The 59,996-nt window shown below is 44.7% G+C and overlaps 1 protein-coding gene across 1 annotated transcript; it reads right to left on the bottom strand.

Moving 5' to 3' along the window:
- Positions 1-14,887: 14,887 nt before the first annotated feature.
- FAM91A1 (family with sequence similarity 91 member A1) lies at positions 14,888-59,370 on the bottom strand. Its single transcript, XM_060243246.1, has 24 exons — positions 59,180-59,370; positions 55,249-55,333; positions 54,358-54,509; positions 52,317-52,374; positions 49,933-50,000; positions 47,745-47,858; positions 45,694-45,784; positions 43,277-43,339; positions 40,872-40,978; positions 39,220-39,258; positions 38,976-39,088; positions 37,306-37,424; positions 35,652-35,764; positions 35,283-35,369; positions 33,434-33,566; positions 31,607-31,755; positions 29,412-29,546; positions 29,121-29,234; positions 27,187-27,259; positions 25,300-25,449; positions 24,044-24,151; positions 21,358-21,481; positions 21,134-21,203; positions 14,888-15,514 (listed from the first exon to the last, which is right to left on the bottom strand). Exons 1-24 carry the CDS (start codon positions 59,249-59,251, stop codon positions 15,311-15,313), a joined length of 2,541 nt encoding a protein of 846 aa, XP_060099229.1. The 5' UTR covers positions 59,252-59,370; the 3' UTR covers positions 14,888-15,310.
- Between the last annotated feature and the right edge of the window lie 626 nt (positions 59,371-59,996).

Raw genomic sequence — 59,996 nt, 5'->3', positions numbered from 1 at the left:
CCTCCTGTGGCAGTGAATTCCACATGTTAATCACCCCTTGGGTGAAGAAGTACTTCCTTTTATCTGTTCTAATCCGACTGCTCAGCAATTTCATTGAATGCCCACGAGTTCTTGTATTGTGAGAAAGGCAGAAAAGTACTTCTTTCTCTACTTTCTCCATCCCATGCATAATCTTGTAGACCTCTATCATGTCACCCCGCAGTCGATATTTCTCCAAGCTAAAGACCCCCAAGCGTTTTAACCTTTCTTCATAGGGAAAGTGTTCCAAACCTTTAATCATTCCAGTTACCCTTTTCTGAATGTCCTCTCAAGTTAAGGTTGCCAGGTCCCCTCTAGCTACCGGCAGGGGACAGGGGGTAGGGTTGCCCAGGTCTTTTTTTTTGTACCAGGAACTCTTTTGCATATTAGGCCACATACCCCTGATGCAGCCAATCCTCCAAGAGCTTATAGGCTCTTAGTACAGGGCCTAGTGTAAGCTCCAGGAGGATTGGCTACATCAGGGGTGTGTGGCCTAACATGAAAAAGAGTTCCTGCTACAAAAAAAGCCTGGTTGCCAAATCCAGAGGTGGTTTGGAACAATCTCCTTTCCCTTCCCCTCCCCACAACAAACACCCTTTGAGGCAGGTGGGACTGAGATACCTCTGACAGAACTGCTCTGAGTGAACTGGGACTGAAACTCCTGGAGATTTGGAGATGGAGCCTGGTGAGGACAGGGACTTCAATGGGGTACAATTGCCGAAGAGTCTACCCTCCAAAGCATCCATTTTCTCTAGGGGAACTGACCTCTGACGGCTGGAGATGAGCTGGAATTCCAGGGGATTCCCAGGCCCCACCTGGAGGCAGGAGACCCTAGAGCACCACAATGAAAGGTAAATCAAACAACACAAAATTGTGGCCAAATAACGGACAGAATTTTTGCACTGTATATCTAGACAACGATACTCAATATTTAAAAAAACGTTTCATTGTAAGATAAATTTAGCAATAGTTCATACAAAACGATACGTTAAACATGAAAAATCCCAGGTTTCATATTTCAATAGTGTGAGTTCACAAGTTGAATTTTAAAGTTTCTAGGCATGCATGTCAACTTCCGACTTCAAATGCTAAAGGTCAATTCCGCCGCTCCCGCGGACGGATTAAAGTGCCAGTGCTCAAAAAAGTGCTGTGTAGTAAAACTTCCTATTGCCTTCCTTTTGTAGACAATTTTATGTTTCACGTTTTAAAGCTTCATTCCACTTTAGTGGTTTTAAGAGAGTGGGAATAAAGAAAGCCTCTGACAGCGAAGCGCCTTCGCCGCTGTTTCAAACGACCTTCCTCGGAGAAGTGTCGCCCACCTGTCAAAAAGCACAAAAGCATGTACAGACACTCAATTTTTTTTAAAGGCTAAATTAATATTTAAATATACAAAACCAGCATTAAGAATTGTTGCCAACTCACAACTGATAGTTTACATACAGCATCCCGCATGGAGAAAATCTCAATCACCAACTCACAAACATCCTGTTTATATGATACACCTGTTAACTTCTTAAAGCCATACTTCCATTTTTGACATAGGCAAACCAGGTAATTGACAATTTAAGTTGTACACAACCAAACTGAATACAATATACAACATAAAAACAAATTAGAACTAATATACTCTACCTAAGCTAAGTACAATATATAACACAAAAAGACAAAATGAAGCAAGTGCATCACACTTTCAGTTCTTAATATAAATTAGGAAACCAGATTAAAAAAAGCAAGTTAAATCCAAGGCAGAATTAAGTCCTGCAAGCTCTAATGCGTTCATTTTGAAAATTCAGAATGCCTCCTCTCTGAGGAGGATTTTTTGGATTTCACCATGTGATTTATCACCTCCCTGGTACTTATACAGAACACAAAATTTCATATCATTTTCAGTATGATTACTTGATACAAAATATTCTGAGAGAGGAGCTTCCATATTTTTTAAGCGAACCTGAGATTGGTGTTCCAATATCCAGACTCTAATCTGTCTAGTGGTGTGCCCTATGTAAATTTTTCCACATCCACACATGATCCTGTACACCACATAATGTGTTGAACAAGAACTGAAATGTTTTAAGTTAACCCTAATATCACCATGTACAAATATTTTAGTCTGGATCGCTAGGGGGCACACCTTGCATCTTCCACAGGCAACATTTCCAACTGTTAAGTCTCTTTTTACCGTTCTAGGACCTCTAATATCCGAGTGCACAATGAAATCATTTATACTGTGTGTCTTCCTCAAAGGGTCTATTTCCACAGCCTGGAACATCACTCAGTATGTGCCAGTGTTTGTTTATGATCGTCTTGATTTTGTTAGAAAGAGGCGTGTGGTCAAAGGCACACACTATATTATTCTCCTTCCTATTCACCCTATCCAAAAATAATTGAGATCTTTGGATGTTGTCCACTCTTTTTACAGCCTCAGAAACTGTCTTTCTGAGGAGTTCCATTTAACCCTTAATAGCTAGCTGAAGGGAAGCCTTCTGCAAAGATGCAAAGGATGGAATGAGCGATAGTGGAGAAAAGAATTGTCTGAAATTTTCTTATAAAGTCTGACTGCTAGGTCACTTCTTTCTGTTTTGTACACTAAAAGATCCAAAAAAGAAATCTGAAAAACATCGCTCTTGCCTGTAAATTTGATGCTTGAGTACACACCGTTCATCCAGTCCAGAAATTGGGTCACTATTTGTTGATTATTCAAAACAAGGAACAAATCGTCTATAAAACGATAATAAATCAAGATATTTTCAAAGAAAGGGTTCTGTTGATTATAAATGAAATCTTTGTCCAGGCATGCCATGAACAGGTTGGCAACAGACGGAGCCAAGCTACTGCCCATTGCTTCTGTACAAAAAAATCATCCTCAAACCTGAAATAGTTTTTTTCAAAGATTATGTCCACTAGTTCCATAAGAAAGTACGAGAAGAGCACAAAAGATTTGTGGATGTTCTCTCCCCTCATTGGTGGATCTGTATAATATGGGATGTAAAAGGAAGATACAAATGATCCTAAGGGACCCTTCACATCTGGGCCATTTGCTATTTGAGATCTTACCGTCAGGTAGACGATATAGAGTGTTGAAGGCTAGGACAAACAGATTTAAGGACAGTTTCTATCCAAGTGCTGTGGTTAGGTTAAATGCAGGGTTATGAATGACTATTTGTTTTAGATGTATTTAAATGGTTTATATGGTTTTAATGGTTTTATGAATGATTATCTGTTTTAGATGGATTTAAATGGTTTAAATGGTTTAAATGGTTTTAGATGTATTTAAATAGTTTATGAATATGTGTGTTTGATGTGTTGGTATGTTTGTGGAAGAGCACCTCATTTCGTTGCTCTCTTTTGTTGAGAACAATGACAATAAATTTATCTATCTATCTATTTATCTATCTATCTTGAGGTGTATAGATCTTGTCTTGTTTGTAAGAATTCTTCAACCACCGCTTGAGCTTCATCTAGAGCAGCATTTCCCATTTGCAGGGTTGTGACCCGATACTGGGCCATGGAAGCCTCACTACCGTATCACAAGAAAAGCCAAAGCTAGCCCTGCCCAATCTCTGTGTTGTGCAGAGAGGAGCTGGGTTGCCTCTCCTTCCTTCTCCCCCGCTCCCAGTGTTTGAGAGAAAAGCTAGCATCCACTGGCACGTTAGACCCATGAAGTGTTCTTCAAGGTATGACCTTTCATGTGCCTTGCAGTATGTTCTTTTGGGGAGATTTCCCCGAGAGGTCTGGGTGGCAAAAAAGGGTGTGTGTGTGTGTTTTCAGCAGGGAGGGGTGGGGAATGGGCATTCCAGTAGCTATTTTTTTTTTTTTTAATCAAATGAGCCCTGGGGAGAATTTTTGCTGGCTGGAGTCATCTGATGGTGAGGAAGGCTTTTTTTTCTTTGTCCCTCTTTCTTTCTTTCTTTCTTTCTTTCTTTCTTTCTTTCTTTCTTTCTTTCTTTCTTTCTTTCTTTCTTTCTTTCTTTCTTTCTTTCTTTCTTTCTTTCTTTCTTTCTTTCTTTCTTTCTTTCTTTCTTTCTTTCCCTGCAAGTGATGCTTTGTCTGTATTCTTGGTGCTGGGGTGGGGGGGAGCAACAGTGGGAGGGCTTCTAGTGCCCTGGCCCCACTGGTGGACATTCTGGTGCTTTTTGGGCATTGTATGAGGGAATTTTGGACAGGATAGTCCACAGGCCTGATCCAACATGGCTCCTCTTATGTTTATGTTCTTTCTTTCCATGTCTTTCCTTTCCTTTCCTTTCCTTCCATTTCATTATTTCCCTTTCTTTCCTTCCATTTTTACTAAATGAAACTTTATGTTCATCATACTGTTGTTGCAGACATAGGAGCTCTGCCAATGAAAAGTTGGCACCCCCAGTTGTAGCTAAGTGGCCTTCTATGAGATTTCTGTGTGAGTGAGTGAGAGTAAGAGGTGTGGGGCAGAAAGAGATTATTGGAGATTACTGCGGTATATCTCAACAGCACTGGAAGAGATGGTACTATGAACTTGGTACCATTTTACTGGTCCTGCTTTTAACAGCTGTCTGACACCAAAATTAAATTTCTCCTGTAGATATTAAAAAGAATAAAAGTAGTTCACTGGCTAAGTATCTGCACAACAGGTTGCTTTTAAAGGCATGGGAAACACAGCCAGTAAAAAGTTGCAAGCCCCTCATAAATATCCTTTTTGGGATAACTGCAGAAAAGCTTGTATGAACTTCATATAACTTGAAATTAATTCATTAATTGCAATACAATTTTCTGCTACCTTTCACAGCAATTTCCCCATGTTTCAACCAAAGAAAAGTATGAAAAATATCTGTTGAAAGATTTTCTTGAAACCAAGCAAGCTTGGTTGTAGCTTGAGGCAGGGTTTCAGTAGTAGCAGCTGAAGGAAGGGCCTACTAAATGTGTCAGCATATTTTGAGGTAGAGCAGCTTGCCAGGGCCCAGTGTGGGTGGTACACAGTGCTGGCATTCCTGATGGCAATGGCAACAGCACTCCCAATAGCATACACTGGCCAGTGCTGTTGAGGAAGGGATGTGTAGGTGGTGCAGGCAATTGAACATGGGCATTAGGAGTGCTTGCAAGCTGGAGAAGAATACACAAACAGATAGGTGCATGCAGGTGTGGGGGTGAAAAGAGAGGACCGCCCACTTTCCACCCCCATTTTGGCTCAGCTTGAGTTTCAGAGAGATTTTTCTGAAAATGAATTTACTTCCGGAAGTAGAGGCAGGTTTAGGGGAGTGTCCTGGAAGTGACATCACAGGAAAAGGTGGAGTTTTGGTTCAGTGTGTCCCAGAAGAGACATCACTTGGTCCTTGACACCACAGGAAATGACATAATTCCTGTCTCCCGGCTCCACCCCTAAAGTCTTCTGGCTTCACCCCCAAATTTTAGTGGGCCACGAAGGAGAAGTGTAAAAATAACCGGGCCACAGGAAAGAAAAGTTTGGGAATCTCTGATCTAGAGGGATGCATGTGTATAAAGAGGTTACATCAAGAGTTAGGAGACATGCCTCATCAGGAATAACTTTCCCTTCAATTCTCATGATAAAGTCTCTACTATCCTTAATATATGATGGCATTTGGAGCACAAGGAGTTTTAAATAATAGTCAACAAATTTAGCCAGGGGTTCCAAAACAGAGTTGGAGCCTGAAATAATCGGTCTCCCTGGTGGAGACATAATTCCCTTGCACATTTTAGGAAGAGTATATATTACAGGCACTCTCAGTGACTCATTAAACAAAGATTTGAAAGTCTTCTCATCAATGATGCCAAGTTGTTCAGCTTCCACCAATACTATCCTAATGACATTCAAAATATGTCTGGTAGGGTCACTGCTCAGTGGAGCAGAAGTATCTGAATCAGTTCACTGGCCTCCGCCTCTAGCAACTTGGAGGGCGTACTTTGGCACAAAGGCTTCAAGCAAATTATTAACATCATTTAGTCATAGGTGAGGCTAATTACAACTATCAGAAAAGCAAACAGATGGTACCTGTGGAAGTTTGTACCATCTGATCATTTGCGTGGCAGTCAGTATCGATTGCATGGCAGTCAGTATCTGGGCAGTGCCTCATCGACTTTTCTTGCAATTTACATTTAAAAAAGACAAACAACTCACAAAAGCAAGTTTCTCAGGATAGTTTCTTTGGAATCAGGCTTGGTGCTTCCCCATCAGGACAACACACAAAAAGCTCTCCTGCTACCTGTTTTGAGGCCTAGCCTATCCCAGCTCTCCTGGCTGAGAGGCACAGAGGTGGATTGCCATTGCTTGCCTTTGCATAACAACCATGCTCTACTTTGGCAGTCCCCCTCCCAAGTACTAACAAGGGCTGACCCTGCTTGGCTTCTGAGATCTGATGAGATTGGGCTAGCCTGGGCCACCCAGGTCAGGTCAGAGCAATCTATAGCAGCCAGAATAGCTAGCCTGATCTGAGCAGGGTCAGCCATAGTCTGTGCCTAGATGGGAGACCATCAAGGAAGTCCAGGGCTGCTATGCAGAGGCAAACTGCCTCTGCTCGTCTCTTTCCTTGAAAACTCCATGATGGCCTGGCACAAGTTAAGAACGTAAGAAGAGCCCTGCTGGATCAGACCAGTGGTTCGTCCAGTCCAGCCTCCTGTCTCCTACAGTGGCCAATCAGTTCCTCTGGAGGGCCAACAACAGGACAGAGAGGCCAAGGCCTTCATAAGAACATAAGAAGAGCCCTGCTGGGTCAGACCAGTTGTCCATCTAGTCTAGGCTTCCCAACCCTCCCGCCCTGGTGGGGGACCCCAGGATTTCCAGACTCTTCCCCCGCTCCCCAAAAAAACAGAAGCGGGGGGAGGGGGGAAATGGCGCCAAGGAGCACGGCGAGCTGCCCCATCTCGGAGCGGGCGACGCCGCTGCGCGGCTGCCGCCTCTTCTCTGCTCACCATAGCTGCTCCTCCGAGATGGGCTCAGGCTGAGCCCATCTTGGAGGAGCAGCTAAGATGAAGCCGAGAAGAGGTGGCAGCAGCGCAGCACCATCGCCCGCTCCGCCTCTGAGGTAAAATCAGAGAAGGGGAGGTAAAATCAGGCTCCTGGCCTGCCTCCACCCTCCCCTTCTCTGATTTTACCTCAGAGGCAGAGCGGGCGATGGCGCTGCGCTGCTGCTGCCTCTTCTCGGCTTCATTTTAGCTGCTCCTCCGAGATGGGCTCAGCCTGAGCCCATCTCGGAGGAGCAGCTACGGTGAGCGGAGAAGAGGCGGCAGCAGCGCAGCGGCCGCCTGCTCCGAGATGGGGCGGCTCGCCACGCTCTTGGCGCCGTTTCCCCCCCTCCCCCTAGCTCCACCCCAGTGTCTCCTGGCTCCACCCCCAAAGTCCCCAGATATTTCTGAAATTGGATTTGGCAACCCTAATCTAGTCTAGCATCCTGTTTCACACAATGGGCAACCAGTTCCTCTGGAGGGATAGCAACACAGCATGGAGGCCAAGGCCTTCATAAGAACGTAAGAAGAGCCCTGCTGAATCAGATCAGTTGTCCATCTAGTCCAGCATCCTCTCTCACACAGTGGCCAGCCAGTTCCTCTGGAGGGCCAAAACAGGACATAGAGGCCGAGGCCTTCCTCAGATGTTGCCTTCTGGCTCTGGGATTCAGAGGCTTAGTGCTTAGGGCTGCCAAGCTCCCAGCCCAAATGTTCACAATTGTCCAATAAAGATACTTTCTTCAATAAGTATGGACAATTCAATTTCTTTACTCATATAAAAAAAATTCATGCACCATTCACAATAATTCCAGATTAGCTCTCTGTATGCACAGGTAACTAAATTTCATTTTCCAAGTACCATCAACTTACAAACATAACCGGTTTGAACTTCCTGTTTCGCATTACTGCTTTATCCAAGCTAGAATTTTATACCACTGTATTGCTTCACTCTTCTCACTCAATAATACACCACGTTTGCCAGTTTGATATGAGTAAAGAAATTGAATTTTCCATACTTATTGAAGAAAGTATCTTTATTGGACAATTGTGAACATTTGACATTGGAGAAGAGGAATTTTCTACACAGAGTCATTACTTTTTTGTAAACTTTCTGTCCGTGTGACTTGTTCCCTGTCATGTAAAGCTCTCAGGCCAGCCTAGTATAAGTGTGCTTTTCATTCTCTGTTGACTTACGGTAGCCGAAGACCAGTTGTGTCTATGGTCCCTCACATAACCAAACCCACAGGATTCATGAAAAAGGTTAGCAATCACCGAGGAGTTATAAGAAGTTAGAATGGATAAAAGGAAGTACTTCTTTACCCAAAAGTTGATTAACAGATGGAATTCCCTGCCACAGGAGGTGGTGGAGACTACAGGCATAGCCAGCTTCAAAAGGGGACTGGATAAACATATGGGACAGAGGTCCATCAGCGGCTATTAGCCACAGGGTATTGATGGAACTCTCTGTCTGGGGCAGCAATGCTCTGTATGCTAGGTGCTTGGGGGGCACAGTGGGAGGGTTTCTAATGTCCTGGCCCCACTGATGGACCTCTTGATGGGGGTTTTTTTTTGGCCACTGTGTGACACAGAGTGTTGAACTAGATGGGCCATTAGCCTGATCCAATTTATGTCAAGTCTTTAAAAGCAAGAAACAGCAGCTTTATTCTTGCCTTTTCAGGAGTTTTACAGAAACGCTCATCGCACCGAATCTAAAAAGAGCTGTAAGAAGTCCAAATGCTGTGGAAGAGGATTAGATGACATTTCAGAGGTCCTCGCCAAGAGGGAAAACAACCCAGGAGAGCCTTGTACATATTCCAGAACTGGATGAAGTGTTAGCCAAGAAAACCGAACACCACGAAAGCGTCTCTGATGTGAAGTCCAAGAGACAGATTTACTGTGCTCCGTAAATCATTAATCAGCACTAATTCTGATGATAGACTAAGCTATTTGGGCTGCAGGATAGAGCTAGTCACAGGCTTTATTGAAACAGCGATACTTTTCACGCAGGGAGCTTGTTTAAAAAAAAATGCCAGTGAATTATACAGGTCAGCCGATGGAATGTTCCGCTTCTTAGCTTGATCCTCAGGAATCAGATGGGTAAAAGCACCAAGCAGGCAGGTGAAATTTCTTTCTGAATGGACTTATATACTGGTGCATGACTATAGTACTTATGGACCCAAAGCCAGCAGACATGAACTCTGTGGCATTCTAATAGGAAAGAGGAATCCTTAAAACCCAGTTCCAGCAGGTAGTCTTGGACTGATTTCCCCCTAGCCTTATGCCGCTCTCACGTTCCTCTTCTCTGCGGGGGTTCCATCGGATTTCATCTGCCCTGGGGCTGCAACTAGCTTTGCCTTTTTCATGCAGCAAACAGAAACTGGTTTTTAGAGGTTTCTGTTTGCCACGCAAAAAAGGCAGTTAGTTGCAGCCCCAGGACAGATAGTGTGAAATCTGGCGGAAATCCCAGAGAAGAGGAGCTTGAGAGCAGCGTATGGCTAGTGGGAAATTGGTCATAGACTCATATAGTGCATTCATACTACACTAAATAATGTGCTTAACATCCAGATTTTTGCTATTCTTACACCGATGCTATTCCAGATGTAAAACGCATTGTTTAGTGTAGTGTGAATCAATGTTTCCTCTAAGCTGCAATCTTGTGAGCAAAAATTCTACTTTGTGAGCTACTGGCATTAAAGTTGTGAACTACTGCATGAATTAGTGTGCTCTGGAGTCATCCTTCCTGAGCTAAGACCAAAATGTGTGAGCTGGAGGCTAAAAACCTATGAGCTAGCTCATGCTAACTCAGCTTAGAGGGAACACTGATGTGAATGCACCAGTAGAATTCCAGCATTGAAAGGGGCCATACAGGTCAACTAGTCCAACCCCCTGCTCAATGCGGGATCAGCCTAAAAAATCCCGGCAAGTGTTGGTCCAGCTGCCAGTGAGGGGGAGCTCAGACTAAGTCAGAGAGAGCCAGTTTGGTGTAGTGGTTAAGTGTGCGGACTCTTATCTGGGAGAACCGGATTTGATTCCCCACTCTTCCACTTACAGTTGCTGAAATGGCCTTGGGTCAGCCATAGCTCTCACAGACGTCGTCCTTGAAAGGACAGCTGCTGTGAGAGCCCTCTCAACCCTACCCACCTCACAGGGTGTCTGTTGTGGGGGAGGGGGGGAGAAGATATAGGAGATTGTAAGCCGCTCTATGATTCAGAGAAAAGAGCGGGGTATAAATCTGCAGTCTTCTTTTGTGATAGAACATGTGGGTTTGCAGTTAAACAGCCAGATGCGAGTCCAGTAGCACTTCAGAGACCAACAAGACTCTTGGGGCATGAGCTGATGAACGAAGCTTTGGCTCTTGAAAGTGACTGGACCTGAATCTACCTTAAAACCCAGGTTCTCAGATTTTTGCAACCAGAGTCCTGTTTTGATATACTTTGCACACAAATTCAAGAAAAATACGTTTGTGCATGGCCTACGAGGTCAGATAATCTTCCCTTTCCCTTGGAAGCTCCCTAAGACTAACAGTATGCCGAGGGGGAGGGAAGGCAGCATGCTATTGCCCAGTGGCTAACGGTAGCAAAACCAGATGTTTTTGCCTACAACTCCCATCAGCCCCAGCCAGCATGGCCCGTATAGCCCAATCTCATCAGATTTAGGAAGCTAAACAGGGTCTGTACCTGGAAGGGAGACTACCAAGGCAAACTCTGCAGAGGAAGGCAAGAGCAAACCACCTCTGCGCTTTTCACTTGCCTTGGAAGCTTCCTACTGACGTTGACATAAGTCTGCTGTGACTTGACAGCACTTTATACACACATTGTGCGGCCTGCGGTGTGGAGGGTGAAATCAAGCAAAGTCACCATGCCTTCCTATTGCACTAGCAGAAGCAGGGGTGGGATTCTAGCAGGAGCTCCTTTGCATATTAGGCCACACACCCGATCTAACCAATCCTCCCAGAGCTTACAAGGCTCTTTTTTGCAACCTCTTGGAGGATTGGCTACATCAGGGGAGTTTGGCCTAATATGCAAAGGAGCTCCTGCTAGAATTCCAACCCCTGAACAGAAGGCTCTTTCTGCCATTCTTCCATCACCAGTGAAAGCAAGAAGATGGGGCCATTTTGCCCGATGCTTCTTCTTGCCACTGGACCTCCTAAATAATGGAATTTTGTCCATGGTCTTCCTTGAATCCCATCATTAGCTTTTGAGGCTCTTAGGGGGATGCTGGAGAAAGATCTGCTTCTATAAGCTCCTTGCAGGATCCAACCTACTGCTTCTCGGCAGAACCAGTTAACATAAGCAATGAAAAAGAACGACACGTAGTCACTTAAGTTGTAGAACAAGAAAGCCAGTCTCTGCTAAAGGTCCTGACCAGCAACACAGTTTTATTTGTAAACATTTGTTACATGTGCCAATAATTTAATCAAATACCAGGTTTTGTACATTTTCACTGCATACTATGAACAATGTCAGAGTAGAGAACGAAGCAACTGGGTTGCCTTTGAACTGTTGGACTCCCACACTTCAAAACTTTCAAACAGTAAAAGCAATCTTAGAAACGGTCTTGGGGAAAGGAATACAAAAGGAGGAAAAAACAAACAAAAAAACCCAAGAGGAGTTCAACTATGGAGGGAATTTAAACTCCCACAGCGGAAGAAGGGAGAAGATACATATAAGAAGGGGAAATCCCAGCAAAAGTGTCTTGAAGAATTTCCAAATCCTTTCACGGCAAGTCCAGTTAAAAAATACTTTTGAAAGATGTCTCATTTATTCTCAGATTTGAGCTGCAAAATACATTTTCATTAGGAAACATGAAGACAACTTATGAAATGTTAAGGCCTAAAACAAACATCACAATCTTGATTTTTTTTTTAAACAAAAGCAGCTGGAAAAAAACTCACAATGAAGCTCAACAGATTATAATTTTTTTGGTTCAATATAGCTTGTGCCTTTGTTTACAGTTTATTTAATCATCACACCTGAAAATATAGCAAAGGTGGCAAAAAGGATCGGGGGGGGGCTAAGCAATTTGTTTTGTACCTTTTCTTGTTTTTTTCACCATGAATGGGACAGTCGCAGAGTGGGGCCGCAATGTGTCTTGGAATGGTCTCCCCACCCCAACTCACCTATGGAAAGCAGCCATTATTGAGTCCCCATATCCAATTCACAGCTCGCCTTCTAGGACTCCTAAGTGGGCTTTAATGAAATCAGCATCTAAAGTACAACCCTTTGAGCTCTGCCATTTTCGGGATTGTACCATCTATACAACATGAACAACCGTATTCAAGATGGCAGCAGTTTTACTGATACTTCAAGACCAACTGCAAGAGAAACTAAGGCAGGAAAGCATCTTTGGGTGAGGAGAGGCACGTCAAGTAGTTCCACGACAACAAATCAACTCAAGATGAAACTTGTGGGAATTTCATCCCAGCAAAAATCCCAGTTTTACAGACTCCTATGGAAAACCGTTAGCATGGAACACCATGCTTCGATTACAAAAACGAGTGGAACGCCCCCCCCCCGCAGCCCGCCAAAAAATCAACAACACATAGCTATGTAGCTCACCAGTTCTTGGCTGAACATGTGGTTTTCAACAAAACCCTGCCTCCACTCCAGTGAAAACTGATCACGGGTTACTGAACAGCAGTGATAGGATGGATGGTATATAAACTGGTTCCTCCTCAGACAGGAGATGGATCTCATGAAGGAGTAATTCCTTTCTGTATCACTTGTTGTTTTACCATGATGCAAAACAAGGCGCATAGATCACTCTCGGAATAACCACCCTGAAGGAGAGCAGCAGACTTCAGAGAAACGACTTGAGGACTAGGAACCCTTTGATTGGTCGGCTTCAGTGGCTTTAACAGCATCTTAATCTGCAGATTTTAGCAAAGGGCTTCAGCTTTGTTCCCCTGAAAAGCTTCGGAACAGAGTTCTGAATATCCAGCTGCTATCAAGACACGGAAGCACGCCAGGCTGTTCAGTTGAGATGGTCATCCTGGCTATTTTGGTGCGGCTGGTTACAAATTGCTACCTGCTTTGAGACCTAGCCTATCCCAGCTTCCTTATATTGGAAGGCAGTGAAGCAACACTGCTGTATCTCCAATGTGACGCAAACACAAGCTTTTCTAGTAACAAGTTAACAGAGACCCTCAGGTGGATTTTATTGTTTTGTGCCACATATTGTAGGACAATATGTGGACAACAGGAGCCTAGTGGGGGCAGAGATGGCCAGTGCATCAGTGCTCATGCGAGCATCTTGGTCATTCATGCTTTTCGGATTGGGGAAAGGGGGGGAAAAACTCCAACCTTGATATACAAACAGAAGGGGGATGAAATAAAGAAAGGGAAATCAACTTCCAGCAATAAGAATTAAAAAAATAAACTATACATTTCCCCAATTTTCAACTATAACAACAAATTCTTGGTTCTTACCCTATTTTTTAAAAAGGAGGAATTTGTTACGACTGTATTCTACTACAAACGTCACTTTAATGCTCTCTAGGTTCTTGGTCCCAAAACATTCCTACCACAAAAGCCAGCTAATGTGCAGTTTTTAAAAAAACAAAAAACAAAACCTATTCCAAAGATACGCACAAAAAACTGCCCCCAAAATCCAATTCAAACATTTTAGACCACATTGATTTGACACCAAATATTCTAAACTCTTTGTACAGCTGTGGTTTTACATGTTACAGCTGCACAGAAGACCTTGAAATGAGAGAAACGCAGCCCAGAATTTTAAAAACAATACCTAACTAGCTGCTAAACAAACACTGTGTGCATGTCTCCTGCCCTTCTAGGGAGGGACTCTTGATAAAGCAAGGAAGAATTATATGCAACTATCTTCAGTTAACTGCATTAACATTTTGTCATGATAAACAGCTGAGGAGGATGGGGGAGGAATACCCCAACACTATGGGCACAAGGCCCAGCCAAAACTAACTCGGAACCATACAAGAACACTACAGGAAACTTTCCAAAAGACTGGATCCTAAACTATCCAATGTAATACCCGGCGTGCTTACAGTTCTGTGGGGTTTGAGACTCCATCCAACGCAACTCTGACCTGTGTTTGTGTTTCCCCATAAAAACATCAGTCACTGGGGGGACGAATCCTCCAAGCACTGCATCCATGCTGACTCTGGAATATGCCACAGAAGTTGCAAAGTGACAGCACTTCCGGACTGCATTCAGTGCTTTGCAGCATATCGGCCAACCTGTGCTTGACAGCCTATGGCTAGCTTCACACAACCACCTTCCCCACAAGCCGCATGACGTGTGCTTGGAAATCCACGTCAACCTGAAACCATGTGCATCATTCAACGTTGCCGCTGTTGGCGGTGGCATGTCAACAGCTGGATTCTGTGCGCAAGGATGGATTCACAAAACTATGTTACAGGCCAGGAATCATCATGTGCAAAAAATTTTTTATGACTACTCTTGTGTTGAAGTGGTTGTGTGAGCAGGCTTTTGGTTAACTGCGGACTTTGCTGCCATGGGAACAAAGGCCCTTGGGTTTTTCAGGTGTATTGTGAACGTATTCAACACTCAAATGGGAGAGAGACGGCCTATAAAGGCTTCTACGTACAGACAGCACCACATTTATCCCTGCTGTGATTCCACATATCAGCGAGGTTCCAACAAGGATGGGAAAAACAGCTATATCTAAAAGTTCTCCTCATGAGGCATCGGTAGGTGCTTTTAAGTTTCAGATTAAAACCAATTTTTTTTTAAAAAAAGAGCACCAACACATTGATACCAACATCTCCCAAATCTTTCATCTCACTGGTTAAACAGGTAATTTTTAAACATGTCAGTCATGGCTGAATAGTATATTCTCCCACCATTACATAGGACCCCATTCCTTGAGTCCGATATTTTTGCTATGCTATCTGAATAACGCTTGTGCCTTTCTAAATGCCAAAAAACTGCTTAAAGGGTTGCATGTTAATATGATCTTTAAAAATTAGCTTTTTTGTGTTAATAAGTTGACATCACTAACATACAAAAGTACCATTATTCGCTGTGACGGTGTACAAATTTAGTGGTCGGAAAGCCTACGAAGGGTGCCCTCGGTTACAAAAGAAAGACGAGATTGTCTCGAGATAGAAAGAGAAAAACGGGCCGACAACTGAAAAGCTTCCGGCAGCAGCAAAGACATGCAGGAATGAACAGAAAGGCAAATCTGGATGCGTCTCCCCAAGTTAAGTGCACACTACGCTTTAATAACACTATCATTTGCAGAGGTCGCATGCCACGGTAGCAGTACGCTCCTTAGAAGTTGGCACTGTTTCAGTCGAACGCAGCCAATTACCAGGAAGTAAGGCGGCGAGATGTGAACACCACGTGGTGGACCCCCTTTCATGCTACTTCAGGTGTTCTTGGGGCACGGTTGCAATAAGGACAGAGGAAGGAGACCGTCCGTTCCATTCTGATAATACACCGTCCTTGAACATGAGATTCTTAGCGGGAAGCGGGACGCCCGGGTCAGTGCCGGCGAGGGGAGAAAGTAAACTCGAAGAGGAAGAAAAACTGGCCTCAGAGAGGAGCTCCACTGTCGAAATGCTTTCCTGAGAAGGGGGAGGGAAAAAAGGGGGGGGTGTTACAATACAAAAAGCAGTGATGCCTTTTTTAGGCCAACAACTAGCTTCCCAGCTTGTGAAAGTTTTGCATAGAACAAAAGGCACTGAAAATCCCCTTGCCCTTGGGGAGCCAGTTTGGTGTAGTGGTTAAGCGTGCAGACTCTTATCTGGGAGAAGTGGGTTTGATCCCCCACTCACAGCTGCTGGAATGGCCTTGGGTCAGTCATAGCTCTCACAAGGCAGCTTCTGCGAGAGCTCTCTCAGCCCCACCCATCTCATAGGGTGTCTGTTGTGGGGGAGGAAGATGAAGGAGATTGTGAGCTGCTCTCAGACTCTGAGATTCAGAGTGGAGGGTGGGATACCAATCCAATGTCGTCTTCTGGCTATTTTGTTTTTTGAGGGGCCACAAAGAGGTCAGGGAGGAGATGCATCTGTAGATGCAATAAATCTTAATCCTTGTATTGACGTAGCTTCTCCCCAGTGGCCAAGAATCCAGCTTCCTGGTCCTCTTTTCTACCTTCCCACCACCCATCCAGTCTGCTGCTTTAAGTGGTCTGGACCAAGGTTTCTGGGCACTGAAGGTAGGGAACAGAACATCATAAGAACACAGCCATGTTATATCTGGAGATCAAATGGGACTCAGACTGCCCTGTTTTGTAGAAGGTTTCCGTCCCTCTCTGTGAAGTCTTCTGCAGGCAATCCGGACAGGCAATTGTCTGTAAGACCCTAGATTGTAATTCTGAAGTTGGTTCCTGGCTGTGCGATTCAGTAAGCTTTTCTCACAGGAGGTTGTGAAAACAGACCGACCTCTTATATTGAAGAGCCAGTTTGGTGTAGTGGTTAAGTGTGCAGACTCTTATCTGGGAGAGCTGGGTTTGATTCCCCACTCCTACACTTGCAACTGCCGGAATGGCCTTGGGTCAGCCATAGCTCTCGCAGGACTTGTCCTTGAAAGGGCAGCTTCTGGGAGAGCTCTCTCATCCCCACCCACCTCACAGGGTGTCTGTTGTGGGGGAGAAAGATAAAGGAGCTGCTCTGAGACTCCAATTCAGAGTGGAGAGTGGAATATAAATCCAATGTTGTCATCGTCTTCTAGGCCTTTTGCAGATTGCCAGGTGATCTGGCTGCATGTGTGCTTCTGTTCTCTTACGCCAGTCCACTGCTTCATTAACTCACTGTCTTAGAAATTTCTTCTTTCCTTATAAGCAGCAAGGGCTGTCTGACTGCTTCCAGCAACAACCCTCCCCTCTGCCCTGCGAATTAAGTTTCAACTTCCAACATGTCACCTGAAAGCTCGCGGTGTAAATAGACAGCAATGGAGTTTAAGTGTAAAGTTGCCACGGATCCTGGGATTCAGAAGCAAAGCCTTTTTGTTGTTGCTGATGAAGTCACTGCTGTGATAGAGTAGCCAAGGCTATAGTTAGAAATTTTGAGGTGGAGTGGGCAAATGAACAGAACACGCTGTGTGGTTGCTGACTTAAGACAGAGACCCAGCTTTTGGAAAATCGTGATAAGCGATGTCGGGCCAGGGGATTCCAGTGCTCCTGGGGAGGGGAAAGTACAGCGGTGGGAACAGGCAGAATGTGAACGGAAGGAGTACGAGACACAAGAGGGCTCGCCCCCCTTCCAGCCTGTGTCCCATCCCAAGGATGGCAAGCGGGACGGCCAAGTGGAGACACTCGCCTCCGTCCCTGGTGATGTGCAACGCCAGGTCCATAAATAATAAAACCTCAGTCCTGCAAGAATTTTTCATCAGGCAGGACATGGACCTGGCTTGCGTGACGGAGACCTGGGTGCGGGAGGGGGAGACAGTTGCTCTCTCCCAAGTAGCCCCGCCTGGGTTCTCCGTCCTTCACCAGGCCCGGACTAGCGGGCGGGGGGGAGGGGTGGCCTTTTTCATGCGGGAGGATTGCTCCTTCAGGACGCTTCCGCCGCCAGAGATCAAGGGCGTGGAGTGTGTGGGCCTGGAGTGGGACGTTGGGGAGAGTTTGGCAATCTGGCTGGTGTACCGTCCGCCTAACGCACCAGCCAGTGCCCTGCCGTCCTTGATGGAGGCTGTAACAGGCTGGGCATTGGAGCATCCCCGACTTATAGTCCTGGGTGACTTCAATGTCCATGCCGAGGACGCAGCTTCCACTCGTGCGACGGACCTAGTGCTTTCCATGGCAGCACTGGGACTTTCCCAATATGTAACAGCGCCCACACACCAGGCTGGGCACACACTAGACCTGATCTTCGCGGCGGGAGTAACAATGGGTCAGATATCTGCTGAGGCAGTGCCATGGTCTGACCACCAGGTCCTGAAGGCCCGTGTGGACATACCACCTCTGTCCCGTTTAGGCGGTGAGCAGATTTGGGCTCGCCCGCGTAGTCAGATGGACCCATTGCGGCTTCAGATGGCTATGCGGGACCCTTGGCCTACCGGCGACTCGTTGGATGGGCTGGTGGAGACCTGGAACAACCGGTTCTCCGAGGCCATCGACGAAATCGCTCCCAGACGTCCTCTTCATCCTCGATCACGATCCGCCCCGTGGTATACCCCGGAGATGCGATCGATGAAACGAGAATTAAGACGACTAGAGAGACAATGGCGTCGCGCTCGTGACGAAGCTACGAGAACATCATATAGGTCATTTATGAGGGCCTATGAGATGGCTATTCGGACTGCAAAGAAGGAATACTTTGCATCCAGAATCGCATCTGCGACCTCGCGCCCAGCACAATTGTTTAGTATAATTCGGTCATTAACAGAACTGCCGCAGGGCAAACAAAATAGTAGAGAATTGGAAATAGGCTGTGAGGCTTTTGCGAGCTATTTCGCAGATAAGGTCTCGTCACTCCGACACGACCTACCCGCCATAATTAATACAGTAGATGAACTTGGGGCACCGAGCACGTCTTCTGGTTCAATTCTGGATTCTTTCAGCCCACTCAGTCTGGAGGAAGTCGACAGGACCCTTGCAGCTGTACGCCCTACGACCTGTAGGTTAGATCCGTGCCCGTCTTGGCTTATAAAGGCCAGCCAAACGTGGCTACGTGAACCACTACAGGACATCATCAATAGGTCCCTGATTGAAGGGATCTTTCCCACACCTCTTAAAGAGGCAGTGGTCCGTCCCCTCTTAAAAAAACCATCAGCAGACCCGGCCACATTGGCGAACTATCGGCCGGTGTCAAACCTTCCCTTCCTGGGTAAGGTCATAGAGCGGGCGGTGGCGACTCAGCTGCAGGGATTCCTGGAGGACACTTCCGCACTGGATCCATTCCAGTCCGGCTTTCGGCCAGGCCACGGGACGGAGACAGTTCTGGTCGCCCTCATGGATGATCTTATGCGACATCTGGATCAGGGCGGTTCTGCAGTGCTGTTGTTACTAGATCTGTCAGCCGCTTTTGACACGGTTGACCATCAGCTACTGACTGACCGCCTTACCGATGTGGGGATACAGGGATCTGCCTTGCAGTGGCTGACTTCCTTTCTCCAAGATCGGGGACAAAGGGTGGTGATAGGGGAGGAAGCATCCCAGAGGCACCCCCTTAGTTGCGGGGTGCCGCAGGGAGCGGTCCTATCCCCGATGTTATTTAATATCTATATGCGCCCCCTTGCCCAGATAGTCAGGAGGTATGGACTGGGTTGCCATCAATATGCGGATGACACCCAGCTCTACCTAATGATGGGTGGCCAGTCTGACTGTACCCCGGAAAATCTAGACCTGGCATTACAAGCCGTGGCCTTCTGGCTCAAACTGAGTCGGCTGAAATTGAATCCGACGAAGACGGAGGTTCTCTACCTGGGTCGGGGCGGTCCGGGGAGAGAGATCCAGCTGCCGGCCCTTGACGGGGTGCCACTAATACCGGTCCCCAAGGTCAAGAGCTTAGGCGTGCTCCTCGAGTCCTCCCTTACAATGGAGGCTCAGGTGGCAGCCACTGTTAGATCTGCCTTTTTCCATCTTCGGCAAGCACGGCAGCTGGCCCCTTACCTGGACCGCAGCGACCTAGCGACGGTAATCCATGCTACGGTCACCTCAAGAATAGATCACTGTAATGCTCTCTACATGGGGCTACCCCTGACGCTAACCCGGAGACTACAACTAGTGCAGAACGCTGCGGCACGGCTGTTAATGGGGCTACCACGATGGGAGCTCATTCGGCCAGTGCTGAGAGAGCTGCACTGGTTGCCTGTTGTGTTCCGAGTTCGCTTCAAGGTGTTGGTATTAACCTTTAAAGCCCTTTATGGTCAGGGACCTGCCTATCTACGGGACCGCCTTTCCCCATATATCCCCCAGAGAGCACTGCGATCAGGGACAAAAAATCTGCTGTCCGCCCCTGGCCCAAAAGAAGCCAGGCTATCCGCAACAAGATCTAGGGCCTTCTCGGTGGCAGCACCAGAACTCTGGAACACCCTCCCAGAAGCTATAAGGGCCCTGTGGGATTTGTCGGCGTTCCGCAGGGCCTGTAAGACCGAACTGTTTAGGCAGGCTTTTCTGGTTGACTGAAAATGGGCTGCCACCGGACATCCTACAGAAGCCGGTGGTCATAGTCAGAACCTAATACCGCCAGACTAGACTGAGATAGCGTAATAGTTTTTAACCTATAAATGTATTATGGTTTTATATGTTTTTATGGAATTGATTGTTTTTATGATATTGTAAGCCGCCCTGAGTCCGCTTGCGGAGAGGGCGGGATATAAATATAAAGTAATAAATAAATAAATAAATAATATAGCAACCAGAAGGATATGAAGAAGACGACAACTGCAGGTTTATACCCCGCCCTTCTCTCTGAATCAGAGTCTCAGAGCAGCTTACAATCTCCTATATCTTCTCCCCCCACAACAGACACCCTGTGAGGTGGGTGGGGCTGAGAGGGCTCTCACAGCAGCTGCCCTTTCAAGGACAACTCTTGCAATAGCTATGGCTAACCCAAGGCCATTCCAGCAGCTGCAAGTGGAGGAGCGGGGAATCAAACCCGGTTCAACCAGGTAAGAGTCGGTACAATTAATCACTATGCCAAAGTGTCTCCCTGATACCTGGGAGCAGCACACTGGCTCTCTGATGCCACCACAGACAGCTCTTCTTAGCTTAGGACTCAACAGTTGCCTCCACTGGGGCATGTGTCTACTGTGACATCACAGCAGCATCAAGAGAGACGAGTCAAACAGGCTAGAGAGGGACCAAAAGAAGATCTAGCAAAACTGAAGGGGGAGATGGGGGTATGCTTGCACAACACTGCTGCAAGGTCTTGGACATGGTACTGGTTGGACCCTAAGGGAGGGACTTAAATTAGCAAATAGAAAATGGGCAGTTAACAAGGAATTTATGAAAGCCAAGCCCATAATCAGGGGTTTTTTTGTAGCAGGAACTCCTTTGCATATTAGGCCCCACAGCCCTGATGTAGCCAATCCTCCAAGAGCTTACAAGGCTCTTAGTACAGGGCCTACTGTAAGCTGCAGGAGGATTGGCTACATCAGGGGTGTGGGGCCTAACATGCAAAGGAGTTCCTGTTACAAACCCCCCCGCCCCACCCATAACATTTACTGTTCCCTTTTTAGAAAGAGGAGGTTGCATGTAAACACTAAGACAAAGCATATATGATTCTTACATATTTTACCTGGAATGAATGAACAAAGCTAAGGATCTGTAGAGAAAGTTTTCTACTGGAATGTAACAATTTTTTCAGGCTGTGAAGAGACAAATGAACAACATTCAAAATGTCACCTAAATGTTTTTTGAGACCCAAATATATGCTGAACACATAGCATTCCCCCCTCCCCTTTTCCCTCTATGCCAAAGGATCCACAGAGGGAAGTGGCAATCAACCAAGCAAAACCTCACCTGTCTTTGCTACACAGTCCGTGACTAGCAATTTTTCGGCAGACCTTCCGGTTTAGTTCGGAGCTGAAGAGCGGAATGCCAAAGCAGAGCTCCAAGGGAACCCATTCCAGTTCTGTCGTTGGAACTGCAGGAAGGGCAAAGAAAAGGCAAGGCCAAACTGACAAAACAAGCTTTCAATTAAGCCAGATGCACCCTGTTCTCTCGTACAGTTACGGTATTCACAGCCCAATCCTGTGCAGTTACTTCCACTCTCAGCACATTGGTTTGAAATGGAAATTTCAAATGCCATTTAAAATCAATTATCTTAAGACTTGAGCAACTCTGCAGAGGATCGCACTGCCAATCTAGGACAAGAGGCGGAGACCCATTTCTTTGTAAAAGTTCAATATTATATAAGAATTTTTGTTCTCTAGCTTGAACCATCTGGCACAATTGCTTAGCGGACATCTCGCTAGTCCTTTTATGGTATACTGTCTAGAATAGAGGTGGCCAAGCTTGCTTAACGTAAGAGCCACATATAATAAACATCAGATGTTTGAGAACCACAAGACAGGAAGGGAGGGAGGCAGGCAAATAGATGGGGAAGGGAGGAGGGAGCGGAGGAAAGAAAGCAACTTTAAATGCATTCTCCAAGCTGCTGGCTGGCTCGGCGAGGTGATTTAAAGAGGCAAACACCTTCTCCAAACCAGCCAGCGGGGCAGTGATGGCTTCAAGAGCCACACAGTGTGTGTGAAAGAGCGTCATGCGGTTCCTGAGCTGCAGTGTGCCCCCCCCCGGTCTAAAAGCTCTTGTCTGAACTCTGAATACAAGCTGCAGGGAGAAGGGAAAATTTGGATCAAGGCTGCCAAGTAGGGGAGGGAAGTTTCCACCCTTGCATGCTTTTTCTGCAATTTCAAATTCAATCACTTTTGTTTGTTTTACCATTTCAATCCCATTGGTCACTGTTTGCCCTGCAAGAAAAAAAAGCCATCCAGGTAACCCTATGCTTCCTCCCACAGACTAAACACAGCCAGAGGAAATGAGACTGACGTTGTGAAAATGGTATGGGAGAAAGGGTTAAACCCCTCCCCTCCTCTCCCCACAGCCTTGAACCAAGTTAGAGCCCCTAAGAGCAGCTATTTATGCTTGTTAAAATGTGTCTCTGTGAGTGCACATGGCTTATTTTTTTTTTAGTATGAAATTTTTATTTTCAAGAAAAAAAGAGGGAAAAGGGAAAATGGAAATAGAAAAATAATAATACTTCTGTAAAGAAAAATAGAATACACTCTGCAAGTCGCTGTAGAATTCAAATGAAAGAAAATTTCATCATACTGTTACACGCTTAGCCTCTCATCAAAGTAGTCATATGGAATTATATTGTAAGTTCCCATTTAGGTTATCAATTTAGCTTGTATTTCAACCATGTAAACTGAAGAATATTAACCACAGTTCACACCAAAGTAATTTAAGTGTCTAACCATACATGTTTCTATCTTCCGCATCCTCTCCTTTTGTGGGACAGCCTTGCCTATCTCACCACAAGGCCATTGCTAAGCATTTATTTATTTAATTCACTGACAACATTCTTCTCTCCTCCATTTTTATCTTCACAACAACCCTGTGAGATAGGCTAGGCTGAGAGTCTGTGCTTGAACTTAGGTCACCCAGCAAGCTTCCGTGACCAAGTGGGAATCTGAACCTGATTCTCCCAGATCCTTGTCAGACTCTGTTAATTGATACTCTTCTTGAATGCTGATCACTAACCAGATTGATTAATAAAGATATATGCTTACTAACCCATACTAGTAGAGCAGTAGAGAGGGGGCCCAGTAGGGAATAGCCCAAGAGTAGCTTCCCAGGAATATCAAAGGTTGTTAGGCAGTCTTTGAAGTAGAAAGTGCTTGGTGGATTCTCACCTCCCCCCTAGAGGCAGCAAGGACATTGCCGCCAGGAAATGTAACCACCAACTGTAGAAGATAAGGGGGAGCCGTGTGAAATGTCTCACATGCAAAGACAGCCTTTGTTTTGGGAATCGGGGTTAGTTGTGATTGCTTTGATGTATAATGTTAAATACCAATGACTCGAACTGCTAGCCATCAGTTCCAATGTCTTTCATGCTGAAGTAACTTTGGAGAATACAATAAATGCAACTTTGTTTCAAATAACTAAGTCTGCTCATTTTGGGAACTTCAATGAACCTTCGCTGACAATCCTAGTCCAGGGGTGGGTGGCCAAATGGTGGCTCAGGAGCCGCATGTGGCTCTTTCACACACATTGTGTGGCTCTCAACGCCCCTGCCGCCCCACTGGCTGGCTTGGAGAATGCATTTAAGGTCAAAAATTGCTTTCTTTCCACCTCTCCCATCAATTCCTTCCCTCCTTCGCTTCCTGTCTTGTGGTTCTCAAACACCTGATGTTCATGTCTTGTGGCTCTCAAACATTTGGCATTTATTCTATGTGGCTCTTACATTAAGCAAGTTTGGCCACCCTAGTCCTAGTCCAGTGCTCTAACCCCTGTATCACAGCAGCTCTCCTCAAGTGGTTTACATACATTTAGAACTACTGTTCATCACTGACTGGCAGGGAGCCTTATGGGAAGTGACTGCTTGCTGCTGCCATTACATAAATGCCAAGCAGTAGCATCGTCCAGAAATTTAGCCTTTGCTATCCTTTCTTCCATGCAAAGGAGGAGGGAGGGGGGAGATTACCTTCAGGACTCTGCTTAGCTGCAGGATCCATGGGTGGCTCTTCAATGACCATCTCAAACGATTCCGTGCTCCCGTTTACATCTGAGCCTAGTGCCAGCTCTGGCTCACCTAAGAGAAAAAGAGACAGGCTAACATCTTGAGCCAGGCCAGGTATGAACGAGCAGCTCAGACTGCATTCTCTGCCACACCCGTGCATGCACAGAATGAGGCTTCTTGGCCGTGTGTCTTCCAAGGGGTCACAACATCTTGTTGCTTTTCGGGCACCAAAACGGCTGCCCTGGGGATGCAGAAAATCATAAAGTGTCTGCCACAGTGTTGGGGTGGTTAAATGGTGGAAGGTTCTACGAAACATCAGGAGGCCCCAAGCCAGGTGTCTTGAGATAGAGTCTTCCAAGTGGAAACTCCTTGCAGCCACAAAGATGAAGTCTCCTGGGCTATTCTGAAGCATGTCTGGCAACAGAGGAGGCAGAGGAAAGCTGAAACCAGCTTTTTGCTTTGGGGGAAGAGGTGCTGTTTGGCTTCAAATAAGGGAAGGATTTCTCCATGAAGATTCACAGTCCCAAAGATATCAGAAAAAATTTGTCTATGGCCAAGCTGAGAGGTGATATGATCACCATCTTCAAATACTTGAAGAGCTGTCATCTAGAGGACGGTGTGGAATTGTTTTCAGTGGCTCCAGAAGGTAGGACCAGAACCAATGGGTTGAAATTAATTCAAAAGAGTTTCTGGCTCAACATTAGGAAGAACTTCCTGACAGTTAGAGCAATTTCTCAGTGGAATAGGCTTCCTCGGGAGGTAGTGGGCTCACCTTCCTTGGAGGTTTTTAAACAGAGTCTAGATGGCCATCTGACAGCAATGAAGATCCTGTGAATTTAGGGGAAGGTGTTTGTGAGTTTCCTGCATTGTGTAGGGGGTTGGACTAGATGACCCTGGAGGTCCCTTCCAACTCTATGATTCTAAGCTGAGGACATACAGTGCTTGTCCAGGATGGACTCAACACCTTGCACATCAGTAAGGTGATGACCCCAAAGGTTTTGCTGTTCCATTTGGGTCCCTTTGGACCCAAGATCCCCAAGACCCTTTGGATCCTCAAGACTCAAGAAGCAAGTAGGTGCCAGGTTAATGTACTGACACGTGTCATGCTGTCCTGACAGATGTTCAGCACGGTGAGCTTTCATTCTGCAACTTTGCTTTCGAAGGATAAAAGCAAATGCTACTAAGGCCACTGAGTTCTGCAGCCGCGACTGCCGACCAACCTTTTCCATCAGAAGCGTCGCTCAGCTTTCTGTGTACTTGTTGACTGGAAGAGTTCAACATGGTGACATAGCCACAAAAGTGCTGCAGATCCATCTTTTCCCTTAAGGTCCTCAGCGCTCTGTGGACACCCATGTTGACACAGGAAAATTCTACAAGACAAAATAATTTGTAAACTATGCATTCTTCATTCCGTGAGAACAGCGCCTGAAGTCATGCCACTAGAACAAGCCACTCGATTACCCCCTTTGCATCAGGTCAAGAGACAGAGTGGCAGAAGAAAGCTCGGCTTTTATTCCCTCAGAAAGAAACACAGAAGACACAGAACAGCAGAAAAGAGAGTGAGGAAGGACAGTTTCAGCCTTCCCGTTTCAATGTGGGGCCACTCCTGTCTAGTCCATTTGCCCCATCCCTCAAACTCAGTGGTTCCCAGCCTTTTCGGTATGGTGACTCACAAGCCCAAATTTATTTGGCACGGTGACCCATCCAAAGCTGGCTCAAGATATGTTGATGCCCTAGGCAAACTATGACACTGGCACCCATCTAGCTAAGCATGCCACTTTCTACAGCGGCTAGCCAGTTATTTTTGAGAAGGCCAAAAACATCAAATTAAGGGCACAGCTGCCCCCACTATAAACTCAAAGCAAGTGGCAGTCTGACAGACACAACCTTTGCATATGGGCCTTTGACCACCTTCTCCTCCTACATCGCTCTCTCTAATCCCCCCTAAGATTCTAAGGAATTTACTTAGGTAACCAAGAGGATATGTTTCACTTGAACATGTACACGCAGTGGAGCGGAGGGGGGGACATCAGCTAATGTATGATATGGAAGATACTGCTTCCAGGGTCAGATCTTGGTTTCCAAGATACCAGAAAAAGCAATGGAAAGGGCAGGGGTGGAGAGCTGGCCCACAAGCACACCGGCAGAGGCTTTGTGACCCACTTCTGCATCTTGGGAAATGCTGCTCTGACTGACTTCTCAGCATTCCTAGAGTAGGAGCAGCGCTCATCAGGCCATTTGTAGGGGAACTGTGCCTTTTCTTTTGGTTCAGTTTGTTTTTCTACATTACTGGACAATCTTCCAAACTACGGGGATGCGTGCAGGTTTTGCTACATCTCTGACTGGCATGAGCCACCCCGCTGGTTACGAGATAGTGGGATTCTGGGCTTTCGGCTCAAAGCAAGCCCTGCTTCCAGGCCCCTCTCTCTAAATTCACCCCCTGCTAAAAAAAAGAGAGAGAGAAATGCTACTACCATAACAATTGGAATAAATTATATATCAGCTATGAAAGCAGAGTAGCCGCTCAGCTGTTTCACCGATGGGCCTTCAGCATTTTTTTAAAAAGGTAGTTCCCTGCGCAAGCACCAAATCGTTTCTGACTCTGGGGTGGCATTGCTTTCACAACATTTTCACGGCAGACTTTTTATGGGGTGGTTTGCCATTGCCTTCTACACTTTCATCTACACTTTCCCCCCAGCAAGCTGGGTACTCATTTTACCGACCTCGGAAGGATGGAATGCTGCGTCAACCTGAAGCCAGCTACCTGAACCAGCTTCCGCTGGGATCGAACTCAGGTTGTGAGCAGAGGGCTCCGACTGCAGTACTGCAGCTTTACCACTCTGCACCACGGGGCATTTACCTTGTTCTAAATGATATTTCCCCCACCCACCCCCCAATGTTTGTTTGTGTACATGGTCAATGTGTGTGCAGGGGAGGTGAAGGAAAAGAGCATGCTGGCACCACTGCTGCTCACAATCAAGTAAACAGGTACTTCTCCCCACCTATATGCACTCCCGCATTGTGTTTCAAGAGGTTGACTGAGAGTTGAACAAAGTAGTATAAGCTAAATTGCAGACAGTCATCCTTTCACCCTCCACATTAGTTACCTCCTTGCTGTTCTGCTTCATCAAATGGGAATGGCATATGAACAGTCTCCCCGATCCCATGCATTCCATGCCCCTAAACGCAAGGCAAGAGCGGAGGTCAGGAATCCAGGTTGTCCCAAGCTGCAACACTCCTCCCCCCCTCCCCCCCATTTCCAGTCTTTCTAGTCCTTGCTGTGGGACGGAACTAGGCGAATGTGAGACCACCAAAGTTTCCTCTTTCACTAACTGCGAAAGCCAGTTTGGTGTTGTGGTTAAGTGTGTGGAGTCTTATCTGGGAGAACAGGGTTTGAATCTCCACTCCTCCATTTGCAGCTGCTGGAATGGCCTTGGGTTAGTCTTAGCTCTTGTAGGAGTTGTCCTTGAAAGGGCAGCTGTTGTGAGAGCTCTCTCAGCCCCACCCACCTCACAGGGCTTCTGTTGTGGGGGAAGGAGATAAAGGAGACTTTGAGACTCTGATTCAGAGAGAAGGGTAGGGTATAAATCTGCGGTCTTCTTCTAATTTGGAAGCCCCTTGCAAGATTTCAGAGGCTTGTCTCAGAAATCCATTTTACAGCTAAACAGGAAAATACTGCTAGAGTGACCAAGTGCCTGGAAAGATTCTCCAGCTGCTATGATTCCATCCTGCCTTCATGAAAATTAAGCTCCATGGAAGGGAGATTTCAGCTGCTGTTCTGAAAGACAGTCTGCTATAGAAAGAAGAGCAGAAAGAGCTCCATGAGTGGGTGCCCAAACCCTGATGTTTCAAGCTGTTGTATACTCTGAACAAACAATGGGGACCCAAAGTAGCTGACATAATGCTTCTTCTCTCTTTTATCCTATTTTTATCCTCACAACTTCCTTGCAAAGTAGGTTAGGATGAGAATGCTTGACTGACTCAAGGTCACCCAGCAAGCTTAAATGACAGAAGGGGGGTCTGGACTTAGGTCTCCCATATCCCATGAGAAGAAAACGAAAGGCTGCACCAATTGGAGGAAAGAGACAAAAAAAGACAATGGTGCAGTGGGCGGGGCCAGGAGAGGCTTATGCCCAGAAGGGGTACTGACTGGCCATGGCAGATATAATTGATTGTGTAGATTCAGAGAGACACAGCCTTGGCAGAAGCTGCTATCACAACTCAAGGATCTTTACTGAGTGACAGAGGAGGAGGGGGAGGAGATTAGATTTATACCCTGTCCTTCAGTTTGAGTCTGAAAGCAGCTTACAATTGCCTTCCCTCCCTCTCCCCACAACAGACAACCTGTGAGGGGCGGGGGACTGAGAGCCAGTTTGGTGTAGTGGTTAAGTGTGCGGACTATCTGGGAGAACTGGATTTGACTCCCCATTCCTCCACTTGCAGCTGCTGGAATGGCCTTGGGTTAGCCATAGCTATTGAAGGAGTTGTCCTTGAAAGGGCAGTTGCTGTGAGTGCCCTCCCAGCCCCACCCACCTCACAGGGTGTCTGTTGTGGGGGGAAGAAGATATAGGAGATTGCAAGCTGTTCTGATTCAGAGAGGGGCAGGGTATAAATCTGCAGTCTTTTCTTCTCCTCCTCCTCTGAGAGAACAGCTCTGAGAACTTGTGACTCTTGACAACTCTGGGAGAGCTATGACTGACCTAAGGCCATTCCAGCAGCTGCAACTGGAGGAGTGGGGAATCAAACCTGGTTGTCCCAGATAAGAGTCTGCGCACTTAACCACTACACCAAACTGGCAAGAAATTTTTTAAAACAATATAGAAGGCATCCTGTTAAGGACAGCTTCTGCCTGAAATGTTGAAGAACTACTGTTAAAAATTATGCACGATCTCACTCCCTGACATTTTGTGGCAGCCATTAAAAATTACAAGGAATGCAAGCAAGAACCTGCTGATTGTATTTTTTCCTTTATTCCCTTCTGTTCAGCAGAAACAACAATCGGCACATGAAATGGCACCCAAGCACACGAGTATTTCAGTACCTGAATCAGAACCGCGGAATGGGTTAAAGCATCATTCAACATGGTGAGCACGTTTGAAGTTGGGACCACTCCTGGGTCATGCCCCCAAGATGTTATTAATAAGCGATCATAACCCTGGAAGGGAGGAGAGAAGACACAAGAGGCTGGTTTAAACAGCTCATTTACTTCAACGAAACATTTTGGGGAAACTGGCCGCTTCCACCCATGTGAACAAAGGCTGCAGAACTAATAAGTTCAGGATCAGGATCGTTAACAGAAGATTTCTGTTCCCTTCAAATAGGAATGACCTGCCTGAAAAATATCTGGAAGTTTCCGAAGTCTTGTTCCTTTAGACAGCAAAAGGGATGGGGGTCCTTGTCCAGTGATGTGATAAATATAGAGCTTGAACCATACTGAGCTGACTTCTGGAATGGACGGTCCAATATGCTGTGGAAAGATCAAAAATAACAACAACAATATCAGCCATAGAGGAGTGAAAGGACGCAATGGTTAAGCTTGTCTGGTGGAAGCACAGCCTCTCTTATCACCATCAGCAAAGCAACTGTGTCAGTCCTGGAGAAACTTTCCCATGGTTGGCTTACCTTTGATAGTAATAATCACTGTAGATGACAATGTCGCTTACTATTATGGAATAGTACCAGGGGTGGAATTCTAGCAGGAGCTCCTTTGCAGATTAGGACACACACCCTTGATGTAGCCAATCCTCCAAGAGCTTACAGGGCTGTTATTACAGGGCCTACTGTAAGCTCCAAGAGGATTGGCTACATCAAGGGGGTGTGGCCTAATATGCAAAGGAGTTTCTGCTACAAAAAAAGCCTTGAGTAGCATGAAATACATTATCATTCAAGAGAAACGTTTATTTATCATGTGTTTCGATGCCAGTACAAAAGAGGCTCTGGAGACATTCCTAGGGAAAGTACTGGTACCTCCTCTTTCAGTAATCATCCAATCTTCTGGTGGCTGATACAGCAGGAACTCCAAAATCCTCTCATGGCAGGAGCACAGTTTTGGGGTGATGGATACTGTTTGTGATACCTGCACTGGCTACCAACTGAGTACCGGGTCCGTTTCAAGGTTTTAGTATTAACTTTTAAAGCCTTACGCGGCGTGGGACCTACATACCTATGGGACCGTCTCTCCCCATATGAGCCCCGGAGGCCTCTACGATCGGCCAATCAACATCTTCAGACCATCCCTGGCCCAAAGGACGTCCGGCTTGCCTCAACCAGGGCCAGGGCCTTGTTTGGTGTAGTGGTTAAGTGTGCACACTCTTATCTGGGAGAACCGGGTTTGATTCCCCACTCCACCACTTGCACCTGCTAGAATGGCTTTGGGTCAGCCAAAGCTCTGGCAGAGGTTGTCCTTGAAAGGGCAGCTGCTGAGAGAGCCCTCTCCAGCCCCACCCACCTCACAGGGTGTCTGTTGTGGGGGAGGAAGGTAAAGGAGATTGTGAGCCGCTCTGTGACTCTTCGGAGTGGAGGGCGGGATATAAATCCAATATCATCATCATCTTCTTCTTTTCAGTCCTGGCCCCAACCTAGTGGAATCAGCCCCCCAAGGAGATGAGGGCCCTACCGTATTTACTGGTATTTCGGAGGGCCTGTAAAACGGAGCTGTTCTGCCAGGCTTTTGGCTGAGGCAGGCGGACCCCCTCCCACCAGCGAATTGGCCTCCCTGCACTGACCGCATCCTGTGTTTCCATCTGTGAAGGATGTACATATCTGGACACTGACACTGCCTTATTTTATTTCATTTTAATGGTTTTAACTGTTTAAATTTAATTGTCCTATGATGTGATCTTAACTCATTTATTATGTTGTAATCTACCCTGAGCCCGACCTGGGAAAGGGCAGACTAGAAATCAGCAAAAATAAAAATAAAATAATAAATAAATAAATACCTTGATTTCAGACCATTTACACTTTGAACACAGCCCAGAAGCTAGACAGAAATCAAAGCAATTTTAATAGAGAGGAAATATGACCTGATGACAAACGGTGTTCCTTCTAAGTTTAGTTTATTAGTTTAGTTTATTTATGATTTGTATCCCGCCCTTCCCACCAAGGTGGCTCAGGGCAGCTCACAACACATGAAATCTGACATAGCAATATTAAGTTTAGGCATTTACACAATTAAAAACACTTAAAATATAAATGTTATAGCTAGCTCACAGATTTTTAGCCTCCAGCTCATACATTTTTGTCTTAGCTCAGGAAGGATGACCCCAGATACGCTAATTTGTGCAGTAGCTGACAACTTTAGTGCCAGTAGCTCACAAAGAAGAATTTTTGCTCACAAGCCTCTGTAGCTTAGAAGGAACACTGGTGGCAAGTTCTGGTCAGCAGCCAGGCTGTTGTGCTCTGAATGACCAGCAGCCTCCAAGGGCAGGCCCATGCAAAATGCACTACGACAGTCAATTACAAATTGTTTTTCTGACTCCATTCAAAGTTTGAGTTTTCAGTGTTTGGCGTTGGGGTTTTTTTTACCTGAGGTGTACAGCTGCTGATGGGTCGGATTTCATTGGAGAGAGGAGCCATGGAGACGAGCAGTGTATAGTTTTTGTTGAGGACTCTACTGCATGTTGCGGGATCCAGACCAAGCAAGCTTTCACAACGCAGCAAATCCAGAGGGAAACCTATGTTAATGATGTCAGAGACACTTGGAATACAGATAGAGAACAAACATATACAACTGAAAGGGGTACGGGAAGGGAGGGGAAGGGAAGGGAAAAATACAAATTTAGACTGTCTCTTTGCTCACACCTCTTCCTGGATACTGAAATCAATTTCATCATTTAAAGACACTTATTTGTTAGGGACACCCCTTTGAGCATATTGTCTCGTGCAACACACACAGTCATCAAAAAAGAGGAAAATGACTGTATTCCAAAAGGGCATATTTGGAACCAACACAACTGATGGGACCTGAAAAGAATTACTACCAGTCAGGGCTTTTTTTTGTAGCAGGAACTCCTTTGCATATTAGGCCACACACCCTTGATGTAGCCAATCCTCCAGGAGCTTACAGGGCTCTTATTACAGGGCCTACAGCAAACTCTTGGGAGGACTGGCTACATCAGGGGTGTGCGGCCTAATATGCAAGGAGTCCCTACTACAAAAAAAGCCCTGCTACTAGTGCGTCCAAAGGACAAAGGTGCCTAGAGGGATTTTTTTTTTAAACTTGCCCCTCCAACGTCCACTTTGAATAGCAGGTTCAAACACCATCTCCAAAAGTACTGCTGAAAGTTCTTTAGTTTCAATTAATATATTTGTTAATGTCCTTTATACCCAAGCCTTTCTCCACTCTGGAGACCCATAAGCAGCTCACATCTTTCTCCCCTCCTCCGTTTTACCTTCGCCTAAACCTGGGTAGGTTAGGGTGAGTGTGTGTGACAGGTCAGTCAGTGAGCTTCCATGGCAGAGTGGGGATTCGAACCTGGGTCTCTCAGATCCTAATCTGACCCTCTTAACCATTGTACTATGCGTAGCTCTCTATGACACTTGACCACTGGCTTTTTAGCATAAAACACACAGGCTAGGTTTGAAAGGGCAACTTTAGATGAGCCCAACAGGATTCCTCTCTCAGCTTCTTCAAACAGGGAGTTCCTGCTCCATTTCACAGGCTCGATTTGGGGTTCAAGGCAGCTGTCACGTGGCACGGTGAATAGGGATGGGCACAAACTGGCTGACAAACTAAAGTATGTAACGAATTTCGGACGGTTCATGAAGGGATTGTTCATGAACTGAAGAACCGTCATGAACTTTCTATGAATTCTGATGCCATTCGTGCCGGTTCATGAAAAGCAGAAAGCAGGGCTTTACATTTGCTTTCTGCTCTTCACAACCCCCACCCCCCCACCTCAGCTGTTTGGTAACCCATGAAACCAGTTTCACAAATCTTTATTCTAGTGATGGACTCTTACAATTAAAGTGAACACCTTTTGAGGCAAGTATATATGCAACACCTCCCTCCATGATCAAGGCAGACAGTTATCCATATTTAGTAGCCACAAGACCTTTTGAAACACCTAGGGCTCCAAGAGTCTTGCCTTTCCACCCTTTGACCAAGAACACTAATATTTCTGACCTCACAGGCTGCTGCTGTCATTTGAACCCTGCACTAGGATTGATCAATACAGGCCTAAAATAACAATATAACAACGAAGAAAAGACAAGGAAGGAAAAGGAAAGAAGTAATCTCTGTTCTTGAAGGCTATACTTTCAATTACACCCCAAATTGGTAATACTATTTCATTAAAGATCATGAAAGTGGGTAAATAGCTTTCCCCCAAAATAGAGATGTTTCCACCGTACCATTGTTGGGTTGTTCAGGCTGTGTAACTTGAGCCACCAGGTCCTTATTGTGCCTCAGAAAGAGGATAGTGTTTCGCAGAGTGAGTGCGTGATCGAAGTATCTCTGTGCTTCTCCCTCTCCTGTGCTCTGAACCTAAATAAGGGAATGTAAATGCGGACTTGTCATAAACTGTTTATGCAAATACTTATTAATGCAGAAAATTGAATTATTAGACAAGATTTCCCAGTGGGCCATTATGAACATGCAGCTGCTTTGATCCTCTAAAAGACAAAACATTGCAATGTCAAATGCAGGATATTGTATTTCTAGAACTTCGGCCATCGCATCTTTACAGTTATTTTCTAAACAATCTTGAAGACAGACGAGTTTAAAGGAAATTTAAAATGCAAACATCTTAGGTATGGGAAAACCTCCAGACTCATCTGGGGGTTGGTTGTTGCACACACAGAGATACCACATGCTAAGTCTCAGACAGTGTTTTGTCAAATGAAAAAGAATAATTAGAAAAAAATGCTAGCTTGGACGAAAGAGCAAATATGATTTGACAACCTGACCAGTCAACGTTAACAACATGGGCTTGCTATTTATTTGTTCTGTAGTTTGAGCAATCAGATGGATTAGTATGTTCTTCCAAGTTTCACAACCAGGAAAAAACCCCCAACATAGCCCAAACCTATTTTAAGGGGAGAAACTATTGCAACAACCGTTGCATGGGGGAGAAAGTAGGAACTTGGTATGGCAAACTATTTGCTCAAAGGCTCCTGCTGTGGGTTTACGTAGCAACCTTATCAAACTCTGCAACTAATTCTAAGAATACCATTTTCAATTTGTAACAAAGACATTCAGCAGATTAATGGGCTATCCCAGTTTACATTTCACAAAACCATGCCCCATCTATACATAAGGCCAACAGGTTCCATAATGGTAAAGTTTTCCCTAACAGGAAGAATGGCACTTGGCTCCTCCCTGATTGGCTCTTAGGAAAATAAAAGTACATCAGTCCTAGGAAGAAAGGGACTGGGATGCACTGCAACTGCCATTCTGAATCCATCAAAGGCGTGGCACTCGAAGTAGAACAGCAATTCAAAAGCAGAGCATGCCTTGGATATATTTGTTACGGGAGATGCAAGTGGGTCTGAGAATTACACTTGGAGACCCAAGAGGATAGTAGCCCAAATTTTCTTTTTGTGAAGGGTAAGTTTATAAGATGATGGATGTAGATGACCTGCAGCACAGCCACAGCCCACAGTAAAGACCAACGTACCACGAAGAAGCGTGGTGATGGGAATAAACTTGAAGAAGAAAATGGATTTATATCCCGCCTTCCACTCCGAAGAGTCTCAGAGCGGCTCACAATCTCCTTTACCTTCCTCCCCCACAACAGACACCCTGTGCGGTGGGTGGGGCTGGAGAGGGCTCTCACAGCAGCTGCCCTTTCAAGGACAACCTCTGCCAGGGCTATGGCTGACCCAAGGCCATGCTAGCAGGTGCAAGTGGAGGAGTGGGGAATCAAACCCAGTTCTCCCAGATAAGAAGTGTGATCATGTAGTGTGCCCACAAAAGGGTCAGGCTGTGCAGAAAAAACTCCATTGAGAATGCGACAGTTACAGCAACATAGGAAGCTGCCTAACACTGAATCAGCCCATCAGCCCACCCTGGTCACCACTCTCTGCTCAGATTGGCAGTGACTCTCCAGGAACTCAGAAGGTGGCCTTTCCCATCAATTAGTTTTAACTGAAGATGCTGGGAACTGAATTTATGACTTTCCGCATGCCAAGCAGAGACTCTTCCCACTGAGCCACAGCCCAAGTTGACCACTTATCACCACAGTATGCAACCAATGCTTACCTTTTCAAGTTCTATAAGAAAACTGTCCAGTGATTCATCTGACAATTTCCCAACTTCGAACATGGTGACTGCATGGCTTTTTAAATTCTGCAATAAAAGACAAAATTCAAATCTTTGGGACTGTAATTCACAGACATCTAATTTTAAACTGGTTTCATGACAAATAACCAGTAGTACGGACTAGATTGTCTCTTTCAAGCCTTTCTTCAGAGTCACTTTTAAAACCCTCACAACCTTTAACCAAGAAGTCCAAAATGAATTTTTCAAAGCACTGACTGGAAAAATGGCTGATTTTTTTTTTTCAAATTATATTTTTTAGAATAAAAACCCAGGGAGCATTTATAACAGTTTTAGTATTCTGATACATACCGGTGAAAGATTCCCCATCATTAGAAAGGCAGTGAGAGTCGAATCAAACAGGAAGGCTATCCGCTTTGTGTGCCCGCTAGACAGACTTAAGCTGCTCACACTGGCTGTATCCGCTAATAAAGCAAAAAGCAATGAGGCAATGTTAAAATTATTTCATTTGGTGTCTAGCTAACGGCCCAACGGTACAATATACGAACAGCCTATTATGCTAACTGAACCTCTCCATCCCTTCTACTTTTTAATACTTGTCTTAACCCCATTGACTCACCTGCTTCAACATCACCTAAGGACTGTATTATTCTAGTGAGTGAATTCCCCGAGTAGTCAGCTGTCTGGCCACAGGCAAGCAAGCCTCCCACCTCACACACTGGGGACATGACAGGGACTGAGGAAAGCCCCCTCAGTCAGTGTCGCGTGTCAGTCCCCTTAGCTGCTGCAGGTTCAGTTGCTCTGATGTCACAAGGGACTTTGCAAACCTGATGCCAGACAGCTGAGGAATGAGGAAACCTTAACTTTAATCCCAAGGTCCTAGCAATGAAAGCTGAATATGATCCTATGTCAGAAGCGATTAATGCTATTTGTTAATTATTTTCCTTTCTTTTCCTTTCCTTTTTTAAAGTATTAGATCACATCAGACCAACTCACAAATTTTGTGATGGATACAGAATCTTATTTTTTTCCCAGTTATTTTTCTTAGAAAACGAAGACTATTTATCATACGATGTATATTACTCAGATTATGGTTATTCATTATCTCACAATATTTGAACATATGAAGCTGCCTTATACTGAATCAGACCCTTGGTCCATCCAAGTCAGTATTGTCTTCTCAGAATGGCAGCGGCTCTCCAGGGTCTCAAGCTGAGGCTTTTTCACACCTATTTGCCTGGACCCTTTTTTGGAGATGCCAGGGATTGAACCTGGGACCTTCTGCTTCCCAAGCAGATGCTCTACCACTGAGCCACCGTCCCTCCCCAAGAATGTTAAAACATTTTTTAAAAAGACTTTAATTCCACGGTCCACAATCAGTTTCAGTTAAATTGCACAGCATGGATATGAGCTTCTCAGATGTGACATCCTGATCCATATCACATCTCAGCTGCCTCCTCTCCAGTTAAACAGGTCCAGCTCTTTCAGCCTTCTTCTCCAGACCCCTCACCATCTTCGTTGCCTTCCTCCGGACCGCTTCCAGCTTGTCTATAGCCTTCTTAAAATGTGGTGCCCCAAACTGAACACAATAATCTAGGTGAGGTTTTACTAGAGAAGAGTAAAGTGATACCATCACTTCACGTGATCAGGACACTATACTTCTGTTAATACAGCCCAAAACTGCATTTGCCTTTTTAACCACTGCATCACACTGTTGTGACTCATATTCAGCGTATGATCCACTAAGACCCTTAGATTCTTTTTGCACATACTACTGTTAAGTCAAGTCTCCCGCATCCTATAACCATGCATTGGATTTTTCCTACCTAAATGCAGAACTTTACATTTATCCCTGTTAAAATTCATTTTATTGGTTTCAGCTCAGTTTTCCAGACTTGAGTCTAACACTGCTGCCCTCTGAAACTGACATAACAGATACAGAACAAGGAATGCACGATAACTGATACTGGTTCATTAAGCTAGTCAGTGACGCTCTGCAGCTCACCTTGATCATCTTGACTGTTGGTGTCTGTATCTGTAGCAGATGATCCACCCTCCTGGACAGGACTCCTGCTTTCTGCACTGTCCCACGACAACAGCATCTTCTGTGGATCCAAAGTATTTCTAACAATGGGAAGAAGGGTCTGAATTGATAATGCTACGTCGCTGGGAATACATGCTCTGTCTCAAGATAACATGTGATTATGGAGGCTGTGGGATTCTTAGCAGAGGATGATTTCTTTACGTCATGGCTCCTACACCTTAATTTTCCTGTCACCTCCCCACACCCATTCTGTCTGTTGCTCACAAGTTTTAATCAGGGGATTAATCAAATGAAACTTTGGTTGGGGAGCAGGAAACATTTTAATTGTGTTTGCTGCTTGCTTAGCCTCATCCCATCCCAAGATACCAAGGTTTCATTCCTTCCCTCATCCAATGCCAGGCCTGAAAGAAGGAAGATGATGATGATATTGGATTTATACCCTGCCCTATACACTGAATCTCAGGGCGGCTCACAATCTCCTTTACCTTCCTTCCCCCCCCCCCACAACAGACATCCTTTGAGGTGGGTGGGGCTGAGAGAGCTCTTGTAGCAGCTGGCCTTTCAAGGACAACCTCTATGAAAGCTCTGGCTGACCCAAGGCCATTCCAACAGGTGCAAGTGGAGGAGTGGGGAATCAAACCCGTTTTTCCCAGATAAGAGTCTGCACACTTAACCACTACACCAAACTGGCTCTCTCTGGAGGGCTGCCTTCTTATCTAGGTGAAAATATATCTGACTTGGGCCACTGGGCTGAAGGAGAATGATATAGCATGTGCCTACTGCTGTTGACTTTGGAAGGTTATGCGGGTCTTCATCAATTCTGTACTGTAACACTGAGTTGGAGGGGCAGGAGAAGGGGATGTTTCCATTACCCTCCAGCATTGGTTGTATGACCCTAGTGCTGAGTTCCAGACTGGGCATCCTACCATCCATGCAGATCACCAGCAAGGGCTATGACTGAACTGGGGGAGGTGGTCTCATGGTGATGATTATTTTATTTTTTTGCAAATAGTTTTTTGGTTTTAAACACTGTTGCCAACCTCCAGGTGGTCGCTGGAGATCTCCTGGGATTACAACTGATCTCCAGGTGACAGAGACCTGTTTTCCAGGAGAAAATGGCTGCTTTGGAAGGTGAACTCTGTACCCTACTGAAGCCTCTCCTCTTCCCAGACCCTATCCTTCTCAGGCTCCACCCCCAAATTTCCAGGTATTTCCCAATCCGGAGCTGGCAATCCTAACAGTAACCCACCTTGAGCCCTTTTTGGTGGGCCACAAGCACTGAAAAGCTATACAGCTGCAGATTAATGGCATGTTTGCTTTTTAGAGGCGCTTGATTCTGATAAAGTATACCAGGAAATTACAGTGAAAAATATTCAAGATGGCCTTTCTTCTTTCAGTAAGAGCCTTTTCAGGTCTCCAAACAAAAACAAATGAACCAAAGTTCTTAGGTTCACATAGCCCCTCTTCCTCTGCAACTTGCTTCAGGCACAAGGGGAGAAAGGAAGGATTGTACAAACTCAGGGATTTAAACTTGCTTGTGACACCTGGCGCATGGGAATACTGAAGAAAGGTAATTCACAAAAAAAACCCCCTACGATTCATCATTCCTCGTTGTCTGGCCCAATACTTACTTCAGCCTGTTTATAGAGGGAACGTTCCGCCATGATGAATGAAGATTTTCCAGATTTATCACTTGACCCTTTTTATGGGCAAACCCTAACCGACAGTACATGGAAACCGCATTCTGAAGAGAAAGACATTTAGGGGATCAGCATTTTGAAACTTGATTTCATGAATTAACCTCCCCCCTGCCCCCCCCCCAAAAAAGATAGGCAATTTTTTTCCTTTGAGAAATAAGACTGGTTAGAGGCTTACCTTTACCAACGACAAGTCTATCTCCAAGACATTTGCAAGCTGAAAGCACACACAAACAAAAGGTTTTAATGCAATACTCTCTACGGTCATTCAAAAAAAAAAGTGAAGCTTGGCTAATTGATGGGCTTCTTGGACTATTCAACAATCTGACCACAATTGAAAACCAAGGCAGCAGACATTTGACTATCCAATTGGCCTGCATTCCAAGCCAAATCTAAGTGAAGCTCTCAAGCCAGTAGAAGCTTGAATAAAACACAACTGTTCAAAAAAAACGTAGCTGTGCCTTGATATGCACTTATGGAAGCACTCATTCTCCTGCATTTGCAGAATCACACCTGTTTGCTTTAATGACAGTTCCATTCAAAGCTTTACTTCACGGGTCTCCAACATGATGCACATGGGCACTGTGGCACCTGCTGATACCTTTTTTGGAGCCCATCAAGTGTTTTTTAGGAAATGAGTGGGGCCAGTAGGGCTTCTGATTGAGCACCAAAGATCTGCAGGTATTTAAATATGTCGCTTTGGCAGCAGCTGCCGCCACAGTACTTCACAGGTAAGCTGTAGCAGCCATTTTTGAGGCTGGCTCCACCTGCTGTGACAGCCATTTTGTAGCTGCACCCACCACGCTGCATCAGAATCCCAAAGGGGGCTGAAAAAGGTTGGGGACTCTTGCTTTAATTCTTTGGTCTGACCTGTCATAGGGCAGCTTAATGCATTCCTGTTGCCCTGACAAAACTACAAGAAATGAAAAGATTTGGATGGGGGGGGGCGTGAAATCAAGGGAGATTTCAAGTCATAAAAATAGTTGTAAGAATTTTGTTTCCAACTGATTAAACCCTCCTTTGAGATAATCTGTATTTGGTTTTTATACAGAAATTTTCCTACATATTTGAATCCAGGGGCAACTTTAAGACCAACAAATTTTTGTTCTGGCTCATATGCAGAACAAAACTTCGTTGGTCTTAAAGGTGCCACAGGGCTCAAGATTTGGTCTAGTAATTCCATAAGCAACTCTGAATTATAAAGCCAGAGTTCGCATCCCAATGCTATATGAGAGGCAGGAGTTCTGCAAAGATAGAGTGGCTCCCCTATTATTATCCAGTGACTTTAATGGCAGGCCTCAGGCTATGTTTATTTTTCTCAGAGAAAATATACTCTTTTGGTAATGGTAATGCCCATTACCCAAGGGAAAATTGTTGTGATACGCTGTAACATTATAATATAACCGACTTTTAAAGCGAAAGATGAGCCAGGGAGTTACTATGGTATTGCTCAAGTAACTCCTCCTTACAGTTATCAGGAGCAATATCATATAGGCAAGAAACAACACAAGGGGAAACTGCATAGGGTTAGATCCTGCCCAATTCCCATCCTTGTAAATAGCTCCCATCCCACATGGCTTTTGTCCATGAAAACCCCAAGACCCCCACAGCATAGCCTTTAGGAGATATGGTCAAAAGGGAACTATCATCAGCACATAAGAGAACCCCCACTGGATCAAGCCAATGGCCCATCCAAACCAACACTCTGTGTCAAGCAGTGGCCAAACCCCAGGTGCCATCAGGAAGTCTGCCAGTGGGGCCAGAACTCCTGAAGCCGTCCCAATGTTGCCCCTCCCCCAACCCCAGCTTCCCTTCTGAAAAGTGACTAACCTCTGCCACGTTCGTATGTTCATCTATTGAAACGAATATCTTGTAGAGCAGGGTTTCAAAGTAGTCCCCCTGCACCCTGTTCATAACGAAGCCTTCGAGTGGGGGCACTGGAAGGCAGAGCTACATTTAAAGATGTGATCCAAAGACATTGTTTGTATTATGTATTTATAAAGGCTCACACCTACATTTGAAATGAATTACCAATATAAAAATAGCTAGAGGTCTCCAAGATACAAAAATATGAGCCAAAACAACAATTTATCCTCTTCATATATAAACACACACACAAAAAAACAATAATAAACATAGACACATTGAGCTGGAAGGGACCTCAAGGGTCATCTAGTCCAAACCGCTGCACAAGGTAGGACATTCACAACTACCTCTCCCTCCACTAAAGAAAAAAATAATATAGTGTGGCCTAATTTGAGACCTTAGTTCAAATGAATCAACCATAAAAATAAGGAAAAAATTATCCTCTTTAGCTGACAATTAATAAAAATGAAGTTTCAAGACATTCAATTACCATCCACAGAGCGTATCACATAAAAATGTGATTAAAAGGACCTTTTGACCCAGCCTTCTGCCCTTGCCACGTGCTGCTCAAACTAAACCATCACCCAACCTCATCTTTGCCAGGACGTACATTATCCCTGGCCCCTCTGAACATTTGACATACTTTATGGGCATTTCTTGCCCTGATAAGATTTTAATAGAAACTATTTGGAGAGATTTCCATATTTTAAATCAACACACACAAGTTAGACAGATCAGTCTCACTGTTCAGTCACATTCCAGTCCCATTCTTTCCTGAAGCCTGGAAACATTTTGAGAAACAAAAATCAGGTACTTTGTCCCATAGCAAATAAGAAACCTAATGAAAAAGAAACATTCTGGCACGTGTGGACAAGAGACAAGGAGGGGCTAAATGTATAATTTAGTATCTCCTCACAAGATGCCAATTCAGACATGACTGAGCCATGGCCATGAAGTGTAGAAATGGGACTGATGCCTACCTGAAGGGCTGCCAGAGAAACGTTTGGGGACAGAACACTCATCTTCTTTGTGGACTGGACAGCAGGCTCTTATTGGTTTAAGAAACAGATGCGTACGCTATTCTATATGATAGTGGGAACAGAAACCAAGGGGATTGGTGGACACTGGACAGAGACTGAACTGGGCCAGTTTGGTGTAGTGCATGGACTCTAATCTGGGAGAATTGGGTTTGATTCCCCACTCCTCCACATGCACCTGCTGAGCAACCTCAGGTCAGTCACAGTTCTCTCAAGAGCAGGGCTGGTGCGTAGGAGTAGGCCAGCTAGGTGGCCGCCTGGGGCACCACAGGCCTACAGGTGCCAAGAGGCACTCCCTCTCCCACCATGTCTGGCTGCTGCTAACTTCCCGACCTTGCAGAGGCTTGCAAAGCCTCCACAACACTGGGAAGAAAGTGGGCGTGCTCAAAGCTGCCGGCTCTGAGCGCGCTCGCTCCCCAACCCAACCTCACCAAAGCTCCCCAGCCTCCCCACTCCCCGACCTCGCCACTGCTATGCCCCCCCCTCAACATCGGCAAAGTCAGGGAGGCAGCGTGGCAGTGAACGCACTCAGAGCCGGTGGCTCTGAGTGCGCACGCTGTCTCCGACCTCATCAAGACTTCAGGGGGGTTGGGGAGTGCACGCGCTCAGAGTCAGTGGCTCTCAGCATGCTTGCTGTCTTCCCGCTCTTGCCAAGGCTTTGTAAGCCTCAGCAAGGTCGTGGGGGTGGGGAGCGAATGCACTCAGAGCCAGTGTCTCTGAGCGCTCCTGCTGTCTTCCCGCTCTTGCCGAGGCTTGCAAAGGTCGGGGGGGGCGTCTCTCTCCTGCTTCAAAGTGGGAGAGGGTCGGGAATAGGGGGACCCACATGCGCCGTGCCAGCCTGATGACATCAACATGATGTCGTCAGGCCGCGCGCGCTATAGTCTGTAAAAAAGAGAGGGTGGGAGGCAGATTTCGGCCTGGGGCGCTGGAAACCTCAGCGTCGGGCCTGCTCAAGAGCAGTTCTCAAAAGAGCTCTCTCAGCCCCACCTACCTCGCAGGGTTTCTGTTGTGAGGAGAGGAAGGGAAAGGAAACTGTAAACCACTTTGAGACTCTGAGTGAAGGGTGGAGTATAAATCCAATCTCCTCCTCCTTACTCATTGTATTCTGCCGACTATTGAAAAAACAACCTGAATAAGAGTAGTTTGGCAAAGGAACAAATTGTCTAGGTGAGCCCTTCTTTGCAGAGATTGGAAATGCTCCCGGTTTGAATTTCCTGCATTGAGCAGGAGGTGGACTAGATGCATCTACAAGACCGCTTCTGAGTTTTGCACTGAAACATGCCCTGTGTGGTCTAGAGAATGCAGAAATCTCTTCCCAAAACTCCCGCTCACCTGCTATACAACTGTCGTCCGATATGGGTACATCGAGGTAAATAAAACCTTTATTATATAAGCCTGTAAAAAGGAAAATGAAGTCATTGTACAACCACGATAACCACAACTCTTAACATTATATTGATATCTGCAGTCTTCTTCTTTACATCTGAGCAAAATAAGTTCCTTGACTGAACTCCAACTCTCAAGCAGCACTGCAAGAATGCACAAAGTATTCATGAACCAATTTAGAAATGAGCTAAGCTAGAGACTTGAGCTGCAAAACAATGATGTAGTGGTGGCGATCCACTTCAGGTGCAGGTGGGGCAACATAATTTTAATGCTCCCTTGTGTTGGAAGCTAGGACATCAGGCCCTGCTCAGCTTATCTCTCTGATGCGTTAGTTGACCACATACATGGCACTTTTCACATGAGAGATGTGCTCAAAACATCATATCCCACCAGTATAATCCAAAATTCCATCATCACACTCTACGTTCAGGGAAATACACCAGACATAAATCAACCATTAGAGGGAACAAAATAGGTGCAGAACAGAAAGAAGCCCTGAAGCAACAGGAACTCTCAAGGAAAATGAGAATGTGGAAAGCCCTCTGTGTCTTATTAGGCACATTAATATTTCTGCTTCATTGACTACGCTAAAGCCTTTGTGTGGATCACAACAAACTGTGGAAAGTTCTTAAAGAGATGGGAGTACCAGACCACCTCACATGTCTCCTGAGAAACTTGTATAAGGGTCAAGAAGCAATGGTCAGAATGGGATATGGAACAACTGATTGGTTTAGAATAGGAAAAGGAGTTCGACAATGATGTATATTGTCACCCTGCTTATTTAATTTATATACAGAGTACATCATGCGGAATGCTGGCCTGGATGAAGCACAAGCCGGAATTAAGATTGCTGGGAAAAACATCAACAACCTCAGATATGCAGATGACACTACTCTAATAGCAGAAAGTGAGGAGGACCTAAAGAACCTCTTGTTGAGGGTGAAAGAGGAGAGCACAAAAGTAGGCTTGAAACTCAACATCAAAAAACTGAGATCATGACATCTGGCCCCATCACACCTTGGCAAATAGAAGAGGAAGACATGGAAGTAGTGACAAACTTCACATTTCTGGGATCCAAGATCACTGCAGATGCTGACTGAAGCCATGAAATTAAAAGACGTTTGCTCCTTGGGAGGACAGCTATGGTGGACCTGGGCAGTATAACAAAAAGTAGAGACATCACCCTGCCAACAAAAGTCTGTATATTCAAAGTGATGGTATTCCCAGTAGTAATGTATGGCTGTGAGAGCTGGACCATAAGGAAGGCCGAGCGCAGAAGAATAGATGCTTTTGAGCTGTGGTGCTGGAGAAGACTCTTGAGAGTCCCTTGGACTGCAAGAAGATCAAATCAGTCAGTCCTAAGGGAAATCAACCCAGACTGGTCACTGGAAGGTCAGATGCTGAAGCTGAAGCTCAAATACTTTGGCCACCAAATGAGAAGGGAGCACTCCCTGGAGAAGATCCTGATGCTAGGAAAGACAGAAGGCAAAAGAAGGGGATGGCAAAAGATGAGATGGCTGGACAGTGTTACTGATGTAACCTACACGAATTTGAGCAGACTTCGGAGGATGGTGGAAGATAGGAGGGCCTGGCGTGACTTTGTCCGTGGGGTCGCAAAGAGTCAGACTTGACTGCGCAACTGAACAACAACAAAATTTCCCTGAACATTTAAAGTTAGGTTTTTATGCTGGACAGTGATGTAATATTGACTTGACCACCAGAGGGAGCCAAACACATGCAGAACAGAAAAGAAACCCAAAGCACCAAGCACACACAATCAAGAAAAATTAGAATGTAGAGGAGCACTTACAGAGCTAAGAATGTGGCAGAAAAATGACTGCAACGTTGGCAGCATATACTCAATTGAGAATTTGCACAGAGAGAACACAGTATAGCGGCTTTTAGTATTTACAAACCAGTGACACACATTTAACTGCCCTAGACAGCAACGGGGCCATGGCGCTACAAGCACATGACATTAAAGTCATGAGATAGGAAGGGGAGAAAGCGGAGTTGCTGAACCTGCTTGTGCTAAAAAGGAATCCTTTCCCACTGCTTGCTGCTCTGCTGCTTCTCTTGGTGTCTGTGCAAAGACAGGCAACTGGCAAGGTTCTCTTGCTCTCTCTATATATGCCCTAGCAAAAGGCCCCTCCAAAAACCAACAAAAATGATGTCCCTCACCCTTTGTCTTAATATACGCATGCATGCACACAAGCATGGAGTGCATGGTACACTGCTTTCAAAACAGAGGTTGTGCTACATAATGGAGCAGGAGGGGGTCCACAGGACAAAGAAAACCCACAAACCCAAGTTCCACTAGCCTCATGTGAGCCTGTTTTTTCTGGTAGGAAACAAAAACTTACTGTGAACTATGCTGTAGTCCAGGGATCCAGCAAGCTGAGGGCCTGAGTCAATGATTTTATCAATAGCGGATTTCTCAGAGGTAGTGCAAATCTAGGGAGAAAAGCGTTGATGATAAATGATTCCTGCATATGACATTTTTGCTTTTTAAATCGCAGGCTCTGCTTTTGAACCCACTTTGAGAGCCTATTGCTGAGCCAGGTTAGCAAGAAATACACATTAAAACATTTTAATTGCTGAAAGATTCCTCCCCCTCCACTCTCGCAGCTCTATGACTCAATGGATTGATGGTTCAGAACAAAGACACAGTCCTAGACAGGCATACTTAGAACAAATTCCCATTCATGGGGCTTACTCCCATGAATGTGCTTTTAGGAGTCCAGCAAAAACAAAGCACTTCTTTGAACAACAGCGGCTAGTAGCCTTGATGGTTTTATTCAGAGCACAACCATGAAGCTGCCTTATACTTAATCAGACCTTTGGTCCATCAAAGTCAGCATTGGCTACCCAGACTGGCAGCAGCTCTCCAGGGTCTCAGGCAAGAGGAGGGCAACATGTCCAGAGGAGGGCAAAAAAGATGGCAAAGGGTCTGGAGACCAAGTCCTATGAGGAAAGGCTGAAGGAACTCAGTATATTTAGCCTAAGAGAAGAGATGGCTGAGAGGTGTTATGATCACCATCAAGTACTTGAAGGGCTGTCACATAGAGGGTGGCTGAGGGATGTTTTCTGTGGCCCCAGGTCAGACCAGCACCAACAGGTTGAAATTAAATCAAAAGAGTTTTTGGCTAAACGTTGGAGTGATTCATCAGTGGAACAGGCTTCCTTGGAAGGTGGTGGGCTCTCCTTCTTTAAAAAGAGGGTAGATGGTCATCTGACAGCAATGCTGGTTCTGTGAACTTAGGCAGGTGATGAGGGTAGGAAGAGTTGCATCATTGCTTAGTTATCATGGCCCTTTCTTACACACCCAGGGAAATGCTGACTGCCACTTCAGTGTCAGGAAGCACATTTTTCCAGACCAGTTTGGCTAGGGATACTGGAGGGTTTTTTGCCATCTCCTGGGCATGCAACAGGGGTCACTGGGCATGGGGGAAGGTAGTTGTGAATTTCCTGCATTGTGCTGGGGGTTGGACTAGATGACCCTGCAGATACCCTCCAGCTCCAGAATTCAATGCATATTGTGAGACACAGCTTTACCCGGAAAGACCACAAGCAAGCTAAGTAACATCTTTAAGGGTTAACCCATAGCTAGGCCTGACTGAGGAGGGAGAAAAACGAAGACAAGAGTACAAACATACCAGTCTTATCTATAACCTTGACTATGCCTTACTGCATTTCTAGGTAACAATAGAGGAGGTTCTTATAGCCCAAACTGGATTTATCTGGTCAAGGCGAATGCAAAGTAGAATTTCTGTCTGCGGCACCTCATCCAATAGGCTTATGCCACAGTGGCAGAGTGTATCAGTAGTGTGTAGCTGACTCTCGCGATGAAATCAGACAGGAGGTTCCAGGCAATCAGTATGTGTATATGATAACATGTGCCAGTGTGTCATTAATGTGTCATCGAGGGTATATAAAATTGTAATCATTCTGAAAAATCTGAGAGTAGCTTGGTAATGCTGGCTATGGCCTAGCTCTGCTCTCAGTTCACTGCAGTAATTTTTTTCCTTGCCTCTTCACCCGAACTCTGGCTGTATGTCTTTTATTGGCGAAGGACATTCAGATGTGCAGATTTTTACAACAATATTAAGAAGCAGTATACCTTTGGATGATTGTTGCTGGGGACACAATTCAGGTCAAGAGACTAATCCCATCTGCTAAGCAGCGATTCCCATTTGCACTAGCAAATAACTTGGCAATTCAACAGCATTTTCAGACCTAGTTTTTGGTTCCAACAGCTAATGTTACAGACACAGTTCATACAGCAACTGAACTCGTGGCCCTAACTATAAAGCCATTGTGTCAAACCGTATCTGCACCAATACTGTTTCTGTAAACTTAACCAGAGCATTCATTCAAAGTTCAGGCTTAAGTAAATCTGGAAACTACAAAATACCTTTATGTCGTCCTCAGTTATATAGCCAGCTTGTACCACCCACCAAGCCTCTATGGCAATTTCCACAGGTTTCATGGGCAGCAAATCACGAGCGGACTTCCTTCTGAAAAATTTCTGGAATGGTAGAATCCATTTGAAATTGTATACATCAAAAACAACAGGGACAACCAGCTGACTATCTTACAATAAGCAACCAACAAATATTCCCGAATAAAGAAAACTGGGACACCTAAACCCAGAAAAAAAAACCCAACTCACACTGGTAAAGGAAGATAGCTTTAAATTTTTATCCTCAACTCCCAAAATGATCTCTGGAAAATATCTGTTACAAACTTCTCCAGTGCATTTTACAGAATTCATCTGTTTAAAATGACCAAAATACGTCTGACTGCAACATGCTTCAGCTTCACAAAAGAAAGTGACCAGAAATTATTAAATACAGCTGAAGATGTTTTTTGAACTGTAACAGACATTGTGCTTCTGAAATCTGAGGGCGTGTCATGCAAAGCACTTAGGAGTTGGAATGCTGGAATGATGACTGACTGCTTGGCTCCAAATATAAACTGGATGTCAGCAGCTTATCATAGCAACACTCCACAGTTGCTCTGACACCTCGTAAGTCTCTAGACACAATCAAAAGAGGTATAAATTCCTCAGTGTCTTGCACCCAACATTCTAATCAGACTGCTTCCTTCATTAGATACCATAACAAACTGCAAACTTGGTATATTTATTTAATTAAAAAGAAATACATTTATGGCCCCATTTTCCTCCTAGGAGTCCAAGGTGGCTAAACCAAACTAATTAAAAAGCAAACAAACAAAAGCCAAAAACCTCTCACATAAAACCCATTAAGTTACAGCAATGTCAGTTAAAAATTATCTTATGTTAGATTCATTAAGCAAAACAAGATAAAATATCGCAAATGTTCTTTCCAATGGAAAAAGGTCCCCCCAGTCTTTTTGAAAGGGCTTCAGGGATAGAATCCTGCAGCTCTCTGGAGAGAACGTATCCCATAACAACAGAGCTGGGAAAGACATACATGAGTGGCTGCTTGCAAACAGCACCGCCCTGAGAGATGGCACTAACAAATGCTGATCTTTGCAATCTAACTGGGGTGAGAGCTGATACTGGGAGGGATGGCCTGGAACAGCTTTCAAGTATTAATCTGAACTGGACCCGCAAGCAAACAGGGAGCCCACAAAACTGCTTTAAGAATGATGTACTGTGATGGAAACAGCTCTTCCTTATTAATGAATGAGCAGCTGGAATTTTAAACCATCTAAACCTTCCAAGCCATTTTCAAGGGCATTCTTGTAAAGTGTATACTACAGCAGTCCACCCTGGAGGTTAGAGAACTTTATGCATCGACTAAATGTAGTAATCATGCAGTGAGTGAATGCGGAGGAACTTCTGTGAAATTCTATGTTTACCACAGCGAGCATGACAAACAGAGGGGAAGGTGGTCAAGGAAGAGGTTACTAGATATGATCAGAATCCCAGGGAAATCAAAAGAGTGGAAAGATTCCCCTCACCGCTTGGCAGGAGGCTGCAGATGACCAGCTGCACTCAATGGCAAATCAATATTTGGTCATCAGCAGTACTACCTCTCTAGGTTGTGGAGTCTTGTGAGCAAAAATTCCATTTTGTGGGCTACTGGCATTAAAGTTGTGAACTACTGCAGAAATTAGTTTGCTCTGGGGTCATTTTTCCTGAGCTGACAAAAATGTGTGAGCCGAAGGCTAAAAAGCTGTGAGCTAGATCACACTAACTCAGCTTAGAGGAAGAGTGGTCATCAGCCATCTGTATTTGAGTGACAGAGGACTGTCCCAGATTGGCAATCTCATAAAAGCTAAATTCTTCCTCATCAAAGCTTAGCACGTAATAACCTGTGAATGCTCCTTCTAAGTTTTTAAGAAATGCTGGCTATAGATCTTATCTGGGTCGTTTTGGGATAAACTGTTCTCTGTATTATGGACAGTGACTGAACTCCCTCAGAACTGCTGCAAAGTCTTCTAATTTGGCAGGATCTCTCCTAAACTCAATACCAGCAGGCATCAAACTATGTTGTGTTTAGTAGTAAACTCTGCATTTTCACCTATCCTATGGCTTTTAAATAATGTTATGCGCTAATGTTCAATTTTAGACCAGACAGAGAAAAGTAGAGAAAACACATTCAAACACATACTTTTGATGATCGACACTGGTTCATTAGATCTATGTACTGGTTTCTTCCTATGCCAAGAAGTCTTAGACCTAAAAAAAATTAAACTAAACTTGTAAAACTATTTTGGGACATAGGAATATATTGTACTAGCACTGTTTCCAACTTTCGCTTTTATGACCAAACAGGAACCTTTCCCCAAGTCCACTAGAAACACCACCTATCATGTGTTCTAACTCTGAAATTCCCCATTAAAATACATTCACTTGCAAATATTTTACAATTTCCTTCAGTTATATTGCAAAGCTACAAATAAGCCATACTTATCTAACCCATCATAAATTTTCAGCACTTAGTCTTAGTAATAAACTTCACTCCTATGATGCAAAAAGACACGTAAAAACTTAATCTTATGGAAACCGATGTATGGAACAGTCTCTGATTCTTAACAGTGAACTGCAAAAGTCTTTCACTGCTTGAAAATGTCAAACAATAAAGACTGTCAAAGAAATAGGGATTTTGAATCCAGAATCTGCATTTATTACAATGGAACATCTGTCTCTTTGACAAGATCATCAGAAGTAACTAATTATCGGTGGAAAATCTACCACTATCTTTCACTGAGCAAAGTTTGTAAGCACCTACAACTTCCCTTGGTAGCATTCAAAGTTAGCCTTCCTCCAGCTAAGGAGGCTTTCTCTCATGGGAGAACTATTTATGTTAGAGGAAGACTTTATCAAGCTGAAGGAAGGAACTCTCTCTTCTTCCAGGTAGAATTTCTTAGTGGTCAAATATGTAGAAAACTGAATGTCCTTCTTGGTGAATTAAGAAATTGTTCTAAGTAGCTAGCATTTGCTTCAATAGCTGCTGCACGAAGACTCTACAAACATACAAACTTGCCTGTGACCCACAACTGACTGCCCTGCTCCATGTCCCAAGGTCTTGGGGCCACAGCCCAAAAAGCCCTGTTATGCATGCATAACAGGGCTTTTGGGGCTTTGGCCCCAAGACCTTGGAACGCATTGCTGTAAAAAATCCACCCTATCCCCTAATTTTTGGCATTCTAGAGTTCCTCTAAAACAGTGTTATTCCACAGGATGAATTAAACTGATCCCATGAAATGGAGTTGATCTTGCTGACCTCTTCATTGACCTTTACTGCTGCCTGTATTGCTTTCATTAGTATTGTGAAGTTACAGGAGTTTCTATACCACTGTAGTACCTGTGGGTGGATTTTTTTTTGGGGGGGGGTGCTTTCAAATACATAGGATTGGATCCATGTGTGCTACCTTTTTGTAGGGCTTGCAAAATGGAGCTATTCTGCCAGGCCTTTGGTTGAGGCAGCAGGCGTTCTACTCCATCGACTGCCTCTATGCTGTGTCATCCCTTCTGCTATGTTACCATCGTCTACTTTAACTATAGTCACAGACCTTAGCATGTTGCAAATGTATCTAACTATGCCACCATCTATAACAGGGGTAGCCAATGGTAGCTCTCCAGATGTTTTTTGCCTACAACTCCCATCAGCCCCAGCCAACATAGCCAATGGCTGGGGCTGATGGGAGTTGTAGGCAAAAAAAATCTGGAGAACTATCGTTGGCCACCCCTGATCTATAATATAGTTTATAAATTGTGTTTAGCTTACTATACTGTTTTATTTTACCTGTTTTAACTGTATAATTTAAACTGTTATTTAATATGATGTTATCCACCCTGAGCCCATTCTTGGAAAAGGGTGGAATACAAATTAACTAACTAAATAAACAGAGTCTCTTATTAGAATGGTGGGGTAGATTTAATTCAAATAAATATGTCAAAAGTCAATGTAATGGTCTGTTATGTGTTACAAATGTCTTTCCAGCTCTATATTTCTATGTAAGCTTATTACTACAGCTTATAATTTTGAAAAATTATTCAAAAGATGTCAATTTTTTGTGTCATTTATTCAATCATTTTCATGTTTTGTTCTCGAGAGTTTTCCTCTCACTTGCTGTTAAACATCATGCATTTAATCCTATTTCAAAAGCCCTACTAATAAGTATAGTGACTTCAAAACTAGATAGATAGATAGATAGATGAATTTATTGTCATTGTTCTCAACAAAAAGAGAGCAACGAAATGAGGTGCTCTTCCACAAACATACCAACACATCAAACACACATATTCATAACCATTTAAATACATCTGAAACCATTAAACCATTTAAACCATTAAAACCATTTAAATACATCTAAAACGGATAAACATTCATAAAACCATTAAAACCATTTAAACCATTAAATAAACATTCATAAAACCATTAAACATTCATAAAACTACCGCTCAGCTGTACTTCTAAAATTAAGCAGGAAGCTAGTAAGGTGTTTTTTGAATAGACACATGGGGAAAAGAAACATATCACACACTTACAGTCTGCAGCAGTGAAATTGGGCAACGAATCATAGCTTTTTTCACTGTTCATTATGTCCTTTATAAAGAGAAAGGAAAAAAGTTACACTGTTAAAGACAGTCTTCTGAAGGTGTTTTGGGCCATAAGGACCAGCACTATCTGCTCTAACTGTCAGTGGTTATCAAGGGGTCTCAGATAAAAGTCTTTCCTAATAATGCTGCCTTCATTTGAATGTTCTACATGCCAAACATATGTTCTGTCACTGAACCACAGCCTTTACCCTTTCCAACTACTGCAGCCCATTTCATAAGCACACAATGTGTTTTTTTATCATCAGTAAAAACATAGAACTATTTTTGTAACTGACATCTAGTTCCTCAGAGGCTTTTCTCCCTGTTTAAATCTCTCTGCATTTTTGCTACGAATTGATATTCCCTCGGCCAAATGAAGAACTTAGAGCTTGAAACACACCTGTTAACAAAAAGATAACACTGACTTTAAAGAAAGAGCACTTTGATTTAGAAGTGTGCAGCGGATATCACCTTAATTTCATATTAAGGAGGCTATCTGCACTTACAAGAAATGCATACTGTGGAGTCACTTCCCCCAATGTAATACATGGGGGGAAGGGAGAATTAAAAGAGCAATTGTGGAGCTCCATGAGCATCTCAGACCATTAGACTCGGATGGAGACTCACAGGCTGTAAAACTGGGTGACCCTAATGATCTTCGTACTACTTATTTGGAAGCTACTCATTATGGTTTCTTATTCACCTTTGCATCTGGCTCTTGGTCCAAGGAAGTGTACACAGGTCCTTTGCTACCTCATAGTGATTTTATTGTAATTTATTGGTCTGATGATTTTAGGATTTTAATGGATAAATGTAATGTTTTTATGTTGTTACTTGCCTTGAGCCTGCCTTGGAAGGATATAAATCCCATAAATGAATGGATGAGTGGGAGACTGGACAAAAGTCACTCAGTCATGGGGGATCGGAAACCAAGTCTCCCTAAGCCATGTCTAGCACGCTAACCACCTCCCTCACCTCAGGGGTCCTTCAGATTATGAACCAGATTAAATATTGTCACTCAGATGCCACAGCACTTGGAAAGGCTAACATCAGTTATACAGTGGCAGAACATAAGAAAGCAGGGCAGGACTGAAAACTTTTTGGATATCACGAAAGAGACCGATCTTTCAACCAATGAACAGGCATCTGTCTAGCCTGAAGCAACCCATAGGACAGAAACAGCATATGGCAGAAATGTAGCTGGGAACTGGCAGATAAAGAGGAACTGCCACCTTGAAGCACCTTACAGGAAGAGCGAAATTCAAATGTGACAGTAAATAACCACCATCATCCTCCTTGGCAAAATGATTCTATAGCAGCTTCTGTGACACGCAAGTCATTGTAGGCTCCGTTGCATAAATGCTCAGCTACATGATGGAAAGCATCGATATTTTTAATTTTTTCGCTGTCAAATCACAGCTGACTTCTAACAACCCCTAGAGATTTCAAGGCAAGAGGCATCCAGAGGTGGTTTGCCGTTGCCTGCCTCTGTGCAGCAACCCTGGATTTCCTTGGCAGCCTCTCATCCAAGTACTTACTGGGGCCAGAGCCTGCTTAGCGTTTGAGATCTGCTGAGATCAGGCTAGACTAGGCTACACAGGCCAAGGCGAGCGTAAATTACTTATCCTAATTAATTGAACTCAATAGCGTAACACCAATTTAAAAAGTACTGGGGACTAACTGCAGTCATAGGCCAATGTATTCTAGACCACATTAAACAACATCCTTCCCACTGGATGAAACTGGACTCTTTTTGCCACTTCCATCAGTTACATCTGAAGGAGAATTTGGCTGTGAGCCCAAACTGCAACTGCCTGTGCAGCTGCAGGAAGGCTGCCTTTCTTGTGGCTTATTACTGGCAGTAGCTTGGCAAAAAGCTAATAATAACAGACATGTGACTCCAGCAAGCAGGCATTATGTTCCACCACACTGGCACAAACTGCTTGCAAGGCACAAAGCACCCTGTTTAAATGTTCTTCTCCAAACTCACCTCCATTATTCCTGTGTAGTATGAAAAGGGTGTTATCCTCAGGCCTTTCACCATGATATCGGACAAGTGGTAGGGGTATAACATGAGATGATCTCTACTATATTTTAACAGTTCCTCGTAGTACCTGCGTTCATCTTTCTTGACATGCTTAACTGGGGGGGGAAAAGAGCTCCGTTAGTATGCTGCACTGTCATTTGCTAAGAAGATTTAGATTTCTGGGGGAAACCAACCAAAGCTTGGCAAAGGTCCCAATGCAACCAAAATCCATTTGCACAAGGAAGGATCTGGAGCATTCTCCACGTATCTACATTACACTATTGTCCGTCAAGATCAGCACTGTCTACTCAGATTGTGAGTGGCTACCTAGGATCTCAGGCAAGAGCCTTTCATGTCACCTCCTACCTGGTCCTTTCAATTGTAAAAGCTGGGGATTGAAGCTGGGACCTTCTGCATTCAGAGTAGAGGCTCTCTCGCTGACTCTCCCCATCCACAGTCTTGTTTTACAGAGGCCAACTATTTGTCTCTGGAGGCCAACAGACAGGTCACAAAGGCCTTCCCTTCATGCTGCTTCCTAACACCGGTATTCAGAGGTTTACTACTTCTAAATCTGGTTTTCTGCTGTAATTATTTTAAAATGTATGCACCTACTGAAGATCAAGACAGTTTATGAATGCAATATCGCATGCACATTTGGGGCATGGTTCTGAAGTACTACCTAGTAGAGTGCAACAATTCCCCACTCTTCTTCCCCTCAGTTGTTCACATAAGCCAGGCCATTTTGTAGGCTCTCTTTAAAATTGCATGAAGGCCATACCCATGCATTTGTTATGGCAAGCAGTATTCATTTTATAAAATGTTTTACTGGCCTCAATTTTTTGTTTCTGTACTCACCTAAGTTATTCCGGTACCGTAGCTGATTGCGGATACTGTAGAGTACAACTTGCTTTTCATATTCTCGCTGTGAGTTTCCAAGACCCTGTGAAACAAAACACCCTAGTTCAGTTAAACTGCAGAAAACTGCATACAATGCATGCTACTAGTTTTTTGTTTGTTTGTTTTAAAAAAAAGATTAACTCCCTGATCCTGGACACTAGACAGACATGGAAGTAAATGTTACTTAACTTTATGGTATTTGCTTCCAAATGAAATTAGTGCATTTAGGACTGCAACCTTGGTATGACGAAGGCTAATGTGCTAAAAACATGATAGAAGATTATATTGGATTTATATTTCACCCTCCAATCCAAATCAGAGTGGCTCACAATCTCTTTACCTTCCTTCCCCGCAACAGACACCCTGTGAAGTGAGTGGGGCTGAGTGAGCTCTCCCAGATGCTGCCTTTTCAAGGACAACTCTGTGAGAGCTATGGCTGACCCAAGGCCAGTGCAAGTGGAGGAGTGGGGAATCAAACCTGGTTCTCCCAGATAAGAGCCTGCACACTTAACTCCTACACCAATAGCCTGCCAGGTAACTTTATAGTTTAGACAAGCTAGAAACTAAGCTAATAGGTAACCCTTAACAGAAGAGTTACAACTGGCTGCTTGGCCTTAGACTCAGGATCAAATGGTAAGCTCAACATTACACTGTTTTGGTGGTGGTGGGGGGGTTGTTTTGCCACTGTGTGACAGAGTGTTAGACTGGATAGGCCACTGGACTGATCCAACATGGCTTCTCTTGTGTTCTTATGTGTTTTTAGATTACTTCAGTTTGGTTTACATTGATATAAACAGTGCTTTCTTGCTTCTATGAATAATTAAGCCATCTACCTAGCACCTCTCCAACTAACTACCACACAGTGTTCTTATCTTTTGTTCACATCACTGCAGCAGTCATGATCAGCAAAGATGTGCCTTCCTGATTAGACACAGTTGCTTTTCTTATAGAAGGACAAAAGCTTATTATATGTAGCATTAACATTACATGCTTTTCATTTACATGACATTCTCCATTGCAAATCCAACCCAGAAAACCCAGTGCAACAAGATATTTCATATTTACACCAATTCTGTGGATACCCCGAACTGTATTTGCTGCCTAAGCGTCTTAATTTTAATGCACAACTGATGGGGTAAAGAAAAAGAACAAGATTTCGTGGGCACCACAGTGAGGACCTCAGTAATATACTATATATATTGTGAACATATACTCCTACTTAACCTAGTATATTTATGCATTTGTTGATTTAACTATAACCCACCCTTCTCTACCATGGGGACTCAAGGAAACTTACATTGTGGTCCTCTCCTCCACTTTATCCTCACAACAACCTTGTAAAGCAGGTTCGTATGTGACTGGCCCAAGATCACCCAACACACTTCTATGACACAGTGAGGTGGGAAATCACTACCTGTTCCTCTTCAAACAATGTGAAAAGGTGGTACAGGTGACCACTAAACTCAAAATGACTTTCAAACAGTAGGGCACATCCCTTGGGATCTATGCATCATCAGTGTGGGAAGGAAAAATTCCAAAAAGGATAGGATTGTGAGGCAGATGTGCTTTTCTTATTTGTGCAACCAGGATAGGGTAGATTCAGTGATCCCTTGTATCAGATTCTTATTGATCCAGACTGGATTCCAAAAGCCAATGCAGCTTGGCCCCATTAATCCCAGTGGGATCTGGGAAAAATGGCTCCCATCCTACATGTTGCTTTAGGAAGGGGAAGAAGGGAGAGCATCACGGAAGGGGGAGTACTAGTCAACAGTACTGGTCAACAGTGAAGCCAAACCCCAGTAACTGCAGTTAAAAGGATCTCTAGTAGAAAAGTTGGGATAGAAAGACTTATCAGACAATAGTAGATTAATTAAAAAATGGTGTGGTTGGTGTAAAGAGACACTTCAGTTACATGAGTTTTAACTTCAGATCCTCCAAAACTAAAAAGAAATCTTGTGACACCTTACAAACTGACAACTTTTAATTCAGCATAGGCTTTTGTGGGTTGTGCATTTTGTCCTAAATAGCCAATTATTCCATCTCACTAGGCATCAACAGATTATTTAAATTCTCACTTTTCCTCCACGTTCAGGGTGGCATATTTACTTTGCCTTTCCTCCATTTTAACCTCACAACAGCCTTGTGCAGGGTCTTCAACTAAGGGAAAATGGTTAGTTCAAGGTCACTCAAAAAGAGGAGACGGAATGTCCAGGCTGAATTAGCTCTGGTTGAGCTTTTCCTCCTGCTCTGTTACAGGAATTAGGACTGAACATCATTAGAAACGTAAATCTTTCCCCATGAGCTGGTGGCTCTGTGTGCATTAGTGAATCCAGGACCCACATAGGCACTGCAGCTCTATTTCATTTGTCTAAAGTATAACTTTGTGCCTAGTATAACTTTGAGTCTCCAGTGAAGAGAAAAGCAGATCAGAACTAATTAGCAGTATAACAAAATGAGATCTGAACCCAGACCTTCCTAGTCAAGCATTACATTTTATTGGCTTGAAATTTCCATTGACAGAAAGGCTTTTCATCAGTACTACACAACTTCCTCATCTCCTTCTCCTTGCAGTACCCCAGACCAACCCCTAACGCACTACCTGGGAAACAGGAGCCCCACACCAAAATTATGATGAGAGCTGGAGTTAGAAACAGGAGCAGAGAGGTCAGAAACTACCCTCCCCCCAAACCAAAAGATCCACCTTATACTTGTGATTGTGGCCTCTAGTTCCCAAATGCTTCTACTAGAATAACAACACTGAAAACTGTTACAGGTAGCTGTGTTTGTCTGTAGTAAAAAAGTTAGATTCTTGTAGCACTTTAGAGACTTGTTAGTCCCTAAGTCAGGGTATAAGCTTTGAATTTTTGGAAGTTTATACTCTGAAACTCTGGTTGATCTCTAAGGTACTATTGGATTCACTGAGATACTTGCAAGCAGTGTTCCCTCTAAGCTGAGTTAGCGTAAGCTAGCTGATAGTTTTTTAGCCTCCAGCTCACACATTTCTGCCTTAGGAAAAATGACCCCAGAGCAAACTAATCAGTAGCTCACAACTTTAATGCCAGTAGCTCAGGAAGTAGAATATTTGTTCACAAGACTCCACAGCTTATAGGGAGTATCGCCTGCAGGTAGCTGTTTTAGTCTGATGCAGTAGAACAAAGTTGGAGTCCAGTGGCGCATTTAAGACCAACAAAGCTGTATGCAATCGAATCAATTTAAGAAAACTGTTGGTCTTAAGGGCACCACTAGACTCAAACTTTGTTCTATTGAGATACATGTTGAGTCTCCAAGTTGTTGCAACATCTCTGTTCTTTTTTGGTCTCCCAAATTTACTTCTCTACCCACATCAGCACATGCTTGACATGCAAGGAAACCTCCTCACCAATGTTCCCTCTAAGCTGCAGAGTCTTGTGAGCAAAAATTCTACTTTGTGAGCTACTGGCATTAAAGTTGTGAACTACTGGCATTGAAATTGTGAACCACTGCAAAAATCAGTCTGCGCCATGGTACATTTTTCCTGAGCAAAGACAAAAATGTGTGAGCTGAAGGCTAAAAAACTGAGCTAGCTCACACTAACTCAGCTTCGAGGGAACACTGCTCCTCACCCACCCGGTTGGCTAGCCCATAAAGCAGCACAAGTTTAGATTATAAGAGAAAGAAGGGAAATAACTCGCAAAAGTTTGAGAAACACGCACTCAGCGCTGGACAGGTTGGGAGGCAGTGGCAAGAAGCCCCACCTGGAAAAGGAGGAACAGAAACTGCCTTATGGGGCCAAGGAGAGGAACCTGACTACGGGAAGCCACAGGGGTCAACACCTGTCTCACCAGATGTGAGGGGGAGAAAAAGAACGTTGTTTACAGGAGCCGCGAAGGGTCACCTGGTCAGTCAGTACCTGTTTGACGCTAGCGGGGAGGCGGGCCCAAGGGTAGTTGTGGCGAATATGAAACTCCACGTCAACATTCATGGCAGGGACCCCGGGAGGGGGGTAGGTGGGGAGCGGCGGTTGGCAGCGGCGGTTGGTGGGCGGGCCCCCTCCTCGCGCGCCTCGCAGCTTCAGCCCCGCCCACCGCAGTCGCCGCGCGGACCAGCCCAACGCTACAGCCGCTGGTCTTCGCTCGCCTCCCCTTTCCCTTCACAGACCACTTCCGCGTTGGGGCCCCTCGCGGCCCCGCCCCCTCAGCGCGAGGTCACTTCCGGTTCGTTGGTGTGGCGATAAGGAGGGAGGGGAGGTCTCTAGAGAAGATTTAGTGTGGGCGTTATGAGGGAAAGTGGTGGGGATTATACCAGAAATAATATTTAAAAGGGAGGTTAAAACTAAAAAAAAAAAAAAAAGACACCACTCCTTTATCTGTCACTTTTCTGGTACTGTTACCTGGAAGCAACAAATCCCGTGATGCTTTGTGGAGGGCGTTTTGTTTGGTTTGTGACGTAAGGACGAAGAATATTGGCGCAGGGTTTTAAGGAGGTTGTTGGACGGACTAAGGGTTTTGGAGGGAGGCGGTGTTGTGGTTTTCATCTGTTGCTCCAAGCCGTTCTGTGCCTCCCCCGTATTCCTTAGAATCTAAAATTGGTTAAATTGAGGTTGTTGTATTTTGGTCACATTATGATAGGCGTGTCACTGGCAAAAGAATAATGCAAGTGCAAGTTGAAGGCAGCAGGAAAACAGAAATACCTAACGTGAGAGACTCCAAGATGGGTAGTCGTTAGGG

Source organism: Heteronotia binoei, chromosome 7 (assembly GCF_032191835.1).
Source record: "Heteronotia binoei isolate CCM8104 ecotype False Entrance Well chromosome 7, APGP_CSIRO_Hbin_v1, whole genome shotgun sequence".
NCBI lineage: Eukaryota > Metazoa > Chordata > Lepidosauria > Squamata > Gekkonidae > Heteronotia > Heteronotia binoei.
The sequence above is the reverse complement of the archived record's forward strand: the minus strand, read 5'-3'. Positions and strand labels throughout refer to the sequence as shown.

Coding starts and splice junctions, on each gene's coding strand:
- FAM91A1 (XM_060243246.1), bottom strand. CDS start 59,251: ATGAATGTTGACGTGGAGTTTCATATTCGCCACAACTACCCTTGGGCC. Junction 37,425..38,975: donor CCCTCTATAAACAGGCTGAA/GTAAGTATTGGG, acceptor TCCCATTGTTAG/AAATACTTTGGATCCACAGA. Junction 27,260..29,120: donor ATTCCGCGGTTCTGATTCAG/GTACTGAAATAC, acceptor CCTTGCGTTTAG/GGGCATGGAATGCATGGGAT.